This window comes from Salvelinus sp. IW2-2015, linkage group LG17 (assembly GCF_002910315.2).
Source record: "Salvelinus sp. IW2-2015 linkage group LG17, ASM291031v2, whole genome shotgun sequence".
NCBI classification, from domain to species: Eukaryota; Metazoa; Chordata; class Actinopteri; order Salmoniformes; family Salmonidae; genus Salvelinus; species Salvelinus sp. IW2-2015.
Genome location: NC_036857.1, coordinates 36,643,944 through 36,716,032, shown reverse-complemented (window position 1 = coordinate 36,716,032; position 72,089 = coordinate 36,643,944). Strand labels below are relative to the sequence as shown.

Below are 72,089 nucleotides of genomic sequence, written 5' to 3'. Positions count from 1 at the left end.
TATGAGATGAGTAATGTAGGGTATGTTAAACAAAGTGGCATAGTTTAAAGTGGCTAGTGATGACATGTATTACATAAAGATGGCAAGATGCAGTAAAATGATATAGAGTAACGTATATACATATACATAGGAGATGAGTATGTAGGGTATGTAAACATTATATTAAGTGGCATTGTTTAAAGTGGCTAGTGGTACATTTTTACATAATTTTTCATCAATTCCCATTATTAAAGTGGCTGAGTTGAGTCACGTATGTTGGGCAGCGGCCGCTAAATGGTTAGTGGTGGCTGTTTAACAGTCTGATGGCCTTGAGATAGAAGCTGTTTTTCAGTCTCTCGGTCCCCTGCTTTGATGCACCTGTACTGACCTCGCAGCTTCTGGATAATAGCGGGGTGAACAGGCAGTGGCTTTGGGTGGTTGTTGTCCTTGATGATCTTTATGGCCTTCCTGTGACATCGGGTGGTGTAGGTATCCTGGAGGGCAGGTGGTAGTTTGCACCCGCGTGATCGTGTTGTGCAGACCTCACTACCCTCTGGAGAGCCTTACGGTTGTGGCGGAGCAGTTGCCGTACCACGGCGGTGATACAGCTCCGCCAGGATGCTCTCGATTGTGCATCTGTAGAAGTTTTGGAATGGGTAAGACAAACTATTTAAGTGGCTTTGAATGGGGTATGGTAGTAGGTGCCAGGCGCACCGGTTTGTGTCAAGAACTGCAACGCTGCAGGGTTTTTCACACTCAACAGTTTCCCGTTTGTATCAAGAATGGTCCACCACCCAAATGACATCCAGCCAACTGGACACAACTGTGGGAAGCATTGGAGTCCAKCATCCCTGTGGAACGTTTTCGACGCCTTGTAGAGTCCATGCACCTATAAGTTGAGGCTGTTCTGAGGGAAAGGGGGGTGCAGCTCAATATCAGGAACGTGTTCCTAATGTTTTGTACAGTCAGTGTGTATAATCAATATTCACTGCTAAATACACCATGTCCTTTTTAATTCTCATCCCTTTCATTCACAGGTGACTGAGTATCTGACCACGGAGTTCTACTCCATGAACTACAGTATACGACAACGGCTGGATATTTTAGAGGTGAAGAGAACACGGTTCCTCCCTAGTATCTTTTGTGAATGTAGAATGCCTTTATAAAKGCTTCATAACTATTTATTAACTGTTGTGTCTCCCCTATGTCAGGTCCTCATTATGTCTGCGCAGGAGCTCTCTCAACCAATCACTGACAAAGGAGGTCCGTCCAAGGCCATTCAGYGGGTTACCATAGATACACCCCTTTACCCCGGCGATGACCCCATACACTGGCGACAAGTGGTGGAGAGGCGGATTCAGAGTAAGACCAAACGGCTCAGTAAGGTAGGCTGCACAACAGCTTCAATAAAGTTATTTCTTTGCCTTTTAAATAATACTGGAATTAAGACTATAACCATACAGTAGCTACATCTGATTCCTAATCAATGTTAAGATGGGTTTTGTTCCGCCCTCATTTCAGGGCGTCACTCACCCCCCAGCCAAGCCCACCCCAAACCGTTATGCCCCTGTTGCTGGCCACTTCTTCTTCCCTCTGCTCAGAAACTATGACAGGTAATGTGTTGGAATGTATGTGTATGGGTCCCTAGCAAGTGAGTGTGAGGCAATGTGAGAGTGTGTGTGAGATACAGTGTTCTTCATTTGAAGCACAGTTTATTTGTGTTACACCTCTTGTGCTACACAATTGTATTKGAGTTCTCCTTGACCTAGACCTTGTCTCCTAGGCCTCAGGTGACCTTTGACCTGCTGKGCAGTGACCACCTGGTCCTGGGGAGACTGATCCACACGCTGGGACTCCTTATGCACCTATCAGTCAATGCTCCGGTAGGCTACAACTTGATTTCTTCTGGTGTCACCTCATAAAATGTCCTCCTTGCTTTGACTAGGCTAGTATTTGACTGAGTGAGGTGTCTAAAACATGTCCATTATTCGCTACTGCATATCATAATGTCACCTCAGAAAATATCCCCATTGCTGTGTCTTGACTGTGTGATTGAATGGGTTGTCTGGTGTTTTGCAGGTGGCCACTCAGATGGGCAGAGCTCTGTTGGACTTTGTCTGGGCCGTACGCTACCACGTTGACCAGTGAGTATATCTATACACACGTCATAAATAGGAAACTGTTTGAGTGTGGGTAGGAAGGAAGGTCTTTTGTCCAACTGGTCTATGGCTTACCCAACCTCTGTATTTCCAACATAGGATGGTGCGGCGAGGAGTCCTATTTGCTGTCTGCTCCGTCTTTCTGAGCATGCCCAGTCAGAGTTTGCTGGTGGAGCTCAGTGATCAGCTGTTTGAGACCAGAGCATGGCTGGCAGGTGAGAATACAGGGCAGAGCAATAAAGTATCACTTCTGTTACTATATACAAGAGTAGAGACCAGACTACTGTATCTCAACATACTTGACAGAGTTGTCTCACCCAGTCAATTCAGGAAGTACAGTTTATTGACATTAGTAGTAGTTTATTATGATTACATGTAGGCCGTACTTGGCAGCTAAAGCTGATTTGCAGTACACAGAACATAAACAACTTTGGAAAATCACTTGGCCGCTGGATAATAGCGCCGAAGGAGATGGCTGCTGTTTTAAGGTCTCCTAACCAATTGTTCTATTGTGTGTGTTTTTTTGCATTATTTGTAAGTTATTTTGTACATAATGTTACTGCCGTTGTCTCTTATGACCGAAAAGAGCTTCTAGATATCAGGACATTGATTACTCTCTCGTACTGGAAGAATTTTCTAGAACGAGATTCGACGCGAAGGATTTACATGGCAAAGAGGACTTTGCAATTAATTGCAATTCATCTGATCACTCTTCATACATTCTGGAGTATATGCAAATTGCCATCATACAAACTGAGGCAGCAGACTGTGAAAATTTATATTTGTGTCATTCTCAAAACTTTTGGCCACGACAGTACATACCCAAATCAGAAGCCATGGATTACAGGCAACATCTGCACTGAGCTAAGAGTAGAGCTGTCTCTTTCAAGGACGGGACAGAGCTTTGAGAACTAGTTAAAAATCTGTTGTTCTGCCCTGAAAAGGTAGTTAACCCACTGTTCATAGGCCGTCATTGAAAATAAGAATTTGTTCTTAACTGACTTGCCTAGTTAAATAAAGGTAAATAAATAAAAAATCTACCGGAATCTTTAAGAAATTACGCTATGCCCTCCGACAACCATCAAACAGGCAACTCGTCAATACAGGACTAAGATTGAATCGTACTACACCGCTCCGATGCTCATCGGATGTGGCAGGGTTTGCAAACTATTACAGACTACAAAGAGAAGCACAGCTGTGAGCTGCCCAGTGACACGAGCCTACCAGACGAGTTAAATTACCTCTATGCTCGCTTCGAGGCAATCAACACTGAAGCATGCATGAGAAAATCAGCTGTTCCGGAAGACTGTGTGATCACGCTCTCTGTAGCCGATGGAGTAGAGACCTTTAAACAGGTAACTCCTCTAGGCCAGAGGGCCAGGCGGATTACCAGGACGTGTACTCCGAGCATGCGCTGACGAACTGGTAGGTGTCTCACTGACATTTTCAACCTGACCCTGACTGAATCTGTAATACCAACATGTTTCAACAGACACCATAGTGCCTGTGCCCAAGAACACTAAGAACAACTACACTACTCACGTCTTTCGCAATGAAGTGCTTTGAAAGGCTGGTCATGGCTCACATCAACACCATTATCCAGAAACCCTAGACTCACTCCAGTTTGCATAACACCCCAACAGATCCACAGATGATGCAATCTCTAGTGTATCCACACTCCCTTTCCTGGACAAAAGGACCCTGGGACTAAACACCTCCTCTGCAACTGTATATTGGACTTCCTGATGGGCTGCCCCCAGGTGGAAAGGGTAGGTAACAACACATCCGACACGCTGATCCTCAACACGGGCACTCAGGAGTGCGTGCTCAGTTCCCTCTTGTACTCCCTGTTCACTCATGACTATACGGCCAGGTACAACTCCTAAACCATCATTAAGTTTGCCGATGACACAACATTGATAGGCCTGATCACTGACAAAGATGAGACAGCCTATAGAAGGAGGTCAGAGACCTGGCCGTGTGTGCGGATAGCAACCTCTCCCTCTACGTGATCAAGACAAAGGTGATGATTGTGGACTACAGGAAAGGAGGACCATTCTCATCGTTGGGGCTGTAGTGGAGCAGGTTGAGAGCTTCAAGTTCCTTGGTGTCCACATCACCAAAAAACATAATGGTCCAAACACACCAAGACAATCATGAAGAGAGCACTACAACAACATTTTCCCCCTCAGGAGACTGAAAAGATTTGGATGGGTCCTCAGATCCGCAAAATCTCTACAGCTGCACCATCGAGAGCATTTGACTTGTTGCATCACTGCCTGTATGGCAACTGCTCGGCCTCCGACCGTATTGCGAACGGCCCAGTACATTACTGGGGCCAAGCTTCCTGCCATCCAGGACCTCTACACCAGGCAGTGTCAGAGGAAGGCCCTAAAGTCAGTCAGCCACCCTAGTCATAGACTGTTCTCTCTGCTACTGCATGGCAAGCGGTACAGGAGTGCCAAGTCTCGGTCCAAAGGCTCCTTAACAGCTTCTACCCCAAGCCATAAGACTCCTGAATACCTAATCAAATGACTACCCAGACATTTGCATGTCTCCCCCCCCCCCCTTTACACTGCTGCTACTATGTTTGTTATCTATACCTAGTCACTTTAACTACCTAAACTCAGAAAAAAAGAAACGTCCTCTCACTGTCAACTGCGTTTATTTTCAGCAAACTTAACGTGTAAAATTTGTATGAACATAAGATTCAACAACTGAAACATAAACTGAACAAGTTCCACAGATATTGGACTAACAGAAATTGAAAATGTGTCCCTGACAAAAGGGGGGGTCAAAATCAAAAGAAACAGTTAGTATCTGTTGGTGCACCAGCTGCATTAAGTACTGCAGTGCATCTCCTTCTATTTGCCAGTCTTGCTGTGAGATGGTACCCCACTCTTCCACCAAGGCACCTGCAAGATCCCGGACATTTCTGGGTTGAATGGCACTAGCCCTCACCCTCCGATCAAACAGGTCCCAGAGGTGCTCAATGGGATTGAGATCCGGGCTCTTCGCTGGCCATGGCAGAACACTGACATTCCTGTCTTGCAGGAAATCACGCACAGAACGAGCAGTATGGCTGGTGGCATTGTCATGCTGGAGGGTCATGTCAGGATGAGCCTGCAGGAAGGGTACCACATGAGGGAGGAGTCTTCTTCCCTGTAACGCACAGCTTGAGATTGCCTGCAAGACAACAAGGTAAAGTCTGATGATGCTGTGACACACCGCCCCAGACCATGACGGACCCTCCACCTCCAAATCGATCCTGCTCCAGAGGCCTCTCTGTACAGGCCTCTGTGTAACGCTCATTCCTTCGACGGTAAACGTGAATCCGACCATCACCCTGGTGAGACAAAACTGCATCTCATCAGTAAAGAGCACTTTTTGTCAGTCCTGTCAGTCCAGCGACGGTGGGTTTTGCCCATAGCGATGATGTTGTTGCTGGTGATGTCTGGTGAGGACCTGCCTTACAACAGGCCTATAAGCCCTCAGTTAACCTCTCTCAGCCTATTGCGGACAGTCTGAGCACTGATGGAGGGATTGTGCATTCCTGGTGTAACTCGGGCAGTTGTTTTGCCATCCAGTACCTGTCCCGCAGGTGTGACGTTCGGATGTACCGATCCTGTGCAGGTGTTGTTACCAGTGGTCTGCAACTGGAGGATGATCAGCTGTCCGTCCTGTCTCCCTGTAGCGCTGTCTTAGGCGTCTCACTGTACGGACATTGCAATTTATTGTCCTGGCCACGTCTGCAGTCCTCATGCCTCCTTGCAGCATGCCTAAGGCACGTTCAGATGAGCAGGGACCCTGGGCATCTTTCTTTTGTTTTTTCAGATTAGTAGAAAGGCCTCCTTAGTTCCTAAGTTTTCTAACTGTGACCTTAATTGCCCACCGTCTGTAAGCAGTTAGTGTCTAACGACCGTTCCACAGGTGCATGTTCATTAATTGTTTATGGTTCATTGAACAAGCATGGGAAACTGTTTAAACCCTTTACAATGAAGACTGTGATGTTATTTGGATCTTTACGAATTATCTTTGAAAAACAGGGTCCTGAATAAGGGACATTTCTTTTTTTTGCTGAGTTTACATGTACATATTACTTCGACTAACCTGTGCCCCTGCACGTTGACTCTGTTCCGGTACCCCATGTATATTGCCTCGCTACTGTTATTTTACTGCTGCTCTTTATTTATGTTATTTTCATTTTTTACTCATCTAGTTTTTACTCCACTTTTTTTCTTAACTGCATTGTTGGTTAAGGGCTTGTAAGTAAGCATTACACTGTAAGGTCTACACCTGTTGTATTCAGCTAATGTGRCGAAAACAATTTGATTTGGTATAATGGTCTGGGACAAGTTAGTTCGTGTACCAGCCCGAGTCGTGTCAACTTGCTTTCATCCTCAGTCCTTCTCAGCTTCTCTGCATCCACACTGGACTTTGTAGGCGCACTCCTAYTAATGGGCAGCACCCACTTGGGTGATGCTTAAGCTGTCACTGGTGCTAAAAAKCTCACCGCACATCAGTTCAAAGTAGTACGACTCCTTTGCTGTCGCGACACTGCAGTCCCACTTCTCAAATGTAATGATTTTGTTGATGAACTGAAAATGGCAGATTGTTTTCAGGGTATTTCTGACCCTAAGCCTACCATTGGGTCTCTAGCATGTCACATTAGCGCTGTAAGTTTTACACACCCTTGATGACATCATTCAGGGCTGACCTTGGTTTATGTGTATTTTAGGGATGACCAGAAGAATGTGGTTAAAAAGAGCACAGTCCAGATGTTCATGCAGCTGCTCAGTGTGTGTCAATCTGAGAACACACACACACACACACACACAGCTGGGGTGAGCATTGCTGGGAAATGGAGGGAATCCAGGATATCCTGTCCTGCGCAGACTGTCTGTGACGCCATTCACTCATCAATGGGAATTTAAATTCTCCCAAGGACATTACCAATAGTCCAGAAGACACCTGAATGTTAAAAATGTTACAGAATCATAAACGTTTGGGTTTTCAATGTGAATCAACTGTGTTACATTTTTAAAAAGCCTTGCATTAAAAAAAGACATGCTTGTTTTATTGCTTGAACAGCCTCATTGTTTCTTATGGTTAATTTCTACCTGTTTACGGTAATAATGATACTCATGGTCCAACCTGTTGTGCTGTTGACAGACGTAGCTGAAGTGGACCCTGATGCAGACTGCAGGAACCTGGCCGTGCAGAGCCTGGTGCTGCTGGAGAAGAGTCTGAAGACTGAAATGAACCCTGCTGCACTGGTCCTGCAGTCATGATCACAACATGATGATACACAGTGGACCTTTAAGTCCTATCCCTCTGGTGTACAAAAGGCAACAGACAGCTAGTGTATTGGTTGTGACTGCTGGTGTATTGGTAGTGACTGCTTTAGGACACTGGTTGTGACAGGAGTACAAATTATGCTTGCCAAAAGGAACTGGCTGGCAGAAAGCCYGAGGATGTGGCGGACACTGGACACTGAAGGATGTCCTTTAAGCTAGAACTACAGGTGCTGCTGGTCCACCATATCCYGAAATGAATACATGCATGCCAAAGGAAAGAAGTATGTTTATGTGAAGGAGGAGTGTGGAACAGTGCACTGCATTGCTTGCTGTTWGGGGTTTTAGGCTGTGTTTCTGTGTAGCACGTTGTGACATCGGCTGATGTAAAAAGGGCTTCATAGATACATGTGATTGAAATCCAATAAGAAATCATAGCTTTCTTCTGGATTGAGTCTGTCATGGATAGAGCAGGTGTTCCTAATGTTTTGTACACTCAGTGTATACACACACAAACTAATTCATTAAGCAGTTGAAACATACCAAGACTGGAAAGGAGGATGTCATTAGACAAAAATAAATGACATGTATTAAAATGTTTGTGGAGGATGTCTTYTTTTTTCTGTTTCCTGACCAGGGACATCCCTCTGTACTATAGGTGTTTGCTTACACAGGAAGTCCTGTAAATTATGTTTCCTTACACACGTGTACAATATGCATCCTTCCTCTGGAGAAAGACCACGCATGTGGACTTGTGTGTACCTCAACAAGTGATTATTTGGGAGATTAATTTCAGCTGCCTGAAACAGCAGAATCCTCCATAATAAAATAAATATATATATACACTGCTCAAAAAAATAAAGGGAACACTTWAACAACACAATGTAACTCCAAGTCAATCACACTTCTGTGAATTCAAACTGTCCACTTCGGAAGCAACACTGATTGACAATAAATTTCACATGCTGTTGTGCAATTGGAATAGACAACCGGTGGAAATTATAGGCAATTAGCAAGACACCCCCAATAAAGGAGTGGTTCTGCAGGTGGTGACCACAGACCACTTCTCAGTTCCTATGCTTCCTGGCTGATGTTTTGGTCACTTTTGAATGCTGGCGGTGCTTTCACTCTAGTGGTAGCATGAGACGGAGTCTACAACCCACACAAGTGGCTCAGGTCATCCAGGATGGCACATCAATTCGAGCTGTGGCAAGAAGGTTTGCTTTGTCTGTCAGCGTAGTGTCCAGAGCATGGAGGCGCTACCAGGAGACAGGCCAGTACATCAGGAGACGTGGAGGAGGGCAACAACCCAGCAGCAGGACCGCTACCTCTGCCTTTGTGCAAGGAGGAGCACTGCCAGAGCCCTGCAAAATGACCTCCAGCAGGCCACAAATGTGCATGTGTCTGCTCAAACGGTCAGAAACAGAGTCCATGAGGGTGGTATGAGGGCCCGACGTCCACAGGTGGGGGTTGTGCTTACAGCCCAACACCGTGCAGGACTTTTGGCATTTGCCAGAGAACACCAAGATTGGCAAATTCACAACTGGCGCCCTGTGCTCTTCACAGATGAAAGCAGGTTCACACTGAGCACATGTGACAGACGTGACAGTCTGGAGACGCCGTGGAGAACGTTCTGCTGCCTGCAACATCCTCCAGCATGACTGGTTTGGCGGTGGGTCAGTCATGGTGTGGGGTGGCATTTCTTTGAGGGGCCGCACAGCCCTCCATGTGCTCGCCAGAGGTAGCCTGACTGGCATTAGGTACCGAGATGAGATCCTCAGACCCCTTGTGAGACCATATGCTGGTGCGGTTGGCCCTGGGTTCCTCCTAATACAAGACAATGCTAGACCTCATGTGGCTGGAGTGTGTCAGCAGTTCCTGCAAGAGGAAGGCATTGATGCTATGGACTGGCCCGCCCGTTCCCCAGACCTGAATCCAATTGAGCACATCTGAGTCATCGTGTCTCGCTCCATCCACCAACGCCACGATGCACCACAGACTGTCCAGGAATTGGCGGATGCTTTAGTCCAGGTCTGGGAGGAGATCCCTCAGGAGACCATCCGCCACCTCATCAGGAGCATGCCCAGGCGTTGTAGGGAGGTCATACAGGCACTTGGAGGCCACACACACTACTGAGCCTCATTTTGACTTGTTTTAAGGACATTACATCAAAGTTGGATCAGCCTGTAGTGTGGTTTTCCACTTTAMTTTTGAGTGTGACTCCAAATCCAGACCTCCATGGGTTGATAAATTTGATTTCCATTWATCATTTTTGTGTGATTTTGTTGTCAGCACATTCAACTATGTAAAGAAAAAAGTATTTAAAAAKAATATTTCATTCATTCAGATCTAGGATGTGTTATTTTAGTGTTCCCTTTATTTTTTTGAGCAGTGTATATAGAGAGAGAGAGAGGCACCCAGGCTACTGGTTTCTCTCTCTGCTTTTGTTCTCATGTTTGCTGTGTACAATGAATGTGTCAAGGAGCTGGGAAGGCACACAACGGATCTGAGACCAAGCTACTAGGTAAATTGTTCCTGGCTCCTTTCTGTTTCAGGGCCATGGATAGATGTCAAACACCTACAAATCCTTGCCCTCCTGAGGAGAATGACATTGTATTTTTCTGATAGACAAAGGTACACAATCAGTAACCGTTCATGTTTTACATTTACATTTAAGTCATTTAGCAGACGCTCTTATCCAGAGCGACTTACAAATTGGAAAGTTCATACATATTCATCCTGGTCCCCCCGTGGGGAATGAACCCACAACCCTGGCGTTGCAAGCGCCATGCTCTACCAACTGAGCCACACGGGACTTTGTTGCATCTAATGGACTTAATCAAATTAACAGGTTCTGAGAATATGTATTAACTTGAAGTAGAGAGCTATTGCTGTATTCAATGTCGCTTTATTTACGGAGCTGTAAGCAACCCTGTAAAAATGAAAGGTTGTGTTGTGAGCCACATGCCATAACACACCGATTGACACCGATTTACAATCGGTAATTTCCGTAACTCCACCCACCCTTTCCGACGACGTTGTCGGGGTAACTACAAGGGACGCTTTTTCGCCCTCAACAGCAGAGCAAAACCACAGTACTGGAATTGCCTTTTGCTATTTATGTTGTCACGACTATTTACCCATTTTTGGACGGCACCTATAATAAATATTTTCAGATAACTTCTCTATTCTTTTGAACTCTGAATCCTTCGTAAATTGTAGCATACAGTTTAATGCTAACGTTAGCTAACCATAGCATGCTATTTTTGCAACAGGCTCCAATGGCAAAAGATTAAGTTAGCTAGTTAGCTAGCTAACGTTAGCTCGCAGCCAATGCTGAGTTAGTTAGCATAGCTAAGTTACTTAGCTAGCCTGTCTTTCGCTATTAGTTTTGTCCAGTAATCCACATAACGGTCACAAATAACCAGAGGACCATTTTGTACAGACAGGCCTGTTTGTATTAGCTAGCTAACGTTAGCTAAGTTAACGTCGCTAGCTAGCTACAGTTGTCAGGAACATCATTCCAGCAGTTTCTAGCTAACTTGCTTAGCAGCAGCAGTAGCTATTATGTGCTTGGTTATCTGATCAAGTCACTTGATGCAACACATAAGTGACATGCTACTTACTCTCTGTTGTTATCATCTATGCATAGTCAATTTAATAACTCTACCCACGTGTACATATTACATCAACTAACCGGTGCCCCCCTGTATATAGTCTCGCTATTGTTATTTTACTGGTGCTCATTAATTGTGGTCCCGTGTGGCTCAGTTGGTAGAGCATGGCGCTTGCAACGCCAGGGTTGTGGGTTCAATCCCCACGGGGGGACCAGGATGAATATGTATGAACATTCCAATTTGTAAATCGCTCTGGATAAGAGCGTCTGCTAAATGACTTAAATGTAAATGTAATTATTTGTTACTTTTATTTCTTATTCTTATCTGTAATTTTTGTATTATTATTTAGATGGTTTTTTTTATAGTGTTTATATATATATTTTAACTACATTGTTGGTTAGGGGCTTTTAGGGAGTAAGCATTTCACTGTAAGGTCTACATACACCTGTTATATTCAGCGCATGTGACTAATACCATTTGATTTAATTTGAATAACATTTGAAAGACCTTAGCTATTTTGCCATCYCCTGTGATTATTGTTTGGCAAGACCGCATAAACAGATCTGGGATTCAGGTTAGGGTCAGAGTGACAATGTRTACTTTGGAAACCATTCTACTAAGCTCCTGTCCCAGTGTATGATGCTGACTGGTTGTGATTGGTTCCAGAGATGTGGCGATGCTGGCGCGGGCGGCAGTGGGTGGGGACGAGAATGCCCTGGACATRTTCAACTGGAGGAAGGCTGGGAARTTAGCAAACTATTAGTGTTTTTRCCTGCGTTGTTCACTTAYGTGTGTGTGCGTTTGAATGTGTACGTGCATGCATGTCTGAGATATTCCTCTGAAACAAGCCCTCAACGKTTAGTGTGTGTTTAGGTTTGGTGCGCTGCCTGGTGTAATGAAGCGAAATTAAAGCAGCACTATCACTGCTTGCCTTGGTAAGTGTGTATTGACCCTGTGCCTCCATGTCCTGTCGTGGAAATACTAATTAATAATGAGGMGAGACAAGGTCAATCACCAATCAGGATTTTTCTTTATTCAAAACGTATTAATAACATTGATAATTATTGCAATAATGAAGCTGGTCGACAAACCACCCCTAGATGATTAATTGAGAGCCCAACGAGCGGATTTGTAGCAAAGTACATCCTCCTGAATGTTCATGACAAACAACAKATGTATGGAATGGGTCGCAAGGTTAAGATTTGTATGAAAGATACTAATAATTCACAGCGACAGTATTTGCTGTAAAGACTGTTCTCATTGTGTAGAAACCAGGGTCTGGCCCCCAAAACAAGGTTCCTTTCATTATCCATACCCGAGCCATCTCTCCCTGGTACCTTCCAGTCAAACTGGAGCAACCTCCCTCACATGAATGGAATGTGGCTTGTTAGGTTTATCACCCAAGGCATCGTAAATCTACTGTCAGCATTAAGCCCCAGATGCCCACTCTCTGTTCACACAGACATATAGTTCTAAGTACCCCCTATGCTGTTGCATAAAGCAACCATTTGATGYAATGACAGTATTATAACATAATCTTGTAATTTCCAGAAAAGGTGCACTGTGTGAATGAGTGTGGCAGGAGCAGCTCAGTGTGGACGGCTCCATCCAGAAGCTCTTCTATCTGAAGAGGAGAGACGTCCTAGCCGTCATCATGAAAACCCTTTTGATGTCGCAGTACACTCTGGGACCTGAGGGGGGAGCCTAGGAGCTCATGAAGGTGTACAGTGTCACAGTCAATTTAAATAAAACTGTATTGGTCACGTACACAGATTACAGTGGCACAGTCAATTCAAGTGTGACTTTGTGTGTTTATGTGTTCTGTTGTCACAGGTGAAGCTGAGCGGAAAGAGTGGCCGAAGCGCAGATATCGTTTCAACAGAGACAGGCCTCTCATCACAGCTACAGGGGAACAGGTCATCAGGTCAGACACACACACTCACTGTTGCGCTGACATACATTGTGGTGCTGACATACATTGTGGCGCTGACATACATTGTGGTGCTGACATACATTGTGGTGCTGACATACATTGTGGCGCTGACATACATTGTGTTGTAGGCTCTGGGACTTGGATAGGGATGACGACTATGTTCTTTCTCTGGATGAGAGCCTGGGTAGGAATGAACATTACTGGTGTTGTGAAAATGTGTGCTAATTGAGTGCTATGGTAGACTTATGTCAATCAATCAATCAATTTTATTTTATATAGCCCTTCGTACATCAGCTAATATCTCGAAGTGCTGTACAGACACCCAGCCTAAAACCAGCCTAAAACCCCAAACAGCTAGTAATGCTAGTAATGCATGTTAAATGGATTACTATTACACAGTGTATATACAGTCACTAGCCTAATCCCAGATCTGTTTGTGTTATCTAGTGGTTAGAGCGTTGGACTAGTAACTGAAAGGTTGCAAGATCGAATCCCATGAGTTGACAAGGTAAAAATCTGTCGTTCTGCCCCTGAACAAAGCAGTTAACCCACTATTCCTAGGCCAACATTGAAAATAAGAATTTGTTCTTAACTGACTTGCCTAGTTAAATAAAGGTCAAATAAAGAAAAATCTTGCCAGCAACTCCTATGAGTCTCAAGTTTGGAGAAGCTAATTTTCACCATCAAAAAAATATAAAGCATTCATTTACATTACATTTACATTTAAGTCATTTAGCAGACGCTCTTATCCAGAGCGACTTACAAATTGGTGCATTCACCTTATGATATCCAGTGGAACAACCACGCATCCATGCATTCCATGCATCATCACATTTGGAGACTTATGTAAGATAGCTGACTATTCCTAATGTTATTAGTAAATTGGATAGTCATAATTTAGGATGATAATTTAACTCAAATCACTTTTGCAAAAAAAAGACTGTTCAATGCAGCGCGAGGTGGAGTAGGCTTTGGCTAGGCTATATCAGATAGGCCTATGTTTCTTCTGCTTTGCACGAGAATAATGTGTCCTTTTATAAAAACTTTTCATACAATTCTATGACACTTTATATGACTGGAGAGATTAGCAGAATCTTTTTTTATATAAGACTTTCAAGAGGCACTGACCCAATGATAAAGACAGTGAATATACACGCTCGCCATTTATCTATGTCTCGTTTGAGGTGCTGGAATTCTTAGTAGGTAGCCTATGGTTTTTGTGCATATTCTGCAAACAGGCTGGTCCAAGTCATCTGGTTCTCCATTGTCGTTAGGTTTGAAACCGAAATGAAACCAAAAAAGCCATATTTTTTACCTCACTCCTYCAATCTACTGTAATAATGAAAAAGGCCAGAGGTGAAGGGCTATCGGATCTATAGGTACCCCCGGTCCCCACTCTTCACCCCACCCCCTCCTCAATGAACTGAATTTGCCTTCAAAGATTCTCTCCTATTCACACATATAACGGATTACAGTTTAATAGACAGATTAAGTTAGCAAAACAATACCATATAATAAATAGTTAACRCTCCCGCTATGGGTAAAGTATATCTACATTAAAATTAAGTAGATAAAACATTTTATAAAAAATAAAAAGGCTTTTGAAGGTTTTTATTTTCATGATGGTTTTCATCCAAAACCATCAATGTCATGGTTATCCATTTAACGTCACAGCCCTATAGTCGTTCTCCCTTGCCTAACTCCCCCTGCGTATTGTCAGAGATCCTAGCTGCAGGCACCAACAGGGGGCGTATAGYTCTGTGGAGAATGGTGAGCCAGCCGAACACCAGGATAGAAGGCCCAGGCCCAGTGGAAACTACAGACACCCATGGAGATTGAGGGCATTGTCACCCAGATCCAGGTACACCACTTTACTGCAGTGCTACTGTAACAGTACTCTTCTTGCATTGTGTACAGTCATCGTCACGGACTCCAATTTGTAGCACCAGTCATGGAAATATATTCTGATAGAAACAGCACAAAATTGCACGTCATGCAATGCACGGCTCACCATCCATCTCTGCACTCTGGTTTGGTGCTTGTTCACTGGGATGATTCTAACTTAAACATCCTCGTAAGTAAGCCACGCAAACCAGCCAATAAGATGCCATGTTGAGTAGGTGAMGGCGAGACAAAACTAAAACCAAAAACCCATTGGCTTAACAATAAAGTGGCAAGGTGAATCACCAATATAACCGTGTTACACTACATTATACTGTATTGACTCTTGGCCACAACAGAGATAGTGTATTATATCCTCATCCATCACCTTGTTTAGACAGATACTATCACAATTCATTTACAATGCGTTTTTTCATTTGTCACACCTGGCCTAAAACTATATTGTGACTATGTTGTTTAAGTTTTACGATAATGTGTTGTCTGATTGATTACAATTGTCTTGTGGTGTTTCCAGTGGGGCTCCAACCTGAGCCTGCTGGCGGCCAACAGTGTGATCAAAGTGCTGATCCTCTGTGAGCACGTCATGTCAGCCCACTTCGGCCAGCAGGTGGCAGCTGTGCAGCAGACCCCCTCTCAGCTCAGCCTCACCATGTTCAGCACCAACTCCCATCTCACCCTGTGCTCAGACATGCACATCAAGGGTGTCTGCATAACCAAGGTAACCAACCCCAAAATGTGTCTCGTTTACACTAGGTAACCAGTCCATAAATTTGTCCCGTCACCAAGGTAATCAGCCAGGGAGGCTATCGAGGAATTTGTTTCTGCTCAATATATGACACTTGAACTGTGTACATCTCACACAAGCAGGTATGAGTATGTGAGGTGTGTTGWGTGGTCATCTCTTAAGGTCCGTACACACCAAAGACGATAACTRTAACAATAAGTATATCGATAAGAAAGTAGAAGTTGTTCTAATTCAAGTGAACAGCAGCGTRTACACTACAACGATAACTAAAAAAACAATGGAGAATATAACGATAGCTATCGTTGGGATCACTTTCAGAGCGATTTCCCCCCAACGATACAATGTCATCAACCAATCAAAAACCTGTTCTATTGAAGCATTCTAGGTGTGTGTGAGAAATAGTCGCCCGGAGGGGAGAGGAGATGGGGCAAAGCACACAGTGAGCTTTCCTGAATTACTGGGCATGTGAGCATATTGGTGGCCACATTAATTATAGGACGACTTGGGAGACTAATGATCCACAATAGACAGTGCATCTCAGTATCAGAAGATGCCCATATCTTCATATGGTACAGTTTTCTTACAAAAAAACACCATATGAGTGGCCTGTTAAAAAGGTCTTTCTGGACCTTTTAAACTGTTGAGAATAGACCCATAACTGGTCCAAATGGTTGCATAATCAAGCCGAGGCAGTTATTTTGGAATGAAACATGCTTTCAAAGCTCAGGGCGTTTTTGCAGTTATTCGCTGCAGTTTACAGCCTACACAATAAATGTGTACTCACTTGAAAAYAATAATAGAATTCCTCATTGCGTTGTGTATTTGTAGCCGAGGTCAAAACGTAGGCCGAATCAATAGGGGAGCCCGGGGACTGCAGTGCGCAGCCTGGGGGAACGCACAGTGCATGTGGCATTTCATAATCTGATTACTTTTATTCTTGCACTTTGTCAGGTAAATATGTATAGCCCTAATATTTAGCTAATGAATGGCCTAATATTTAGCTAATGAATGGCCTAATATTTAGCTAATTTTTAGCTTCTTACTTCGATTGCACATCTCTAGCCTCTCTTTTCCAGCTGTTCCTGTGCCTAGTAGGCTAAAGACTACACAAGCCTACGCTATTCCTCTTCTAGTCGAGTTCTAGGAAAAGCTATAGGCTACTATAGCTTGTTAGACATTTCTTTTTTATAATAGGCCTGTTTGAGGAGAAGCAGGCTTGGTTTTGCTACTTGCTGAATGTAAAATACAGCATAGGCCAAACAACCTGTCGGGGAAAGTTAAGGAGAGAGAGGGGAGTGCGTTGGTGTGATCACTTTGACCAGTGATGATAACATTGTTGTACTGATGCATTGCAAATGGTTGCATAGGACAGACAGAGTGTTGAGCACAATGAAAAAGAAGATCCTAACTTATTGACAACCTTTAGAAAAAGGGAAATCACCTGCAAACCACTTGAGCAATGAGGCAAGCAATGACGTTTGTTGTTGAATTGCTACCTTTAAATACAAGTCTCTATATGATTTTTCATTACTTGTGCATTTTATTATTATTTGCTGTTGTCACTATGCCAATGAACACACCCTGAAGGCACTGAATTGTCTGTGTTACCACATTAATAAGCCTACAGTGAGCGGTAGGATGCGTTGATCACTTGATTGACATGTGTACTTTAGAACAATAAAAAATACTCTACTGTGGATCCTTGCCAACATTTTATAGTTACGTTAAGTTTATCATTATTGTCCTTGCTGTCTACGGGCCCTTACCATGACTGTGGCTCAGTTGGTAGAGCACGGCGCTTGCAACCCCACGGTTATGGGTTCGATTCCTACAAGGGGCCAGTACGAAAAAGTATGCAGTCACTACTGTAAGTTGCTCTGGATAAGCGACTATAAACATTTTAAATATTAGGCATCTGATGTTTAGGTGTTGTGTGTTCAGGACATAGTCACAGTGTGGAATGGGAAGCAGGTCACTGTGTACGAATCCTCAGGGACAACTCTACGCAACACGGGTAACGTTGTTAAATAGTCACAACACCAGTGCACAACACCAGTATGGCACTGCATAACACTATCATAAGCACTGTGTTAAGACAGATACTTAGTGTTATTAAGCCCTGTGTGAATCCTCCTCTCCTGCTCGTCCCCAGGATATTTCCCGTGTGAGTCCCAGGTCTTAGCTGTGCTGTGAATATCTACACTGTGGAGCCCAATAGGGTCCAGGTCCACACACCACAGGTCAGTCCCCTATCTGAAACCCTCTGCCTATCCACATTCCCTCCCTTCTAAGCCTTTTCTGTTCACACTTGATACACACACACACACACTCACGCATGCATGTGGGAATACATATATACGCATGCGCACACATGCATACTGCCTCATATACTGCCGTCAAATCTATTTCAGTGTTGTTTTTTGCTGATGTCTGTTGCCTATATTATAGATAAGCAATGTGTATCTATCTTGCTCTRTCTCCCAGGGCACAGTGAAGCAGCTGCTAGCCTTCTCTGAGGCGGAGGGCAACCCTGTGCCGCTCGGTGGGTGTCAGGGCTACCTGGTGGTTGGAACAGACACGTTTAACCTTTATTTAACAAGGCCAATTGATCAAGGTATTGACCTCACCCGCAGGTATACAGACAGCATATAAAATCCCTATTACCTCCAGTCAATTCACATTCTTCTAATGCCACAACCTCTGTCTGTAACGGTTTTCTTCGGTGGAAGAAGGAGAGGACCAAAGCGCAGCGTGGTTAGTGTTCATCTTATTTTAATAAATCCAAAAACTGAACACTACAAATACAAAAAACAACAAACGTGAAAACCGAAACAGTTCTATCTGGTGCAGACACACAAAGACTGAAGACAAACACCCACAAAAACACAATAGAACACAGGCTACCTAAATATGGTTCCCAATCAGAGACAATGATAACACCTGCCTCTGATTGAGAACCATATCAGCCAAACGAGAAACCCCACATAGAAACAGAAACCATAGATCATACCACCAACTCACGCCCTGACCACCTAAAACAAAGAAAATACAAAAGAATGTCCGTGACAGCGCAGGTGCGGACTCCGGCCGCAAAACTGAACCTATAGGGGAGGGTCTGGGTGGGCATCTGTCCGCGGTGGTGGCGCTGGACATGGACCCCACTCCACCAATATTTTTATTCCGCTTCTGTGACCTCCTAGGAACGGCACCCTCCGCCGACCCTGGCCTGGAACCTAATAAATGAGCCACAGGACTGAGGGACACCTCTGGACTGAAGGACGCCTCTGGACTGAAGGACGCCCTCTGGACTGAAGGACGCCTCTGGACTGAAGGACGCCTCTGGACTGAAAAAACTCCTCCGGACTGAGGGGCAGCTCAGACTGAGGGCAGCTCAGGACTGAGGGGCTAGCTCAGGATGAGGGGTAGCTCAGGACTGAGGGGTGGCTCGGGTGCTCCGGACTGACGGCGGCTGTCCGGACTGACGGGCGGCTTCTGGCAGCTCCTGACTGGCGGGGGGCTCTGGCGGCTCCGACTGGCGGCGCTCTGGTCGACTCCTGACTGGCGGGCGGCTCTGGCGGCTTTCCTGACTTGGCGGGCGGCTCTGGCGCTCCTGACTGGCGGGCGGCTCTGGCGGATCCTGACTGGCGGGCGGCTCTGGCGGCTCCTGACTGGCGGCGGCTCTGCTGCTCCTGACTGGCGGGCGGCTTCTGACTGACGGGCTGCTCTGGCGGCTCCTGACTGACGGAGGGCTCTGGCGGCTCAGGAAGACGGCGGCTCTGACGGCTCTGGCAGACGGGCGGCTCTGACGGCGCTGGACAGACGGCGGCTCAGGCGGCGCTGGACAGACGGGCGGCTCAGGCGGCGCTGGACAGACGGGCGGCTCAGGCGCGCTGGACAGACGGGCAGCTCAGGTGGCGCTGGACTGACGGACAGCTCTGGCCTGCTGAGGCGCACAGCCTGGTGCGGAACTGGTGGTACCGGACTGGGAACACGCACCTAAGGCGAGTGCGGGGTGCTGGAACTGGAGGCCTGGTACGTGGCGCCGCCACACGAGGGCTGGTGCGTGGGGCTGCCACAGGAGGGCTGGTTCTTAGAGAAGGGCACGGATAGACCGGACCGTGGAGGCGCACTACAGTTCTCAAGCACGAGCCTGCCCAACCTACCTGGCTGAATACTCCTGTAGCCATGCCAGTGCGGCGAGGTGGAATAAGCCGCACTGAGCTATGTACACGTACAGGAGACACCATGCGTAGGGCTGGTGCCATGTACCCCGGCCGAGGAGACGCACTGGAGACCAGATGCGTAGAGCCGGTTTCATGGCACCTGGCTCGATGCCACAATCTAGCCCGGCCGATACGAGGTGCTGCTATGTACGCGCAACCGGGCTATGTAACACGTACTGGAGAAAACCGTGCGTTCTTCCGCATAAACACGGTGTCTGCCCGTACGTCCGCTCTCCACGGTAAGCACGGGGAGTTGGTCCAGGTCCCTACCTGGCTTAACACCACTCCAAGTGTGCCACCCCCCAAGACATTTTTGGGGCTGCTCTCGGGCGTATATATATGTGTATATAGTATGTTATTATATATATATAAATGTGTGTGTGTATATATGTATATATATATGTATGTATGTGTATATATAAATGTGTGTATGTATATATATATATTAAGTATGTATGTATGTGTATATATATATGTGTGTGTATATATATATGTATGTGTGTGTATATATATATATATATATATATATATATATATATATATGTATGTGTTGTGTATATATATATATATATAATATATATCAGTGGGGAGAACAAGTATTTGATACACTGCCGATTTTGCAGGTTTTCCTACTTACAAAGCATGTAGAGGTCTGTAATTTTTATCATAGGTAACACTTCAACTGTGAGAGACGGAACTAAAACAAAAATCCAGAAAATCACATTGTATGATTTTTAAGTAATTCATTTGCATTTTATTGCATGACATAAGTATTTGATCACCTACCAACCAGTAAGAATTCCGGCTCTCACAGACCTGTTAGTTTTTCTTTAAGAAGCCTTCCTGTTCTCCACTCATTACCTGTATTAACTGCACCTGTTTGAACTCGTTACCTGTATAAAAGACACCTGTCCACACACTCAATCAAACAGACTCCAACCTCTTCACATGGCCAAGACCAGAGAGCTGTGTAAGGAGCAATCAGGATAAAATTGTAGACCTGCACAAGGCTGGGATGGGCTACAGGACAATAGGCAAGCAGCTTGGTGAGAAGCACAACTGTTGGCGCAATTATTAGAAAATAGAAGAAAATAGAAGAAGTTCAAGATGATGGTCAATCAACCCTCGGTCTGGGGCTCCATGCAAGATCTCACCTCGTGGGGCATCAATGATCATGAGGAAGGTGAGGGATCAGCCCAGAACTACACGGCAGGACCTGGTCAATGACCTGAAGAGAGCTGGGACCACAGTCTCAAAGAAAACCATTAGTAACACACTACGCCGTCATGGATTAAAATCCTGCAGCGCACACAAGGTCCCCTGCTCAAGCAGGCGCATGTCCAGGCCCCGTCTGAAGTTTTGCCAATGACCATCTGGATGATCCAGAGGAGGAATGGGAGAAGGTCATGTGGTCTGATGATTCAAAATAGAGTTTTTTGGTCTAAACTCCACTCGCCGTGTTTGGAGGAAGAAGAAGGATGAGTACAACCCCAAGAACACCATCCCAACCCGTGAAGCATGGAGGTGGAAACACATTCTTTTGGGGATGCTTTTCTGCAAAGGGGACAGGACGACTGCACCGTATTGAGGGGGATGGATGGGGGCCATGTATTGCGAGATCTTAGCCAACAACCTCCTTCCCTCAGTAAGAGCATTGATTGATGGGTCGTGGCTGGGTTTCCAGCATGAACAACGACCCGAAACACACAGCCAGGGCAACTAAGGAGTGGCTCCGTAAGAAGTATCTTCAAGGTCCTGGAGTGGCCTAGCCAGTCTCCAGACCTGAACCCAAATAGAAAATCTTTGGAGGGAGTGAAAGTCCGTATTGCCCAGCGACACCCCGAAACCTGAAGGATCTGGAGAAGGTCGTGTATGGAGGATGTGGGCCAAAATCCATGCTGCAGTGTGTGCAAACCTGGTCACGAACTACAGGAAACGTATGATCTCTGTAATTGCAAACAAAGGATTCAGTACCAAAATATTAAGTTCTGCTTTTCTGATGTATCAAAAACTTATGTCTTCAATAAAAGCTAAATTAATTACTTAAAAATCATACAATGTGATTTTCTGGATTTTTGTTTTAGATTCCGTCTCTCACAGTTGAAGTGTACCTATGATAAAATTACAGACCTCTACAATGCTTTGTAAGTAGGAAAACCTGCAAAATCGTCAGTGTATCAAATACTTGTCTCCCCACTGTTATATACAACTGCTCAAAAAAAAAGGGAACACTTTAAACAACACAATGTAACTCCAAGTCAATCACACTTCCTGTGAAATCAAACTGTCCACTTAGGAAGCCACTTCTCAGTTCATATGCTTCCTGGCTGATGTTTTGGTCACTTTTGAATGCTGGCGGTGCTTTCACTCTAGTGGTAGCATGAGACGGAGTCTACAACCCACACAAGTGGCTCAGGTAGTCAGCTCTCCAGGATGGCACATCAATGCAAGCTGTGGCAAGAAGGTTTGCTGTGTCTGTCAGCGTAGTGTCCAGAGCATGTAGGCGCTACCAGGAGACAGTCCAGTACATCAGGAGACGTGGAGGAGGCGTAGGAGGGCAACAACCCAGCCAGCAGGACCGTACCTCCGCTTTGAGCAGGAGGAGCACTGCCAGAGCCCTGCAAAATGACCTCACACAGGCCACAAATGTGCATGTGTCTGCTCAAACGGTCAGAAACAGACTCCATGAGGGTGGTATGAGGGCCCGACGTCCACAGGTGGGGTTGTGCTTCAGCCCAAACCGTGCAGGACGTTTGGCATTTGCCAGAGAACACCAAGATTGGCAATTCGCCACTGGCGCCCTGTGCTCTTCACAGATGAAAGCAGGTTCACACTGAGCACGTGACAGACGTGACAGAGTCTGGAGACGCCGTGGAGAACGTTCTGCTGCCTGCAACATCCTCCAGCATGACTGGCATTTTTTGGGGGCCGCACAGCCCTCCATGTGCTCGCCAGAGGTAGCCTGACTGCCGTTAGGTACCGAGATGAGATCCTCAGACCCCTTGTGAGACCATATGCTGGTGCGGTTGGCCCTTGGTTCCTCCTAATGCAAGACAATGCTAGACCTCATGTGGCTGGAGTGTGTCAGCAGTTCCTGCAAGGAAGGCATTGATGCTATGGACTGGCCCGCCCGTTCCCAGACCTGAATCCAATTGAGCACATCTGGGACATCATGTCTCGCTCCATCCACCAACGCCACGTTGCACCACAGACTGTCCAGGAGTTGGCGGATGCTTTAGTCCAGGTCTGGGAGGAGATGCCTCAGAAGACCATCCGCCACCTCATCAGGAGCATGCCCAGGCGTTGTAGGGAGGTCATACAGGCACGTGGAGGCCACACACACTACTGAGCCTCATTTTGACTTGTTTTAAGGACATTACATCAAAGTTGGATCAGCCTGTAGTGTGGTTTTCCACTTTAATTTTGAGTGTGACTCCAAATCCAGACCTCCATGGGTTGATACATTTGATTTCCATTGATATTTTTTTGTTTTTTTGTTGTCAGCACATTCAACTATGTAAAGAAAAAGTATTTTAATAAGAAATTTTCATTCATTCAGATCTAGGATGTTATTTTAGTGTTCCCTTTATTTTTTTGAGCAGTGTATATATATATATATAATATATGAACCAAGGCTCACTGCAGTGCTAAGAACCTGGTGGACCTGATCCCTAATCTAGAATCCCTGAGATCAGTCAAGTGTAATGCCAATGGCAACCAAGTCAACAGCCTGGTCACTCAGGTGAGTGGACACTCAGAGACACAGAACCTTGGCTTTATTCTCGAAGGATCTCATAGATAGACCTTGGTCGAGGGATTTGAAATGAAGTGATTTGAATTGCTACACTTCCAAGTCAATTATAATGATATTATTCTTATATATAACTATAAGTAGTTAATTGCCTTGTTGCTGATTTATTTCTCCATCTAAGGTGAATTAGGAGACCTCACCACAAAATGTGCTTCTATAATKTGGAGATGGACAYACTCTCTCACTTTGACTTCTTCACTGGCAGACCACCTATTGGCATCTCACAGGCCGACGACACAGAAAGGTGTGTGTGTGTGTGTATATTCCTTTGACTGTGTGTGTTCTTTTGACTGTGTATTTTTTTCTGACTATGTATGTGTTTGTTCCAGACGGCCACTGACAGAGTTGAGCGAGAGATGTCCTGTGTTTCACTTTTTGGACGAGAGCGAGCCTCTGTCTGTTTGTGTGTGAGACAATACTGGTCGACTCCGATTCTCCCCAAATGGACCACCTGGACAGGGTAATGGTTGCTTCATTTTACTAGTTACCACCACACAAAAATGTTACATACATTATAACATACAAAACATTAAGAACACCTTCTCTTAACATGAYATAGACTGACCAGCTGAATCCAGGTGAACGATCTGATCCCTTATTGATTTCACCTGTTAAATCCACTTCAATCAGTGTAGATGCATTTATTTGTATTTTTTTGCGGAGCCGGTGTAGTACAAYGCAATCTTAGTCCTCTATTGACACTTTGCCTGTTTGATGGTTCGTCAGAGAGCATAGCGGAATTTCTTAAAGATTCCGTGTTTATATTTGACATTTATTTTACCTTTATTTAACTAGGCNGCAATCTTAGTCCTCTATTGACACTTTGCCTGTTTGATGGTTCGTCAGAGAGCATAGCGGAATTTCTTAAAGATTCCGTGTTTATATTTGACATTTATTTTACCTTTATTTAACTAGGCAWGTCAGTTAAGAACAAATTCTTATTTTCAATGACGGCYTATGAACAGTAAAGGGGTGTGAATACTATCTGAAGRCACTGTAAATGATCTCTGAGTGTGTCCTGATTTGGTGATTTGAGGAAGAAAGTAGAAAATGCATACTGCAATGGCAGAGAGGACAGGTGCATCCTGTTTCCATTGATCATCCTTGAGATGTTTCTACAACTTGATTGGAGTCCACCTGTGGTAAATTCAATTTGATTTTACCTTTATTTAACKAGGCAAGTCAGTTAAGAAAAAAATCTTATTTACAATGACGGCCTACCAAAAGGAAAAGGCCTCTTGTGTGGACRGGGGMTGGGATTAAAAATGTAAAATAAAATACAATTATATCACTAAACACACATCACGACAAGAGAGACATCACAACACCACATAAAGAGAGACCTAAGACAACAACATAGCAAATCAAATTTTATTGGTCACATACACATGGTTAGCAGATGTTAATGCGAGTGTAGCGAGATGCTTGTGCTTCTAGTTCTGACTATGCGGTAAAATCTAACAAGTAATCTAACAAATTCACAACAACTACCTTATACACACAAATGTAAAGGGATGAATAAGAATATGTACATATATATATATGGATGAGCGATGGCGTGCGGCATAGGCAAGATGCAGTAGATGCTGTAGAATACAGTATATAGATATGAGATGAGTAATGTAGGATATGTAAACATTATTAAAGTGGCGTTATTTAAAGTGACACCTCTATGTGAACATTATTAAAGTGGCGTTATTTAAAGTGACTGGTGATACCTTTATTAAGTMTGTTTATTTAAGTGGCCAGAGATTTGAGTCTGTATGTTGGCAGCAGCATGGCAGCAACACATGACAAGACAGCATGGTAGTAACACCACATGACAACAACATGGTAGCAACACAACATGGCAGCAGCACAACATGGTAGCAGCACAAAACATGGTCCAAACATTATTGGGCACAGACAACAGCACAAAGGACAAGAAGGTAGAGACAACGATAGAGGAAACCAAGTCTAGATTTAACCTTAGCCTGCAGATTTGATTTGTGCTGAGAGAAGGACAGTGTACCATCAAGCCATACTCTCAAGTACTTGTATGAGGTGACTTTCCGCGCTCCTRTGGAAATCGAATTAACRTAATGAAAAACTCCCCATCAGAATCAATCTGTTTAAGCTAGAGATATGGGTCTCAATGTGTTTCAAAGGTGGCAGAGCTAGAGCGGTGTTTGTCAGACCATGAGACATCCCAAAAATCTGTCTTACAAAAACGCATGTAGCTTCCAAACGGTTTGGCCTACAAAGTATTATGACCTATTGAACAGACTGACTCTCATGAAAACGATGGTGTTCAATGTTTTGCTCTAGGACACCCACAAGCCTTACAGATTAGTCTGAAGTTGGTAAGCCTCTTCTGCTCTCGTTTGCTGTCCGAACGGTTTGGCCTACACAACTATATGAGCGCTGTGACGCTGAGTCACAAATAAGATGGTGTTCTCTGTTTTGCTCTAGGAGCCACAAGCTCCACAAGACTCGTCTGAAGGTCCCAGTACCAGTTAAAACTTCTTAAGGCTAGGCGGAACCCCCGACAACATCCGCTGAAAAGGCAGAGCGTGAAATTCAAAAATTAATATATTCACAAGTGCAATACACCAAATTAAAGCTTAACTTCTTGTTAATAACTTCTTATTGCTGAGATCCGTTAACGGGATCGACTTGACAACAGCCAGTGAAAGTGCAGGCGCCAAATTCAAACAACCGAAATCTCATATTAATATTTCTCAAACATACAAGTATTTTACACCATTTTAAAGATAAACTTGTTGTAAATCCAGCCACAGTGTCCGATTTCAAAAGGTTTACAACGAAAGCCACACCAAACGATTATGTTAGGTCATACCTAGTCACAGAAAAACACAGCCATTTTCCAGCCAAAGAGAGGAGTCACAAAAAGCAGAAATAGAGATAAATGTATCCTTTGTGATCTTCATCAGATGACACTCATAGGACTTCATGTTCATGTATGTTTTGTTCGATAAGTTCATATTTATATGCAAAAATCTTAGTTTACAGTGGCGCGTTATGTTCAGTAATGTTTTGCTTCCAAAACATCCGGTGATTTTGAAGAGAGCTACATCAATTTACAGAAATACTCATAATAAACATTGATAAAAGATACAAGTTTTATACATGGAACTTAGATAAACTTCTCTTAATGCAACCGCTGTGTCAGATTTCAAAAAAACTTTACGGAAAAAGCACACCATGCTATAATCTGAGTACAGCGCTCAGAGCCCAAACAAGCCATACAGATATCCGCCATGTTGTGGATTCAACAGAAGTCAGAAATAGTATTATAAATATTCACTTACCGGTTCCCACCTCTCTCTTGTAGGGGAAAGATAATAGGTCATTAGTACCGTCAGCTGTGCTTAATTGCCTCTGATCACCTTGACTCACATGCCTGGCTGGGCTACTATCCGTGAGCCAGCTTGCCCTCTGGTGCTCCTTCCACATTACAGACAGTTATTTCACTTATATTCACTTTATCACAATTCCAGTGGGTAAGAAGTTTACATACACTATATGACTGTGCCTTTAAACAGCTTGGAAAATTCCAGAAAATTGACATGGCTTTAGAAGTCTTCTGCCGAAGCTTGATATTTGTGAATATATGGATAAAACTGCCGACCCTGATGTATTTATGCTTTCTGAAACCTGGCTTAAAAAATCTATTACAGACAAAATAGTGGCATAAATGGTTACAATGTGTTTCGTACAGATCGTACATCTAAGGGTGGTGTGTTGCTGTGTATGTAAAAGACAAGTTTCGGTGGTCGTCCTGACTTCTGTACTAAACCTAAGCAATTTGAATATCTGTCTTTGAACCTAAACCTTGGCTCATCTTTAAATATTGTTGTATCTTGTTTGTTATAGACCTCATCTACTACTGTTGTATTTTCAAATTGTTATCACAGAATGTCCTGATTTGTCCTGATGGTGATCTGAATCAGGACCGGCTACAATCTAGCTCTGATCAACTAAAAATGTTTGTGCAATACCTACAATCTCACTCAGATTGTCAACAGTGTAACTAGGTTGAATATAAAATATCCTCGGAAATCCTCTTTGATTGATTTGATCTTAACCAATACTCTCATCGTTTTAATGCTTCTGGTATTTTTGCAAAATGACATAAGTGATCACTGTGCCTGTGTGAGGATGGTAAATTCCTAAGAAATCTCCACGTGTTATTACAAAAAGAACTGGAAGCAGTTTGAAAATTCAAGGTTTTTTACATCATGTATCTAGCATCGAATGGAATAGATGGAATTAATCCCTGATGTTTGAACTAGCTTTTCTATCTTTCACAACGTATTCCTGTCACGTTCTGACCTATGATCCTTTTTTCTGTCTTTATTTAGTGGTCAGGCGGTTGAGTGTGGTGGGCATTCTATGTTGTTTTTCTATTTTGTGTTCTAGTCGTTATTTTTCTATGTGTTTGGCTCTAGTATGGTTCTCAATCAGGCAGAGGTGTCGATCGTTGTCTCTGATTGAGAATCATACTTAGGTAGCCTGTTTCCCACAATTGGTTGTGGGTAGTTATTTTCTGTTTAGTGTTTTTGTTTGCCTTACAGAACTGTTCGTTTGTCGGTTTTTGTGTTTTTGTTCAGTATTCATTCTTTATTAAATTATTTGAATACGTACCACGCTGCACTTTGGTCCTTTCTCCTCTCCACCAACGACAACCGTTACAAGAACTACCCCCACCAAGGACCAAGCAGCGTGGTAAACGGGAGCAGAGGATTATGGACTCATGGACATGGAGAGATACTAGACGTAAGAGGACCCTGGGCACAGGCTGGGGAATATCGCGCCCAAGGAAGAACTGGAGGCAGCGAACCTGAGCGGCGGCGATATGAGGAGTAGCACGGCAGGCGAAGGCAATGAGAGGCAGCCCCAACATTTTTTTGGGGGGGAGGCACACGGGGAGTGTGCCAGAGTCAGGTTGGAGACCTGAGCCCACTCCTCGTGCTTATCGTAAGCAGCGCGTTACTGGTCAGGCACCGTGTTATGCGGTTAAGTGCACAGGTGTGCCAGTACGCGGTCACAGCCGGAGCGCTATAGCCAGCCCGCAAGTGCCATGCGAAAGTGGGCATCCAGCCAGGGCGTGTTGTGCCGCTCAGTGTGTCTGGTCTCCGGTACGCCGTTTCGGGCCAGGTATCCTGTGCCGGCTCTGCGCGCGTGTCTCCGGGGCGCTGGGAGGGTGCAGTGCATCCTAATGCCTGCGCTCCGCTGTGCCGGGCGAATGTGTGCATTTGAGCCTATGGAGAGGTGCGAGTGGTATGCACCAGATCTCCAGTGCTGACTCAAGCCCGGTTCACCTGTGCCTGCACTCTGTAGAGGTCGGCTAGAGTAGTCATCCAGCCTGGGGGAGTGGTGCCAAGGCTGCGCACAGGAGCTCCAGTCTCCCCACAGCTCGGTCCTTCCGGTGCCTCTCCAAGCACCAGGCCTCCGTAGGTCCCAGCCTGGTGGTCCTGTGGCAGCCCCACGCACCAGGCTGTCTCTCCGTCTCCTCCCCCCAGGTTCTCTCTCCAAGCCAGAGCCGCCCGTCTGTCCTGAGCTGTCTGAGCCGCCCGTCTGTCCTGAGCCGCCTTAGCCGCCCGTCTGTCCTGAGCCGCCTGAGCCGACCGTCTGTCCTAGCCGACTGACCGCCCGTCTTCTGAGCCGACTGAGCCGCCCGTCTGTCCTGAGCGCCTGAGCCGCCCGTCTGTCCGAGCCGCTCCCGTACTGTCCTAGCAGCCCCATCGGAGCCGCCTGAGCCGCCCGTCAGTCAGGAGCGCCTGAGCCGCCCTTCAGTCAGGAGCCGCCTGTAGCCGCCCTTCAGTCAGGAGCCGCCTGAGCCGCCCTTCAGTCAGGAGCCTCCTGAGCCGCCCTTCAGTCAGGAAGACCGCCTGAGCCGCCCGTCAGTCCAGAGACGCCCGTCAGTCCAGAGGCGCCCGTAAGTCAGAGCGCTCCTCAATCCAGTGGTGCCCCTACTAGGGTCTCCAATCCGGAATCGGTGGCTTAGGGTGCTACTCCTAAGGTGCACAATAAGTGGGCCAAGACTATGGTGGAGTGGGTCCAGTTCCGTCCAGAGCCGCCACCGCGGTAAATGCCCACCCAGAACCTCCCTATAGGTTCAGTTTCGGCCGGAAGTCCGCACCTTTGGGGGGTACTGTCATGTTCTGACCTTAGTTCCTTTTTTCTGTCTTTATATTTAGTTGGTCAGGGCTAGTTGGGGTGGGCATTCTATGTTGTTTTTCTATGTTTTTGTTCTAGTCGTTTATATTCTATGTGTTTGGCCTAGTATGGTTCTCAATCAGAGGCAGGTGTCGATCGTTGTCTTCTGATTTGAGAACTCATACTTAGGTAGCCTGTTTTCCCTATGGGTTGTGGGTAGTTATCTTCTGTTTTTAGTGTTTTTTTGTTTGCACCTTACAGAACTGTTCGTTTGTCGGTTTGTTGTTTGTTCAGTATTCATTCTTTATTAAATTATTTATACGATTACCCGCTGCACTTTGGTCCTCTTCTCGCTTCCACCAACGACAACCGTACTAATTCCAGGATGTATGCAATAGGCATGCCCCTTTTAAAAAATCAGGATTAAGGAGCGAGAGAACCCTTGGTTTACTAGGAACTTACTCAAAAAATCATAAGTGGAATCGAAATGCTATGTGGGCTAAAGCAAGAGGGACTGCTTTAGGCAGATGATTGGATAGGCTTTTTAAACGTCTTCAATATGGGTGTGGCTATGGATCGCGTACAATTGAAAGCAGACCACGTAGCCTGAAATCTACTTCACAAAATGTAAAAAATCCATCCAAATTTTGGCAAGTAGTGCACAAGGTCTTGGGTGCAGAAAGATACAACGGCATTCCAAAACAATGTTGGTCGACACACGATATGTAACTGAAGAGAACCGCCAATTCTTGAAGCCCGAACCAGCATTTATTTTCTTGTTGCGTCAGGAAGTTTTTAAAAGGTAAGTATATTGAGCCCCTATGAATTTTACCTGATCACCCGTGATGTGCCTCCTTCACCAGGTTTCTCATTTTCATCCTTCTCTGTTTCAGAGTGTGTTTAAAGCCCTGAAAGAAATGTATTTAGAAAAATACACTGTCCCTGATGAACTAGACCCCCGCCTCCTACACCTAGCTGCAGACACCATTGCTCCCCCCTTAACATGTATTTTTAACCTTACACTCGATGTTAAGGAAATCCCCAAGTTATGGAAATCTGCTTTTGTACTGCCTCTCCTGAAAGGTGGAGATCCCTCGCTACTTGACAACTATTGACCCATATCAAAATTGTCTGTACTGTCAAAGGTACTGGAGTCCTTAGTTAGTAGGCAGCTAAAKACCTACTTCCAAGAAAACAACATCTTAAATGGAATGCAATCAGGTTTTAGGTCTGGCCACAGCACCGTTTCAGCAACATTGAAGGTTTTAAATGACATCCACTGTGCTCTTGATAAGAAGTTACATTGTGTGTCTGTTTTTATTGATTTGTTGAAGGCTTTTGACACCGTGGACCATGCTGTGTTAGTGCAAAGGTTAAAATGTTGTGGAATTAMTGGTCATGCTCTAGATTGGTTTATAAATTACCTATCAAATCGTACACAATGTGTAATGGCGGATGGTTGTAAATCTGAGTCCATAGAGGTGTGCTCAGGTGTTCCGCAAGGTTCTATTTTGGGCCCACTGTTGTTCATTTTGTATATCAACAACATTGGGGATCTTATTGAAACAGCGGATGTTCATTTTTATGCAGATGATACTGTTCTTTATTCAAGTGGTAGTAGTTTATCTTTAGCTTTTGAAAATGCCCAAAGAGCATTTAACATCATACAACAGAATCTGTATGATTTAAAGCTGTTTCTAAATTCGGGTAAAACAAAATGCATGGTATTTTCAAATGCCAGGCATGTTACAAATCATGTCATTGCTACATTGGCTGGACATACTATAGAGCAAGTTAAAGTGTACAAATATTTGGGTGTGTGGGTTGATGATAAGCTGAGCTTCACTGTGCATGTAGAGAACTTGATAAGGAAGTTCAAGCTGAAAATAGGATTTTATTACCGGCATAAGGCTTGTTTTTCTTTTGAGGCCAGGAAGGAGCTGGTACAATGTACATTACTGTCGGTTTTAGATTTTAGTGATATATATGCAGGCCTCAGCCACTACCCTGAGAGCACTTGATTCAGTGTATCATGCAGCCCTCGTGTTCATTACAAATCAGAAACGTCTAACACATCATTGTGATCTCTACAGCGCTGTTGGCTGGTCGCCATTGACCTTGCGTAGGCTTAAACACTGGTATACACTGGTTTATAAGGCCATATTGGGTAAAATGCCATTTTATCTCTGTTCTTTTTTAGTCAGGTCAGTAAATAAATATCAATTACGGTCCCATTCTGATTTTCGAACAGGTCATGGTAGAAATATGACCTGTCTCTCCTGAACATTTTAAAATGTGATGATCTAGTTTCGTTGGTGGAGTTTAAACACTTGATTGATGTATATATCATAGAAGAGTGTAATTTTTTTTAGTCAGGATGTTTGTGTTATTAACATAAAATGTTTTTGTTGTACTGTATGTGTGTTTATAGTTTTGTTTAATGTTGTGTTAGTGTATGTAAGTTGTTTTGTCTGAAACACTGTTCCCTCTGCTGCTATTGGACCAGGTCTCTCTTGGAAAAGAGATGTTATTTCAATGACTAGAAAACCTGTATAAATTAAGGTAAAATAAAAAAAATAGAAGCTTCTGATAGGATAATTGACATCATTTGAGTCAATTGGAGATGTACCTGTGGATGTATTTCAAGGCCTACCTTCAAACTCAGTGCCTCTTTGCTTGACATCATGGGAAAATCAAAGAAATCAGCAATAGTACGCAAGTATAACACCATGGGACCACGCTGCTGTCATACCGCTCAGGATGGAGATGCATTCTGTCTCCTAGAGATGAACGTACTTTGGTGTGAAAAGTGGAAATCAGTTCCAGAACAACAGCAAAGGACCTTGTGAAGATGCTGGAGGAAACAGGTAAAAAGTATCTACTTCCACAGTAAAACGAGTCCAATATCGACATAAACTTGAAGCCCGTCAGCGGAAGAAGCCACTGCTCCAAAACCGCCATAAAAAAGCCAGACTATTGTTTGCAACTGCACATAGGGACAAAGAGAGTACTTTTTAGAGAAATGTCCTCTGGTCTGATGAAATAAATATAGAACTGTTTGGCCATAATGACCATCGTTATGTTTGGAGGTAAAAGGGGGATGCTTGCAAGCCGAAGAACACCATCCCAAACGTGAAGCACGGGGGTGGCAGCATCATGTTGTGGGGGTGCTTTGCTGYAGGAGGGACTGGTGCACTTCACAAAATAGATGGCATCACGAGGAGGAAAATTATGTGGATATATTGAAGCAACATCTCAAGACATCAGACTGGAAGTTCTGTTAYATCAGTTTTGTTATACTCACAGACATTATTTTAACAGTTTTGGAAACTGTTTTCTATCCAGATCTACCAATTATATGCATATCCTAGCTTCTGGGCCTGAGTAACAGGCTGTTTACTTTGGGCACGCTTCTCATCCAGACGTCGAAATACCGCCACCAAGCCATAAGAAGTTAAACATTTTGACTAATTGATTGGTCGAAAGAACAGGACAACTCTCGGTCGACCAAGATTTTTTTAGTCTGGGACAGCCCAAGTATCGTGATAATATTGTATCTTGAGGTCCCTGGCAATTCCCAGCCCGTGTGTGTGTGTCACGCCCTGACCTTAGAGATACTTTTTATGTCTCTATTTTGGTTTGGTCAGGGCGTGAGTTGGGGTAGGTATTCTATGTTCTATGTTGTGTATTTCTTTGTGTTTGGCCGGGTGTGGTTCTCAATCAGAGGCAGCTGTCTATCGTTGTCTCTGATTGATAACCATACTTAKGTAGCCCTTTTCTCCACCTGTCTTGGTGGAGTGTTTATTGTTTTGTTCGGCGTCATTTTGATTTAATAAAGAAAATGTACGCTCACCACGCTGCACCTTGGTCCTCTTCCTTTAATGGCCGTGACAGTGTGTGTGTGCGCGCATGTGCGTTTGCATGTGTGTTGTGTGTTATGGTAAGGGGATGTGCTTCTCTAAACACATGGTAACACACAAATCCCTTGTCCCTGTTTGTTTCTAAAGGAGTGCCATTTCCATCCCATTCATTCAGCCAAACAGAGAAATAAGTCAGAGAGTGTGTGTCATCTATAGAGGAATACGTGACTCTGGGCACTCCAATCCTAACTTCCCCAGGAGGACTGCTTTGAGCACGTATTCATATTCAAATACATCTGAAAACACAAACATAAGGGGAAATAGCATATCCTAGCTAGTTCCACAAGGACAGCTATTTTTACTGCCAATATGTTTTTTCAAAGGAAAGACACTGGAGGCATTGTGTTCGATTCCTGCGTATCCCCACCCACAGGATGATGCACTTCCTGTTCTGTGTGACCACTGACCAATAACCTGTAAAAAAATGATTCTGCTTATCTGCATCGAAATGACCATTGCACTGCCAAGGTGGTTAAGAGTCTTGGGCTAGTAAACAACAGGTTGCTGGTTCCAATCCCAGAGTCGACTAGGTGAAAAATCCATCTTTGCAAGGCACTTAACCCTAATTTCTCCTGTAAGTCACTCTGGAAAAGAGCGTCTGCTAAATGACTCAAATGTTTAAAAAAACTCCTAGCAGTGTTGCTTTACTCAGAACAGATCAAATATGAGGTATTTCTAAAGATAGGCTAACCTATATTGTTTGATACTACCAACTCTAATCCTAGTCTAAATGCAAATTGAGCCTTACAGCAGCGCATAAAACGATCAGCTAATGGGATATTTTATGTAACTCTAATGAACATTTTAAGTTGATAAGATTTAGAGATGTTATTAAGGGTTAACCGTTAGTCGATTAGCCACAGAAAATACATTTGACATGTCATGCTAATCAGTCTGTAGGTTGATTTGCATAATTTAATGGTATTCAATTTCTGTCAGAATTTTACAAATCTCATCAGTCATAAAACAGGAGCAGCACAAAGCAGCTAACAACAACAGCTAAGCTAGCTTTCTTTTGTTGTCCAGAAACCAAAGGCACAATCCTAGTCATATTAACAACTCATCCTAGTTGCTTCAAATGTACATTTTCCCTCTTTCTAAGTTTCTGACGGAGATGTTCATCTCTGTCACATGAAATGGCTTGCGTAAGGTACTTATTTAGAACAGTGCTTTCCCACAAATTCATTACAGTAGTTGCATGTTCAATAATACGAGAGGCTTGCTATTGTCACATGTTTTTTAAGCTCTTAATGAAAAATGTCCGCTCGTTCCATGCACAGTAAGTATTTTCTGTTGGTCACATACTTTTACTGTTTGGAACGAATTTAACCGTTTGTTAACCAGTTAAAGCAGGTTGGTTAGTTGACCAACATTTGCATACCTAATAAGATTAGCTATACCTCAACTTAATAGGTCGGTCATTCATAGTCTAAACTCATATAACTCAGGGGTTTTCAAGCGGGGGTCTGCGGACGTACTGCAGGGGGGCCATGAAAATATGATAATACGAAAATAAAATAAATGGAAAAATATATTTTTAATTTCAACGTTTTTATGAATATCGCTAGCAACAACATAATAGACACATTTTGAATGACATACCTACAGTAGAAAATAGGAGAACATCTTTGTAATGATGTCAACTTTATTTCACAACTCCTAATATTGAGCAAATGACACTAATTTGTATTTGCATTTATTATSGATCCCCATTAGCTGCTAACAAGGCAGCAGCTACTCTTCCTGGTGTCCAGCGAAATTAAGGCAGTTTRTACAATATTAAAAACATTACAATACATTCACAGACTGTGTGCCCTCAGGACCCCACTCCACCACTACCACATATATACAGAATCCATGTGTATGTGTATAGTGCGTATGTTATCGTGTGTGTGTGTGTGTGTGCATGTGTCTGTGCCTGTGTCTATGTTTGTGTTGCTTCACAGTCCCCATGTAACGTCCTGACCAGAGTTCTTATGTGTTTTGCTTGTTTAGTGTTGGTCAGGACGTGAGCTGGGTGGGAATTCTATGTTGTGTGTCTAGTTTGTCTGTTTCTGTGTCCAGCCTAATATGGTTCTCAATCAGAGGCAGCTGTCAATTGTTGTCCCTGATTTAGAATCATATATAGGAGGCTTGTTTTGTGTTGGGATTTTGTGGGTGATTGTTTCCTGTCTCTGTGTTTGTGTTCTGCACCAGATAGGTCTGTCTCGGTTTTCACATTTGTTATTTTGTATTTTGTATAGTGTTCACGTATTCGTCTCTTTGTTTATTAAATATGTTGAACACTAGCCGCGCTGCATTTTGGTCCTCACCTTCACCACAGGAAGAAAATCGTTACACCCCACTGTTCCATAGGTTGTTTTTTTATCATTTTTTTTTTTTTTAAATCTAAGTTTACTCATTGAAGCTATTTACTTACTGGTGTATCTGACAGTGGTCGCATTCCCATGCTCAGACGTTGCATGCATCAACCATTGGTTTCGTGCCACATAATCAACTGTGCCGTCAGGCATCAGATTGCTATAACATGATGTGATTAGCTAAAATATCAAGATTTGACATGCGCCAGCAACGCTTGGGCAGAGGAACGCGGCCATAGGCTTTGAAAAAGCACCCTTGAGTGCCGCTGGCTGCTGGTAAGCTTTCTTGACGTAATACATRAAACATTTTTACCAATACCTGGCTAGCCTTTGTTTAACCAAATAAACGGCTGCTATTATCGAAAAGGTGTTTGGAGTTACCTTTCTATCGAATAGGCTATGTTAGAGTTTACTCTCTTAATTATAATGTGGGGAGGTAAAAAGTATAATAAACTATCGACCATATCTATTCATTTTCAAATGTTGATTACTTCTTCTTGCCATTCACCTGATGATAAGACAAGGCATGTGAAAAAATGTATGTTTTATTAACGTGCACTGAGTGTAAAAAACAATAGGATCACCTTCCAAATATTGAGTTGCACCTCTTTGACCCTCAGAACAGCCTCAATTCGTCGGGGAATGGATCCTACAAGGTGTTGAACGTGTTCCACGGGAATGCTGGCCCATGTTGACTCCAATGCTTCCCACAGTTGTGTCAAGTTGTCTYGATKTCTTTTGGGTTGTGGACCATTCTTTATACACACGAGAAACTGTTGAGCGTGAAAAACCCAGCAGTGTTGCAGTTCTTGACACTCTCAAACCGGTGTGCCTGGCACCTACTACCATCAATAAGGGATTATAGCATTCACCTGGATTTACCTGGTCAGTCTGTCATGGAAAGAGCAGGTGTTCCTAATGTTATGTACACTCAGTGTATGATGGGGGTCCCTGGGTCGCTGGGTTTGTCTGGGCAGTGGTCCCTGGACAAGAAAAGGTTGAAGACCCCCTTGAAGACTGCCTCTCTCTCTGAGACATACTGAAGTAGTATGTCATACTGCCGCAGTATGTCTGATACAGTATGTCAGCTACAGTGTGGAATGTCTCTCCTCAGTCCAGAACTTTAGTGCTATTTCCTGTCATTCATGTTGTCCTTGACTCCATGTGATACGCTACAGGGTTATCGCTACAAGCTTTCATTTACTAAATTTCCATTGCCATCGTCCATCTATTTACAGGGGTAATGCATTTTTTCCATTACCGAGTCAGAAAAAACACTTAAAGAAGTCTCCAGAAGTACAGCTAGACTGATTATGGCAATGGTCACCAGTACAGTGATTGTTGTAGTGAAGTCACAAGTTTTGTACTGTATCTCTTAGGCAAAGCTATAACTTTATGAGAAAAAATGTACACTAGTCTAACCCTATTTAATAGGTCACACAATATGTCTTGGTATTTTGACAATGCTTATCTGTGATTGTGAGTTAGCCTATAAATATAGTTAACGTATAGGCTACTTCATATAATTATTTGTAGATGCGTGACTCCTTCAAAGCACTTTACCCTTCACTATAAGCTTAATTTAGGGTCAACTGTCTCAGTATTGCCTGATACAATATGGAGCCTTTTCTCTAGATTAGCTATAGGAAACACTTGGGTGTAGATCAAGAGGACCACTGTGTACCATAGGCAAATTACTTTTACAACTGTAATGTATTGTGTTCATCTTTCATCCGTAAGCCCTAATGCATTTGAGTTTTTAGACTCTTGCCACAGTTTTTTAAGATAATCCAGTAACTTTAAGTATTTTCTAACCATTACCCTCYCTCATAGAATTTAATAAAAAGTATATGTTTGAAGAAAACCACCACGAAAAATGACAGGCGGCCTGTATACTTTTAGTTACACTAAATATTTATTTATTGAAAACAATCAATGGCAAAGGAATATTGGGGCACTTCCCCGTCTCTTCTATGCTCTTCTCTGCTTCACCTACTCAGTCATCCTTCTCCTCTTTGGTCGCCTCTTCCAAGACCACCTCCTTCTGCTCCTTCATCTCCTCCAAGCACCTGCACCTCCTCATCCTCCAGGCTGCCATACTGCTCGTGGTACCACTGGACGAGCCCCTGTGTGCCTCTTCCTCCACCTCCTCTGTGTGCTCCACCTTCCAGCACAGACTCTCCAGGTGGCCTGCAGCTTCTGGGCTCGGTCAAACACCTCGTCCCCCTTGGGCCGCAGCTCCTCTGCCTTATCAATGATGTTTGTTAGTAAGCCAGTGCATTGGTCCAGTCTTTCCTCCTTAGCCAGGAAAACGTTTTCCAGCTTGGGCAGGTTGTCAGTTCTTCCCCTCCAGTGAGATGTGAGAGACGTATTGCAGTAGTTATATTATTAAATTAAGACAATGCATCAGAATCAAACTTCAGTCTTAGGTATCATGTCTTCTTACCTGGGTGCAGATCCTCAGGTGCATGTACAGAATCATGACAAAGCGGTCATCCATTCCAGGGCCAGCCCTAGAAGAACCCTCTGGGGTAGCAAATGCTGTTGGTCGTATGCGAGTCATGCAGGGTATAACTATGGCAAGGGCAGCCATAGTGACCAAATCCAGGGCAGTGAAGCCAGGGGGTGGGCAGCAAGTGTTTGAACCAAAACTAACCAATTGAACCAAAACTACTCCGAATTGGATTCCTTGACCAAAATGATCTATCGTCATGGATAGTTGGCAACACTAAGCAAAATGGAATTTTGATAAAAAGCTGGGGTTAGGAGACTTAAGTTAGGGTCAGCTGATGACTTACACTGCAATTCATGTCTTTCCTTCCGTCACATCAAAGCCAATCTAACACCAACTACAATGAAACTTCACTCTAAATTGTATACTCTAAATCTACTCTAAATTATGGTTTGTGAAGTTTTGCATGGGTTTTTTGCTTTGTGTTGCCAATATTTTGTCTTGCCACAAATACCAGAATTTATAAGAATCATGGACATCCTACACAATAGAACAGTAATTTAAAAAGACAACACTAGACATTATTGCATTTGTCTTATTTATTATTATTTTCATGCATACTCACTGTTTGGTTTGAAAGTGACTACTCCACAAACGGCTGATTTCTTTGCAGCAATATGATTTTAATACAACTGTATACCACTAATTTAAGTACATGTACCACAAGTGAGCAGATTATCAAAAGGAAAGTGTCCTTACCAAATGAGCTCAAATGTTTATGGTATTTACTGTGTCTGTTGGGCCAATCTGAAATCATCAATGACTGTACATAATATGAATGAATGTCCTGAGGTCTGAGGATCTGAGCAAAATGTGTTGTCAAATTGCCATTAAACACCCTTTGGTGGTTTGGATAGAATGAATTAATGTGCGTACACTTCACTTGACAACACTGTGTTCTCAAGATGAAGGTAGAAAGATGGTACCTAATCGACAGTTTTTAAGTATACTTTGAATGTATTGGATGGGGTTAACTCATTTTCAAGTCGATGCTAACTAGAGAGTTGTAACCTAAATCACTTTTAATATTAAGAATAAGATAAACAATATGCAGGAAATATATGTTATTACATAAGTACACATAGAACAAAACATGTCAAGACCCAGCTTGATCTCTTCCAGGGTGTTTTCAGGGGGTGTTGCCGAGGAAATACAAATTCTCTCTCTACAAATTCCAGGTCAAACAAACCTTCAAGCACACCTTTGAGTAATTGGCTTACAGCATGTCTACTAAAATGATACATTCACTACAGCTTATGGTTTTTAACACTGACTTTTCATTCAGAATTTTAGATGGAGGTTTTATGGAGAAACTATCCTTGCAGCAAGGAGCATTACTCAGTCCAGGGCAGCATTTGAGTCCATGAGTCAGTGTAGATGATAGCCATCACGTGAGAAGATGTAAAACTGTACGACCGTTTAAGTATGTTTGTCCAGCACCGGTAGAGTCACGTCAAAACAAGTGTCTTCTATAGAGTCATTCATTGAGGCACCTGTTCGGATAAGAATATGAGGAGACAGTCAGAACATTGTCTGTTCTTCAGCATGTTAGGTAGTCCTTATTGACGAATGGAGGTCAGGGCTCAGGGGTGCTCAGCAGGGCGACTCCACRTAGTCGTTGTCGAGGCGTGGGTGGAAGTTCGACGCCAGCGAGCGGCTGATAACAATGACACGGGGCGTGAGGCAGTCGTCGCGGCGATGCAGGATGTTCCAGATGAGCATGGCGGCGGCCAGAGTGGCCAATAGGCAGGCGGCGATGTCCACGTAGCACGAGTAGGACAGGTGCGTGTACGGGCCGATCCGGTAGAACGTCACCAAGCCGATTACCAGCACAAAACCTGGGGAGGGAGAGACAGGGAAGGGTTAATTCAATGAGACCTGAGTCATTTAAAACAAATACTGTAGCTCTTCAAGTGCCTATGTGTATTTATTAATTGAATTTCTTTAACAGTGACGTTAATGGAGAGGGGATGGAAAATCTAATCTCACTGTTGCTAACTCTTCTAAAATCTTCACGATTCATTCTAGTCAGCATTGACAGTATATCAGTCATTTCATCACAACTTAAAAGAGCAATAACAATCTATGGTTTTTTTTCTCTGGGAGGGCTTCTGAGATTTCAGCATCAAAGGAAACACAAGGAAATGTCATACTTCTCACAAAAGCTATGCAAATAAGTTTTAAGGACATTTTAATTCCTTATTGATTTAATCTTAAAACACATTGTTGTAGCCTACGCCACTATGATCCAGGTTAGGAAGATCACAAAAGAGAGAATACTATTCTCAACAAGAGTCAACTATTTCAGTGTTCATCAAGAAACTTTAGCTCTCTGTTTTTGCCTTTTTTTGGTCACCATCACACTGTTAAGGTTTGGATATGAATTGGTGAAATAACCCCGGGGGTTATTACCCCTCTCCTCCCAACCAACCCTGTTCTCCCACAAAGTATGACAACATTTGTAACTGAAATTAACCATCARCCACAATGGATTGACCACTAACCTAGATCTCAAAGAGGAAGTGCATTTCATGGATTTAAGTAATGCCAGGAGCCAGTCAATAGTTCATCAATAACACTCATCTGGGAGCATGTCCAATCAAGAGTTGGTATAAATAAAGGCACCAAAAATAATTGCTGGAAAATGGGATGATGGCCCATTAGGATTTGAATCAGTCAGTTTCCTGTGGCAGGTCAGAACGCCAGTGCCAGTGCTGGACTAGCGTTGAAGTGTTGTGTAATTGGCTCTCTCTCTCTATGGGTCATTCCGATTCGTAAGCCGGTCTTTGTTTATGAGAGGATGTCAGTAGGTAATTGTATATATGCCTGTGTGACTTATGAGTGTGTGTATGTGTCTTATGTGAAGGTGTGTCTGCATTTGAGTGCAAGTGTTTGTCCGTCTGTGTGTGTCTCCCTGACTCCTTTTCTAAGAAACCATAAAGCCCCTCACTTCCCCAGTGCTGGGGCTCCAGGCTGGGTGGGCTGTGTGAACCGCTTTTTTTTTTGGCACAGTCTAATCTCTCTGGCTTCCTTCCTCTTCTTCCTCTTTCCATCCTTCCTTCCTCCCCCCCCCCCCTCCCCCCTCTATTGGGACGTTTGACAATATCTATCAGGCAGTCCGAAAGACACTGACAGAACACTACCTTGAACTTTTTTTAGAAGGAGTACCGTGTGCGCCTAAGTTGAACCATTTTGCCGCACCCAGAAATATTTGAGCACAAGGAAAAATATTTGATGTAATAAAGCTAGAATCTTGAATTTTTCTAGGCGCACTGGTGCTCCTAATTTCTAATTCCAGGTCGCAYAGCAAAATATGTAGCCACAAGTGCAAGTAAAATGGTCGCACAATAGAGCCCTGATTGACTGAACCACTTATTATCTTATCATACTTAGTCAATGTCCTGGAAATTCACTACCTTACTGATTACTTACAATTGATCTCCAATTGATATCAAATCAAAATCTAATCAAACTTTATTTGTCATCTGCGCCGAATACATGTGTAGACCTTACCGTGAAATGCTTACTTACAAGCCCTTAACCAACAGTGCAGTTCAAGAAAGAGTTAAGAAAATATTTACCAAATACACAAAGTAAAAAATATTCAAAAGTAACACAATAAAATAACCATAACGAGGCTATATACAGGGGGTACCGTTACAGGTTTGTTGAGGTAATTTGTATATGGAGGTAGGGGTGAAGTGACTGTGCATAGATAATAAACAGCGAGTAGCAGCAGTGTAAAAAAAACAAATGGGGGGGATGTCAATGTAAATAATCCGGTGGCCATTTGATTAATTGTTCAGCAGTCTTGTAGCTTGTGGGTAGAAGCTGTTAAGGAGCCTTTTGGTCCTAAACTTGGTGCTCCAGTGCCTCTTGCCGTGCGGTAGCAGAGAAAACCGTCTATGACTTGGGTGACTGGAGTCTTTGACCATTTTTGGGGCTTTCCTTTGACACCGCCTATCGCTTTTGACTTGCTTTTCTATCCCTCCAGAAAGAAGCACATTTTCCCCTGGTATATTTTGTTTTAGTTGTGCCAATGCCCCGTTGTGTAGGGGAGACACAACTGCCAAGGCCACAGTTTGGGCATGGTGCCAGCTGTAACCCCCCCGGCTTAAGTGCAACAGAGTTTAAACCTGAATCTTAAACGCACATGAATCTCTAACCCTTCACCTTTGACCCTCTGATCTTGACTCTCTCCATTCCGTCACACATTCCTGAGCATATCAGTCTCAAGGGGTGAAAACGGGCCGGTGTTATACTCAGCCAAGGCTCAGACCTTCTGCCGATAGCAGTGTTGAGATATCACTGAATGGAATTGGATATTGTTATCCCACTGTCTGCATGTGATAGCTGAGGTTTTTGGCTCATCTGAAAACGCAAACAGAGCATTCTTTCCCGAGAAAGACTGGCTGCTGGTAAAAATAACTCCCATTCACAGCAGAGAGAGAGACAGGCCAATTCTCAGTGGGGGAGGAGAGGAACGAGGGATGAATTGCTGAGTGGTGGAGGTATACTAAACTGAACCGAACTCAGGAAATGAAGGCCTTTTACACTTGAGCCTAGATTAAGTRAAGGCATTGGGAATGCTGGGAAATCACTGAGCTTGCTGGTTTTAAACATATTGTAAATAATGTCTCGATTTTCTTCCAGTGGAGATTACGTTCATGAATTGCCTGGCTGGGCTGCGGGACAGTGTATGTGCATTGATTATTCAAATGTAAAGTTATCAGGCATTACCCCAGGATTCTTGAAAATAACTAACGTTTATCAACCAATCAGCATCCAGGATCCCCCCCACCTTTGTCATCAGAACAGCCTCAATTCGTCGGGGCATGGACTCAACAAGGGGTCGAAAGTGTTCCACAGGGATGCTGGCCCATGTTGACTCCAATGCCTCCCACCTTTGGTTGGTGGACGATTCTTTATACACACGGAAAACTGTTGAGCATGAAGCGTTGCAGTTCTTGACACAAACCGGTGCGCCTGGCATCTACTACCATACCCCGTTCAAAGGCACTTAAATCTKTTGCCTTGCCCATTCACCCTCTGAATGGCACACATACACAATCCATGTCTCAATTGTCTCAAGGCTTAAAAATCCTTATTTAACCTGTCTTCTCCCCTTTATCTACACTGATTGAAGTGGATTTAACAAGTGACATCAATAAGGGATCATAGCATTCACCTGGTCAGTCTATGTCATGGAAAGAGCAGGTGCTCTTAATGTTTTGGATACTCAGTGTATAATAAGGCAATGAGTAGCCTTGGGAACACTGATACCTAGTAACCATTGTTATCTCTTCTGCTATGAAGTCCTCACCAAGGGTCATCGCAAGTCATCTATTGTTTTGCTCAGTCTTGTTGATCAAATATGGTGAAGTCTTCAGATAGTGGCATTTGAGTACAAAGGAAGATGCCATTTTTCCAGCAGCATGTATTTTTAGCTGGTGGAAGTAGGTGTGTATGTGTCTGTCTGGCTCATTAGTCGTGTCACTATTCTTACTAATGTCAACATGTGTGAGGGCGTTTATAATAGACGGCCTGTTTTTGAAAACAGCTTCCAACGACCGCCATAGATATCCATACCTAATTAATCTGCCATTGTATTAAAGGGATAATCCACCCCAAACACCTAATTCCTATGATTAACGGTGTTAAAAAACACTAGTGCAGAGTATGTTGCTATGGCAACAACAAACATTTCCCACAGACACACAGGGCGCATTGCGAGATGATACTTGAAGGAGAAATTGGGTTGAATAATTTGGTACACTGTTTAGATTGGGCACGTCTAAGCAAAGTATATACTTTTTCATAACGATATGATCGGATGGATGTGTTCTAGACAAGAATGCCTATACCATCTATTGGCTGATTTGGAGTGCAGGTAATTGTTTTAATAGCGTTATCAAATGTGATAGTGTGTTATCCCCTATCTCCAGTGACAAGAAACATGTACAGTGCATTCGGAAAGTATTCAGACCACTTCCCTTTTTTCACATTTTGTTACATTACAGCCTTATTCTAAAAKGTATTACATATTTTAAAAAAWYCYYMWTTWAWYYWMCCMMMAWWMCMRWWAWKRMMAARSMAAAAMMRGKTTTTYYWWWWWWTTTTTTKSMAAWTWWTWAAACAAACAAAAAACATACCTTMTTTACGTTAGTATTCAGACCATTTGCTATTAGACTCAAAATAGAGCTCAGGTGCATCTAGTTTCCATTGATCATCCTTGAGATGTTTCTACAACTTGATTGGAGTCCACCTGTGGTAAATTCAATTGATTGGACATGATTTGGAAAGACACACACCTGTCTATATGAGGTCCCACAGTTGACAGTGCATGTCAAAGCAAAAACCAAGCCATGAGGTAGAAGGGATTTTCTGTAGAGCTCCGAGACAGGATTGTGTCGAGGCACAGAAGGGTACCCAAAAAATGTGTTGAAGGTCCCCAGGAGGACAGTGGCCTCCATCAATTTTAAATGGAAGAAGTTTGGAACCATTAAGACTCTTCCTAGAGCTGGGCGCCTGCCCAAACTGAGCAATCAGGGGAGAAGGACCTTGGTCAGGGAGGTGACCAAGAACCTGATGGTCACTCTGATAGAGCTCCAGAGTTCCTCTGTGGAGGTGGGAGAACTTTCCAGAAGGACAACCATCTCTGCAGCACTCCACCAATCAGGCCTTTATGGTTGAGTGGCCAGACAGAAGCCACTCCTCAGTAAAAGGCATGACAGCCCACATGGCTCTCAGACCATGAGAAACAAGATTCTCTGGTCTGATGAAACCAAGATTGGCCTGAATGCCAGTGGCCGGGACTGGGAAACTAGTCAGGATCGAGGGAAAGATTAATGGAGAAAAGTACAGAGAGATCCTTGATGAACACCTCCTCAAGAGCACTCAGAATGTTCACCTTCCAACAGGACAATGACCCGAAGCACACAGCCAAGACAACGCAGGAGTGGCTTCGGGACAAGTCTCTGAATGTCCTTGATTGGCCCAGCCAGAGCCCGGACTTGAACCCGATCGAACGTCTCTGGGGAGACCTGAAAATAGCTGTGCAGCGACGCTCCCCATCCAACCTGACAGCTTGAGAGGATCTGCAGAGAAGAATGAGAGAAACTCCCCAAATACGTGTGCCAGGCTTGTAGCGTCATACCCAAGAAGACTCAAGGCTGTAATCGTTTTTTGCCATTTTTCCAACCATTTCTAAAAACATGTTTTGACTTTGTCATTATGGGGTATCGTGTGTAGATTGATGAGGGGGAAAAACAAATTAATTCATTTTAAAATAAGTCTGTAACGTAACAAAATGTGGAAAGGCAAGGGGTCTGAATACTTTCCGAATGCACTCTAGCTATGATACACAATTTACTAATTTCACAGACGGACCATATCGAAGTTAAATCATGGGGGAAATTTGTATTTTACCCACAGATAGAACATAGGGTTTCACCAAAATGACAGGAGTTTCATGATTTTTATTTTGGGGGTGCATTATCCCTTTACCACGAGAGACACTTTATAGCATGCCAAACAATAGTTTGTCTCAGTGGGTTCTTTTGGAAGGGAATCAGTGATTATTTGGGTGGGTCCCATCTAAGACCTTCAGATAAAAGTCCCGGCGATGCCTGCCGAAGAAGCTAGCATCGAGAGGGGACCCTGTATTTGCCCCTGTTCCTGAACATTCTGTAAACAGGCATAAAAGCTAGGCCAAGATTATCTGGACAGCGGCTGTCCCCACCCTACAGCATTAATCTACCAACTAACCCAACACACACACACGAACGCGCACACACATATACACACACACCCTCACTTCCAGAACACAGTCAGTCCCTGTCGAACTGTCTTTCGTGTCTGCTCTCCCCCTGTTTCCTCCTCTGCTCGGGGTTTGCATAACAGGTAGTCGCAGGCATTTCCTCGTCCTGAACAGGGATATCCTGGCGCCCGACAGTCGCTCCCTGGCTCGCTGGAACTCCGGCCGGCCCACCAGCCCAGACTGACGGCCTGCTATATTTAGCCATCAGACCCTTGGATGCTGCGCCTGCTGTGCCACAATACTACCCGGGGCTGACATCCCTAAACAACAAGCTCAACAAAATGTGACAACGTCACACTTCCTCAAAAGGGGCACTGGGACAAGGCCATGCCCACACTGCCGCACAACCCCCTGGGATGGATGAAGGAGAGGGGTCTTGATTTGCCCTTACCGCCCACCTCCTCTCTTTCTTCCCATTGCTATTCCTGGTTGTTATCGTCTTTAATTGACTTTCCAAGAAAATTCCTTCTTGGAACGATAAGGGCTGATTCTAGTCTTTTTTTTCCCTTTTCTGTTTCCTAGTCACCCCCCAGATTGTTTTGTTTGGTTGCTCTGGATTTATTTATGCATTTTGTCCTCAAGCCAATCCTCTAAGCTCCAAGGGTTCCTCTTTTGTGCTCTACTGGGGAACAACAAGGGACTTTTATGTTTCTTTGCAGCAACACACTGTGACCATTTTTAGATCTGAGGAATGCTCAGAAAAGCCTCAAGTGACTCTATTGAACATTTCAAAGTTGAAATCAAAAGTCAGACACGTGTAATAGGTGTTTTTTAGTGTTGTTGTCTCTCACTTATGTTTAGGTGTCTGCTGGCCTCCACACTCATTAGTGTTTTGGAAAAATGGAACAAAAATGTCCATGGCATGTATATTTTTATCAAATTTCACATCGAATTCAACTCTGTGCTTGACCCGCTGCAGTGGTTATGTCCAGGCTTGTAGGTGTCTGGTTTCCACTCTACTGGGACTGCCACATCATGTCAGAGTCACGGTGTAGGCCAGTGTTACTGTTTCTCAACCATTTTTTTGTGCCAATGACTGGCAAGCTATTACCCTTCCTTCCCTTTTTGGAGGACTGCCGAAATTAAAAACTATCACTTGAGAAAAAAATTATAATAATCAGGTACACCTAACGATCTCAAGGACCGGTAAACCTCATTCTAGGGACCAGTGCCGGTCCGCGGACCAGAGGTTGCTGACTTTAGGCTAGGCTATATGTCATGTTGTGCAGTGTATTCAACATATTGGTGTGGATGTATAGTACTCACTGGCCAACTGGAAGAGTGCGGCGATGGCCTCCTCCCACCACTGGGAGTCCTGGGTGACAAAGGGCAGCTCCATCAGGCCCAGCAGGAAGATCAGCTGACCGGCCGTCAACGCCACTGTGGCCATCAGGTTACACGCTCGCATCATGTCAAACTGCACTGGAGGGAGAAATTATGAATATGACAAGTTATTATCTCAAACTAAACCAGAGACATTAGGGCAAAATCATGTGATGACACCTGTTGATATCAGAGTCCAATGTGTCATATCAAAAAACCACTCATGAGCTGAGCTGATCAATGTCATTACAATGATGCATCTTTGTGTGTAGCCTTTATCAAGGGCTTAATGAACTGATGTATTCACTGCAAATCAACATTGTTTTTGCATTTGTAGACTAATGCCCTATGATTTCTGACAGTTATTTTTGTTTGTTATTATTATTGCTATTTGTTATCACTGAATGAGGTCCCCTGGACTGCCGCTGCTTGTTATGCAGCTGGCCTGGGGGTCTGGATCATGCTGCCTCTTATTTTGCTATTTATTTATTTAATTTAACCTTTATTTAACTAAGCAAGTCAGTTAAGAACAAATTCTTATTTACAATGAAGGCCTACCCCGGCCAAACCCTAACCTGTACGACGCCTGGCCAATTGTGCACAGCCTGGAATCGATCCAGGGTCTGTAGTGACGCCTCTAACACTGAGATGCAGTGCCTTAGACCGCTGCGCCACTCAGGAGCCCAAAAGGCCTACAGTATCCATCCTACCCATACATGCACATCAATTAGGCGCACTCTTAACTATGGGTTTTGGAATGAAGCACACTCATGAAACACAAACACACATTACATTTGACGGTGCTACGGGACTCCTGGTAGCCTGTGTATTCCGAGCCCCAGCCCAGACCCTCACACGGCATCTGAGTCCCCTGACCTCTCCTCCCGCCCCCCCCAGCCCCAGGTTCATCCCGGTCCCTCTCTCCTCCAGTCATGACAGTGCACATCCTCCACAGCCCCACGTTGCGCTTGCGTCCATCCTCCAGGGCCTGCAGCACCCAGCTGGGGGTGAAAGCTGCCACGTTGTTGAGTACCAGGGACAGCAGGGCCACCATCACCGCCACCGCCACCAGCCGCTGCACGGCCATGCACCGCTGCCCGCCCGCCACCTCTCCCTCCCCCACCTCCTCCCTCTCTTCGTCCCCCTCTTCCTCTCCCGTGCTGCCCTGCCTCTCCTGGGCAGCAACACCAGCGGCGCTTGGGGCACCCCGGTTCTCCTCCTCCTCCACTGCCAGTCAGCTAGCTGCTAATGCTAACCCCAGGCAGTCGCACCGCTGAAGAAAAAAGGGAACGTGTTGTTAGCTCAGCTAAAGAACATCTCCGTTCATCCTCATTTGTTTTTGGTGGTGGAGGTGGGTTGGTTCAGCCTTCCTCCTCGGAGTGCACAGTGGGCAGGCAGGGGTTAATCCGACCGACACCGAGGTCCATTCCACTGGCTCTGGTGACTGGCTGCAGCTTGATTCTCGGTCTCGAACCTCGCTATTCTCTCTTCAACCGTCTCTTTTCCACTTTTATCACCCCTTTTCTCTCCACTTCTGATTTCTTCTGGCTGCCCTCCTCACCGTTGGTTCTCTGCAGTTTCAAGTTATTTTCTTCTCTGTGTAGGCGCCTGTCTCTTTTTCCCTTCAGTTTCTTTCTTCGTTCTTCTGTGTTTTTTTCTTCAGACTCTACACCAGGGGTAGTGGGAAAGTGGAGAAGCAGAGTAGAACAGCAGAGCAGATCGTCTGGATCGTGTTGCTAAGGGCCAGTGGCTCACTGACAGCTCACTGAGGCTTAACCAAGAAAGGGCTTTGTCAGCTGGAAGAGCGATTTCTCACTGCGCAAGCTGTAGTATTATTTTGTCCCTCCTCTCAATCTCTCTTTCTGGGAAGTGTTGCTGCTCCTGCTCTCTCTCTCTTTGGGAAGAGTTGGTGCTCCTGCTCTCTCTCTCTCTCTGGGAAGAGTTGGTGCTCCTGCTCTCTTCTCTTGGGAAGAGGTGGTGTCCTGCTCTCTCTCTCTGGGAAGAGTTGGTGCTCCTGCCCTCTCTCTCTGGGAAGAGTTGGTGCTCCTGTTCTCTCGTCGTTCTCTCTGGGAAGAGTTGAGCTCCTGCTCTCTCTCTCTCTGGGAAGAGTTGGTGATCCTGCTCTCTCTCGTCTGGAGAGTTGGTGTCCTGCTCTCTCTCTTGGGAGAGAGTTGGTGCTCCTGCTCTCTCTCTCTCTGGGAAGAGTTGGTGAGTCCTGCTCTCTCTCGCTCTGGGAAGAGTGGTGCTCCTGCTCTCTCTCTTTCTCTGGGAAGAGATGGTGCTCCTGCTCTCTCTCTGGGAAGAGTCGGTGCTCCTGGTACAGCTCAGTCCCAGCGGTCAAAAAATGATTCGAATAAAGGGTTCGGGGTGGGAGATATCAGTCTGTGGCTCCAACAGGTTTGACCAGACAACTCCCTCCCTCACTCTGTGTGTGAGAATGTGCGCTCCTGAGACTCACTTAGAGAGGACAGCCCATAGAGCCTAAGTGGCGTTCCAGATGCTGCAGCTCTTCTTCTGCCTGTGTGTGTGTGACARCGACAAACACACTGGCCCCCACAGCCCGACCAGCAACAGGATGCGTTTCCTGATAGGAAAACGGTCAGAGGGGGGCAAAAGGCGGACCCTCTCCTCTGTCCTTTTTTTTATCCTAAACCCTCTCTATCTCTCTATCTCTGTCTGTTTACCTACTCTCTCTCTGTCTTTCTCTCTTTGTCGCCAAACCTACTATAGTTATTTTTTGGCTCTGAAAGATCTGTGTGAGACGTGGATTCAGAGAATGATAGAGCCTTGGGGATTTGAGGGGCTGTGGCCATAGAGAGCAGGCTTTTGGCTGCAAGTGCAGTGCTACATAGCATGGGTCTCTGCAAGGCAAGCTTGGCCTCATTTTTCCCCGCCAGTGAGTACCAAGGCCCCTAAAGATTCCGGGAATTTCCTGTTGCCTAACTTTAATAAACAAACCCACATCTGTATCAGCTAAAGAGAGAAGTTGGAGGAGGGGGAACACAAATAGGGTCCAGATGGGTGTGGAATCTGGAATGGTGGCTGAGTGAATGGGGGATTGAGGTTGACGTAGATGAGAAAGAGAGCGAGAGAGAGAATAAGTGTGTGTGTGCAWGCATGTGTGTTTGTGAGAGAGTTGAGTTGGATCTCCCTGCAATCATTCTTCTATGCCTAATCCCCCGTGGCGAGCATATATCCAAGGCTTGGCTTCCTGCCCTGAGCTCTGGGTCTGGATTCCCACGCACAGATTCATACCGCTGTCTGTGATTTAAATCAATGTTTATGTGTTAAAGCGGTTTAGAAGAGATTTAGAGATGTTGATTTGGTTCGATGTTGAAAGTGGAGCCTGGGCAGTGTGCCAGAAATCAATGGCTGACCTGTATATGCAAGAAATCAAATAACTATTACAAATACTTTCAACGTTTTACTGAATGACCTTGAATCAGAAAGGAAGTGGTTTACAATGTTTTCCTTTTTCCAATGCTATGTTAGTCAATCGTTTTCCATTCTCTATTGCATTATGGTTGCTGATCTTATCTTATTCCTAATATACTTTATCAAACAAAATGTTTCCCTCTAACGTCTATGATCAAACAAAATGTCTCTCCTCTTTCTCTGCAGTGAGGCAGAATAGGAGGACACGGCGAGGATGTGTGTGAAGAACCGCCATCATGTGGCCCGGGTGTGTCTGGGGAACACGGGTAATGCCAGGGCAGTGCGGGCACTACGGGAGGCCGAGACCGAGCCTAAACTGGAGGCCAGKGTGGCGGTACTGGCCCTGCATGTCACGTTCTGACCTTAGTTCTTTGTTATTTCTTTGTTTTAGTGTGGTCAGGGCGTGAGTTGGGTGGGTTATCTATGTTCGTTTTTCTATGTTGGTTTTTTCGTTTGGCCTKGTATGATTCTCAATCAGAGGCAGGTGTCGTTAGTTGTCTCTGATTGAGAATCATACTTAGGTAGCCTTTTTTCACCTGGGTTTCGTGGGTGGTTGTCTTCCGTGTCTGTGTGTTCCACACGGAACTGTTTCGGTTTTAGTTCGTTCACTATTGTTTTGTATTTCAGTGTTCAGGTTTRTTCCATTAAATATTCATCATGAACACTTACCACGCTGCGCTTTGGTCCTCCTCTCTTTCTCCCAACGAAGATCGTTACACTGCAGCTGGGCAAGCTGGTAAGAAAACCAACCAAGCAGTAGGTGATCATAGCATTTAATGGTAGCTTCACCTMATTTTCAATTCATTTCCTTAGCCAGGTATTGTCATACCTGGCACATAGAGTAAAATAATGGTCAATTAGAGGTTGTTTAATTTGATCATTACCACATATACTGTCGGCACCTAGTACTTGTATCAGTAGCATCACCTATGTGATTACCCTGTAATAGTGTAAAAAGTATAGTGTAGTAAGTACATGCTATTATGGAGTATTTACCACTTTTGTCTTTATAAATTAATGATGTCATTAGTAGTATATCTGTCCATACTAAAACACTACATGTGTACTGTCTTTAAGATCATCATTACAGAATAACTTCTTACCTATGGATAATGCCTCTAATCTTAAGTGTTACTAGACTTCCAATGGCCCCACAGGAGGATGCAGAGAAGCTGTAATAAGTGCTGCGGGCGCTTCAACCCCCTGAACAAGTTCTACCAGGCATCAGGCCAGTGGCAGCAGGTGGTGGAGACCGCAGAGACCCACGATCACATCCACCTCAGGACCACCTACTACAGCTATGCCAAATACCTGGGGGCCATCGGAGACAAGAGCATGGCCCTCGTATTGTAATGAGCCAGCTTAGCACTGATGCTATGACTGTTAACATTTGATAAGTTAGCATTTAATTTGACTATGTTAGCATTTGATACATGCAGAAAATCAGTACTGGTCTACAGTGCATTAGCATTTTCACTTGAACCTTGTTCTTGTGTATACAAAATATATGAAATGCATGGTTATCTTCATGCATTTATAATATATCTTCAAGTATATCCATCTTATTTGTACAGTATGGGTAGATTTATCAAGGCAACAAACTATCATTATAGTAGATACAGATACATTTCTAAATGTAATCTGTTAGTTACTCAGTTACCTGTCCAAAATTGTAATCAGGAATGTAACTATTGGATTACCCAAATTCAATAATGTAATCTGATTACTTTGTTACTTTTGGAATACTTTTCCTTTAACTTAACTTCCCTTAACTACAGAATCCCGAAATCGGGACAGTTGCTGCTCAATATGCTATATGTGACTAGAATGGCGTTGTAAACAACAGCCAACTTTCCGGGACATGGACAGGTCTTATATCATCAGAAAACTTAACTTAAATRATTGTTAATCTTACTGCAGTGTCCAATTTACAGTAGCTAGTACAGCGAAAAAATACCATGCTATTGTTTGAGGATAGTGCACAACAACAAAACACTTATCAAGGCAACTGGTTTGAKACATTCACCTCTGAAGGTAAATAATGTACTTACAATTCAGTAATCTTGCTCTGATTTGTCATCCTGAGGGTCCCAGAGATAAAATGTGATCCATGTTTTATACAGCGTTTTGCATGAATTCCGACTCTTTCAACTTGCAACAAAACAATTCAAAAAATCTAAATCGGCAAAACGTTGTTTAACCCGGTCAAGTTCGGTTTCTGTGCAATCCTCAGACACTCTAAAAAGCAAACCAAACTTGTTTCATCATTTTACATTACGTATTGGCTACACAACACGTCAATTGGGTCAGCTATCATTACGCACTAATGAGACGAGTGTTCACTTGATTGACAGTGTCTTGGTCCAATCACCTATTGTTTTGGAACATAGCTAGCTAGATAGCCAATGAGCTGGGCTTTCCAGCAGTATGTGAACGCCTTTTGTACGACAAACAGCCATCATGTAAGAGTTGAATGTAAGTACATTATTTACCTAAAGCATTTCACTACACTCGCAATAACATCGTCTAGCATGTGTATGTGACCAATAAAATTTGTTTTGATTTGAGCTGTGCGCAACCATGTTCATTTTCAGGTGAACGCAAACAGGACGCACGGTAGTTTATGTTACGCAGAGGTTCGTTCTCTTCTACAAACTTTTCTCAAAACTGWAAAAGTAAAACATGGCTAATAAGAGTGGAAAGCTATATCGAAGTATATAAATTTGGATGAGATTATTGCAGAAATTGACCAGGAGAGTGACAGAACGAATAGATGAGGGCTCTGAGTGAGAACAGTTTTGATTCCAGTGCGGAATAAATATTTTTGGACAGAAAATATCCACTTGTAAATCAGTAAGTAAAATACATTTTGCTTCTTATGCTAATGCAGTTGTTTAAATGGTTGCAGTAGGTGTGTCAAAAGTTTGGACACCTACTCATTCCAGGGTTTTTCTTTAATTTTACTATTTTCTACACTGTAAAATAATAGTGAAGACATCAAAACTATGAATTAACACATATGGAATCATGTAGTAACCAAAAAATGAATTTTGAAAGTAGCCACYYTTTGCCTTGATGACAGCTTTGCACGGTCTTGGCATTMWCTCAACCAGCTTCATGAGGTAGTCACATGGAGTGCATTTCAGTTAACAGGTGTGCCWTGTTAAAAGTTAATTTGTGGAATTTCTTTCCTTCTTAATGCGTTTGAGCCAATCAGTTGTGTTGTGACAAGGTAGGGGTGGTATACAGAAGTTAGGCCTATTTGGTAAAAGACCAAGTCCATATCATGGCAAGAACTGCTCAAATAAGCAAAGACAAACGACAGTCCATCATTACTTTAAGACGTTAAGGTCAGTCAATGCAGAACATTTCAAGAACTTTTAAAATGTCTTCAAGTGCAGTTGCAAAAACCATCAAGCTATATGATGAAACTGGCTCTCATGAGGACCACCAGAGGAAAGGAAGACCCAGAGTTGCCTCTGCTGTAAAGGATAAGTTCATTAGTTACCAGCCTCAGAAATTGAAATGCTTCAGAGTTCAAGTAACAGACACATCTCAACATCAACTGTTCAGAGGAGACTGCGTGAATCAGGTCTTCATGGTCACATTGCTGCAAAGAAACCACTACTAAAGGACAACAATAAGAAGAAGAGACTTGCTTGGGCAAAGAAACATGAGCAATGGACATTAGACTGGTTGAAATCTGTCCTTTTGCCTGATAAATCCAAATTTGAGATTTTTTGTTCCAACCACCGTATCTTTGTGAGACACAGAGTAGGTGAACGGATGATCTCTGCATGTATGGTTCCCACCGTGAAGCATGGAGGAGGTGTGGGTGTGCTTTGCTGGTGACACTGTCTGTGATTTGTTTAGAATTCAAAGGCACACTTAACCAGCATAGCTACCACAGCATTCTGCAGTGATATCCCATCCCATTTTCTTTTCATCAGGTGTCATGGAAAATGTAATAATTATTCATGCTATCCCGTGTTTTACTGCTTAAAGAATAGTCTCTTGTTATATGCTACTGTTTTTCTAACCTGATACAAACTTGTCTTTGTGGGACTTATCTATAAGCCCAGTATTATGACTAAGGCCAGCAGCATCCCACCCTTCTGGCTTGCTTCTGAAGCTAAGCAGGGTTGATCCTGGTCGGTCCCTAGATGGGAAACCAGATGCTGCTGGAGGTGGTGTTGGAGGGCCAGTAGGAGGCTGCCTTTCCTCTGGTCTAAAAAAAATCTCATTACCCTGTGTAGGGTGCCGTCTTTCGGATGGGACGTTAAACTGGTGTCCTGACTCTCTGTGGTCACGTAACATCCCATGGCACTTATTGTAAGAGTAGGGGTGTTAACCCCGGTGTCCTGGCTAAATTCCCACTCTGGCCCTCATACCATCACGGTCATCTAATTATCCCCTCTCCTCTTCCCTGTAACTATTCTCCAGGTCGTTGCTGTTAATGAGAATGTTTCTCAGTCAACTTACCTGGTAAAATAAGGGTTAAATAAAAGGTCCGTTTGGGTGCGACCTCAGCATGCGACATCCTGTGGGTTTACTATCTACAGAAAGTCACATGTATGGAAAGGAGCACATTATAGTGTTTGTCATTGTGAATGCAGTTAGACTGTTGAGTTCTCGGGTTAGTAACGTTGTGCTATCTTAAATCTGGACAGACAACCCATTGCCTTTTACACACTATCTGCTGACTGCCACATATACAAAAAGTGTAAGGGCTATTTGACCAAGAAGGAGAGTGATGGAGTGCTGCATCAGATGACCTGGCCTCCACAATCACCCGACCTCAATCCAATTGAGATAGTTTGGGATGAGTAAAAAAAATAAAAAAAATATTCACCTTTATTTAACCAGGTAGGCCAGTTGAGAACAAGGTCTCATTTACAACTGCGGCCTGGCCAAGATAAAGCAAAGCAGTGCGACAAAAACAACAACAGAGTTACACATGGGATAAACAAACGTACAGTCAATAACACAATAGAATATCTGTATACAGTGTGTGCAAATGAAGTAAGGAGGTAAGGCAATAAATAGGCCATAGTGGCGAAGTAATTACAATTTAGCAATTAACACTGGAGTGATAGATGTGCAGATGAGGATGTGCAAGTATAAATACTGGTGTGCAAAAGAGCAGAAAAAAAACTTTAATAAATATAGGGATGAGGTAGGTAGTTGGTTGGATGGATGGGCTATTTAAAGATGGGCTGTGTACAGCTGCAGCGATCGGTAAGCTGCTCTGACAGCCGATGCTTGAAGTTAGTGAGGGAGATATAAGTCTCCAACTTCAGTGATTTGTGCAATTCGTTCCAGTCATTGGCAGCAGAGAACTGGAAGGAAAGGCGGCCAAAGGAGGTGTTGGCTTTGGGGATATCCAGTGAAATAAACCTGCTGGAGTGCGTGCTACGGGTGGGTGTTGCTATGGTGACCAGTGAGCTGAGATAAGACGGAGCTTTACCTAGCAAAGACCTGGAGCCAGTGGGTTTGGCGACGATTATGTAACGAGGACCAGCCAGCGAGAGCATACAGGTCGCAATGGTGGGTAGTAAATGGGGCTTTGGTGACAAAACAGATGGCCCTGTGATAGACTGCATCCAATTTGCTGAGTAGAGTGTTGGAGGCTATTTTGTAAATGACATCACCGAAGTCAAGGATCGGCAGGATAGTCAGTTTTACGAGGGTATGTTTGGCAGCATGAGTGAAGGAGACTTTGTTGCGAAATAGGAAGCCGATTCTAGATTTAATTTTGGATTGGAGATGCTTAATGTGAGTCTGGAAGGAGAGTTTACAGTCTAGCCAGACACCTAGGTATTTATAGTTGTCCACATATTCTAAGTCAGAACCGTCCGGAGTAGTGATGCTAGGCGGGCAAGCGGAAGCGGGCAGCGATCAGTTGAAGAAAATGCATTTAGTTTTACTAGCGTTTAAGAGCAGTTGGAGGCCACGGAAGGAGTGTTGTATGGCATTGAAGCTTGTTTGGAGGTTTGTTAACACAGTGTCCAAAGAAGGGCCAGATGTATACAGAATGGTGTCGTCTGCATAGAGGTGGATCAAAGAATCACCCGCAGCAAGAGCGACATCATTGATATATACTGAGAAAAGAATTGGCCCGAGAATTGAACCATGTGGCACCCCCATAGAGACTGCCAGAGGCCCAGACAACAGGCTTTCGATTTGGCACACTGAACTCTGTCAGAGAAGTAGTTAGTGAACCAGGCGAGGCAGTCATTGGAGAAACCAAGGCTGCTGAGTCTGCCGATAAGAATGTGGTGATTGACAGAGTCAAAGCCTTGGCCAGGTCGATGAAGACGGCTGCACAGTACTGTTTTTTATCGATGCCAGTTATGGTATCGTTTAGGACCTTGAGCGTGGCTGAGGGCCACCCGTGACCAGCTCGGAAACCGGATTGCATAGCGGAGAAGGTACGGTGGGATTCGAGATGGTCGATGATCTGTTTGTTCACTTGGCTTTCGAATACTTTAGAAAGGCAGGGCAGGATGGATATAGCTCTGTAACAGTTTGGGTCTAGAGTGTCTCCCCCTTTGAAGAGGGGAGTGACCGCGGACACTTTCCAATCTTTAGAAATCTCAGACGATACGAAAGAGAGGTTGAACAGACTAGTAATGGGGGTTGCGACAATGGTGGCGGATCATTTTAAAAAGAGAGGGTCCATATTGTCTAACCCAGCTGATTTGTACAGATCCAGATTCTGCAGCTCTTTCAGAACATCAGCTGTCTGGATTTGGGTGAAGGAGAAGCGGGGGGGCTTGGGCCAGTTGTTGCGGGGGGTGCAGAGCTGTGTGCTGGGGTTGGGGTAGCCAGGTGGAAAGCGTGGCCAGCCGTAGAGAGATGCTTATTGAAATTCTCGATTATCATGGATTTATCAGTGGTGAGCCTCAGTGCAGTGGGCAGCTGGGAGGAGGTGCTCTTATTCTCCATGGACTGTACAGTGTCCCAGAACTTTTTGGAGTTAGTGCTGCAGGATGCACTTTTTCTGTTTGAAAAAGCTAGCCTTTGCTTTCCTAATTGACTATGCATATTGGTTCCTGACTTCCTGAAAAGTTGCATATCGCGGGGACTATTTGAAGCTAGTGCAGTGCGCCACAGGATGTTTTTGTGCTGGTCAAGGGCAGTCAAGTCTGGAGTGAACCAAGGGCTATATCTGTTCAAAGTTCTGAATTTTTTGAAAGGGGCATGCTTATTTAAGATGGTGAGGAAGGCACTTTTGAAGAACAACAAGGCATCCTCTACTGACGGGATGAGGTCAATATCCTTCCAGGATACCCGGAACAGGTCGATTAGAAAGGCCTGCTTGCTGAAGTGTTTTAGGGAGCATTTGGCAGTGATAAGGGGTGGTCGTTTGACCGCGGGCCAATAATGGACGCAGGCAATGAGGTAGTGATCACCAAGATCCTGGTTGAAAACAGCAGAGCTGTATTTAGAGAGCTTGTTGGTCAGGATGATATCTATGAGGGTGCCCATGTTTACGGATTTGGGGTTGTACCTGGTAGGTTCCTTGATAATTTGTGTGAGATTGAGGGCATCTAACTTAGATTGTAGGATGGATGGGGTGTTAAGCATATCCCAGTTTAGGTCACCTAACAGTACGAACTCTGAAGATAAATGGGTGGCAATCAATTCACATATGGTGTCCAGGTCACAGCTGGGAGCTGAGGGGGGTCTATAACAAGTGGCAACAGTGAGTGACTTATTTCTGGAGAGATGGATTTAGTAGCTAGAACTGTTTGGGTATAGACCTGGATAGTAGGACAGAACTCTGCAGGCTATCTCTACAGTAGATTGAAATTCCGTCCCCTCTAGCAGTTCTGTCTTGACGGAAAATGTTGTAATTGGGGATGGAAATTTCTGAATTGTTGGTGGCCTTCCTAAGCCACGATTCAGACACAGCTAGGACATCAGGGTTGGGGGAGTGCACTAAAGCAGTGAATAAAGCAAACTTAGGGAGGAGGCTTCTGATGTTAACATGCATGAACCCAAGGCTTTTACAGTTACAGAAGTCAACAAATGACAGCGCCTGGGGACACACAGGGCCTGGGTTAACCTTTTCATCACCAGAGGAACAGAGGAGGAGTAGGATAAGGGTATGGCTAAAGGCTATAAAAGCTGGTCGTCTAGTACGTTCGGAACAGAGAGTAAAACTAGCAGACTTCTGGGCGTGGTAGGATAGATTCAGCGCATAATGCACAGACAAGGGCATGGTAGGGTGCGAGTACAGTGCAACCTTCCGGTTACTAGTCCAACCCTCTAACCACTAGGCTAAATCCTTGAGCGGTTTCTTTCCTCTCCGGCAACTGAGGAAGGACTGTATCTTTGTAGTGACTGGGTGTATTGATACACCATCCAAAGTGTAATTAATAACTTCACCATGCTCAAAGGGATATTCAAAGTCTGCTTTTTTTTACCCATCTACCAATAGGTGCCTTTTGCGAGGCTTTGGAAACCTCCCTGACCTTTGTGGTTGAATCAGTGTTTGAAATTCACTGCTCGACTGATGGACCTCATAGATAAGTGTATGTGTGGGGTGCAGAGATAAGGTAGTCATTTAAAAATCATGTTAAATACTATTATTGCACACAGAGTGAGTCCATGCAACTTATGTGACTTGTTAAGCACATTTTTACTCCTGAATTTATTTAGGCTTGCCTTAACAAAGCGGTTGAATAATTATTGACTCAAGACATTTCAGCTTTTCATTTTTTGTTAATTTGTAAAAATGTTCTTTGACATTATGCGGTATTGCGTATAGGCCAGTTACACAAAATCTCAATTTAATCAATTTTAAATTCAGGCTGTAAAAACAACAAAATATGTCAAAAGTAAAGGGGTGTGAATACTTTCTGAAGGCACTGTAAATTATCTCTGAGTGTGTCCTGATTTTGTGATTAGAGGAAGAAAGTAGAAAATGCATACTGCAATAGCAGAGAGGACAGGTGGATCCTGTTTCCATTGATCATCCTTGAGATGTTTCTACAACTTGATTGGAGTCCACCTGTGGTAAATTCAATTTGATTTAACCTTTATTTATTAAGTAGGCAAGTCAATAAGAACAAATTCTTATTTACAATGACTCTCTACACCGCCAAACTCAGACGACGCTGGGCCAATTGTGCGCCGCCCTATGGGACTCCAATCACGGCCGTTGTGATACCGGTTGGATTGGACATGATTTGGGAATACACACAGCTGTCTTTATAAGTCCCACAGTTGATAATGCATGTCAGAGCAAAACCAAACCATGAGTCGAAGAGGTCTGTAGAGGTCCGTAGAGTTCCGAGACAAGATTGTGTCGAGGTACAGATCTGGGATGGTACCAAAAACATTTCTGCAGCATTGAATGTCCCAAGAACACAGTGGCCTCCATCATTCTTAAATGGAAAGAAGTTTGGAACCACCAAGACTCTTCTTTTTTTAATGAATATTTAAAACATACAATACACTTGCGGTGAAGCCGTCAACAACATACATCAAATTAATCATTAACGGCCTCCCATCCAGAGCACACACAGAAGCAAACAGAGTCAACGCCCTGCTCAAGGCACGTCGACAGATCTCCACCAGCCCTCTAAGACCCCCCCCCACAGTTCCCAAGAGATGCCCCTCAACATCCGAATCCAGACCCCCACCCCCCCCGAGAAAAAATATAGAAAATAATTCCATTATTTGTATGGCACTATTTACATGTGTGCATTTGAATGAGTGTGTGTGTGTGTATTGCATGTGTACATACACCTGCACGGCAACAGCCTCATGCAAACAGGCATTAACTGTAACAACACTGCCCCTCAGTGTCATTCAAAGCTTCCCTCAGCCCATCCCACCTATCTCTGCTGGCTACCCTCTTCGAATTTCTATGCACCATATATCTTTCAACTATGCTGTGATGTTGATAAGATAAATACTTTAACTAAGACTATTAGTATATTAGTAATTGACTGACCCGGTCTCTCCAGATCTCCCATCAGTACTATTTCTAGGGTCAATTTTAGATCAATGCTATGCATTTTCACCCATTCCTGAACCTGAAACCAAAAACAGGCTACCTGAGGGCAATACCAAAATAAATGGTCTATTGATTCTGTATCCTCACAACAAAATCTGCAGAGCTTCGATGATTGTATGCCCCAAATATTCAACATTTTGTTGGTGGCAAGAATTCTATATAATAATTTTAGCTGAAAAGCACGAAGTCTTGAATCTTGCGTAATTTTATATATCAACTCATATATACCATGGAATCAGTACATCAAAAATCTGTTCCCAACTATTTTGCAGTCTGTATTGCACAGCTGTCAACACCCTGGTCCTCAAATGAAATTGGTATACTTTCCAATTTATTATATTTTTATTCCTCTGCCAGTTTTGATCCTTTATATTGGGCAGACTGACCAGTTCCCTACCTCCTCCCGCTGCTACCTGCCGCCTCCATTTTTGGGGTAATGCTGTAATCAATTAGTTGTATTCTTGGATTGAGCAGACCTTCCCATACAATTATGATGACTCCATGAAAGACATAACTCTACCATTCCAATTTACAATATCATTTAAAAACATCTTTCAACATCTTTCAAACATCTTTCCCATAAATACAGGTCTTTTATCAACCAGCACATTTGAGTTCAGCCATAATATTTGTTGTAATATTTGTTCTAACTTTTCAGGGGGATGAAATTGAAATTGTAGCCAGTTCTGCAATGCTTGTTTGAAAAAGACAGATACTTTGAAAAAAGTATCATTTTCAATTAATCCAAAATGCACAAAGGCAAAAAGGCAATTTTTAAACAATGGATGAGCTTTTCTTATTAATCTACTTGAGAACCATTTCGGGTCCAAGTAAAACTTTTCAATAACTGAAGCTTTGAGAGGGGTTTAGTGCTTTTATATTAAATAATCTCAACCCACCCAATTCATATTCATTATATAGATTGGCACGCTTTGTCTTGTCTGGTTTAGCATCCCAAATAAAACAAAATATTTTTTGCCTATATGATTTGAGAAAAAAAACAAATCATCAGGAGTAGGCAGCGCCATAAGTAAGTGAGTAAACTGAGATATGACTAAGGAGTTAATCAGGGCAATTTTTCCATAAATAGACAGGTATTTACCTCTCCGTGGTTGCAGGATCTTGTCTATTTTTACAAGTTTTCTATTGAAATTCATTGTGGAGAGCTCATTTATATCTTTTGTGATATGAATACCAAGTATGTCTACTTCACCGTCAGCCCATTTTATAGGTAAACTGCAGGGTAATGTAAAAGTTGTATTTTTTAAAGATCCAATAGGTAATGTTGTACACTTTTAGTCCAGAGAGTACAGAAAAGTTATCTAGATCTTCGATTAGACATTGCAGGAATCTAGCTTGCGAAGTTAATATAAAACTTGAGTCATCGGCATACAGGACACCTTTTGTTTTAAAGCCTTGGATTTCTAATCGTCTAATGTTTTTATTTGATCTGATTTGAATAGCTAGCATTTCGATGGCCATAACAAATAGATATGGTGACAGCAGACACCCTTTTTTAACTCCTCTTGACAATTCAAACCTCTCTGAGAAATAGCCACTATTTACTATTTTACAGCTGGGGTTGCTATACATTACTTTTACCCATTTTATAAGAGAATCGCAGAAATTGAAAAAATCCAAGCATTTACTTTATCAAAGGCCTTTTTAAAATCCGCTATATATACCAGGCCTGGCTTAGATTTTTCATGATGTTCTATTATATCGAGTAGTTGTCATATATTATCTCCACTGTATCGTGCTAATTATTTTTGTTAGGGTTCCTGTGTTAGAGATGAATTTTTCTCCATATTCCATCCAGTTTGCTTTATTTTTGTAATATATTAAATAATATCTTGAATAAGTTCCTCCAGTTCTTTTTGTTTTTCCTCTAACTTATTTTGTATCTGTAGTATAATTTTTATTGTTATCTACCTGTACTATTAGTTCATGGATTTCCCTTGTTAGTCTTGTCTCTTTAGCCGGAAATTGCTTTTTTTATTATTGATGAATATTGAATTGAATGACCTCTGAAGGTACATTTAAAGGTATCCCAACCAATAAGGAGATTTGGGAACTTATATTGTACTGGAAAAATTCCGTTATAAATGATTTTGTCTTAGTTAAAAATAAATTGTCCTCCAGTAAACTTTGATCAAATGTACAATATCCCCATCCACGTGGAAATACTATGTGAGTTATGTGAGTTAAGAGTTATGTGAAGACCAATTAGATGATGATCCGATCGCATTCTGTCTCCTATTAAATCTTTTTAAACCTTTGATGCAAGAGAGAAAGAGACAAGAAAGTAGTCAAGACGACTAGCTTGATTAAGTCTCCACCATGTATATCTCACTTGGCTGGGTTTTTTAGTCTCCAAATATCCACTATTTCTAATATGTCCATAATATTTGTGATTTCCTTAAGGGCAGGGTGATTATAGTTTGTAGAGTGATTTCCTTTACGGCCCATTGAGGCACTTAACACTGTGTTATAGTCTCCCACCATAATGATTTGATCATTTGTTGCCTGTAAGTTCAATAAATTGGTATAAAGATTTTGTAAGAAGTATGGAGCATCCTGATTTGGACCATATAGAATAATGAGCCAAATCTGTTTTTCATCCACTTTGATATTCAAAAAGATACACCATCCTTGCGAATCATTCCTGACTATTTGCACATTCAGATCAACATTTTTGTTAATTAATATCATCACACCTTTTGAGTTCCTTTGTCCATGACAGGAAATGATTTCACCACCCCATTCCTTTTTCCACACAACTTCATCAAATGATGTAGTGAGTTTCCTGTAAACAGTATATGTTATATTCCTTTTCTTTTAGCCACGTAAAGACTGATCTTCTTTTTTATAATCTGCTAAACAATTATAACTGGCTATACTTATTTCATGTCACACCCTGACCATAGTTTGCGTTGTATGTTTCTATGTTTTGTTTGGTCAGGGTGTGATCTGAGTGGGCATTCTATGTTGTATGTCTAGTTTGTCTGTTTCTATGTGTTTGGCCTGATATGGTTCTCAATCAGAGGCAGGTGTTAGTCGTTGTCTCTGATTGGGAACCATATTTAGATAGCCTGTTTTGTATTGTGGGTTGTGGGTGATTGTTCCTGTTACTGTGTTCCTGTGTTTGTGTTGTTCACTTTACGGGACTGTTTCGTCTTCGTTCGTTTATTCATTATTTTGTTTGTTTCAAGTATTCCTATTAAAATGGATACTCACCACGCTGCATCTTGGTCCGACATTTCTTACTCCTCGTCAGAGGAGGACGAAGACTACCGTTACAGAATCACCCACCACCAAAGGACCAAGCAGCGTGGTAACGGGCAGCAGCAGCAGCAGCAGCAGCAGCAGCGATCGCAGGACTCCTGGACCTGGGAGGAAATTCTGGACGGCAAGGTACCCTGGGCACAAGCTGGAGAATATCGCCGCCCCAAGGCTGAGCTGGAGGCAGCGAAAGCGGAGAGGTGGCGGTATGAGGAAGCAGCACGAAAGCGCGGAAGGAGGCCCGAGAGGCAGCCCCAAAAATGTATTGGGGGGGGTACACTGGGAGTGTAGCTAAGTCAGGTAGGAGACCTGAGCCAACTCCCCGTGCTTACCGTGGAGAGAGAGGGACCGGGCAGGCACCGTGTTAAGCCGTGAGGCGCACGGTGTCCCCAGTGAGCAGGCATAGCCCGGTGCGGTACATAGCAGCGCCTCGTATCGGCCGGGCTAGAGTGGGCATCGAGCCAGGTGCCATGAAGCCGGCTCAGCGCATCTGGTCTCCAGTGCGTCTCCTCGGGCCGGGGTACATGGCACCAGCCCTACGCATGGTGTCCCCGGTTCGCCAGCACAGCGCAGTGCGGGCTATTCCACCTCGCCTCGCTGGCCTGGCTACGGGAAGCATTCAGCCAGGTAGGGTTGGGCAGGCTCGGTGCTCGAGACCTGTAGTGCGCCTCCACGGTCCGGTCTATCCGGTGCATTCTCCACGCACCAGCCCTCCTGTGACAGCCCCACGCAACAGTTCTCCTGTGGCAGTCCCACGCACCAGCCCTCCGGTGCCGGCACCAGGCCTCCAGTTCCAGTACCCCGCACTCGCCCTGAGGTGCGTGTTCCCAGCCCGGTACCACCAGTTCCGGCACCCCGCACCAGGCCTACTGTGCGCCTCCAGGGTCCAGTATGCCCTGTTCCTGCTCCCCGCACTCGCCCTGAGGTGCGTGTTCCCAGCCCGGTACCACCAGTTCCGGCACCACGCACCAGGCGCGCCTCGGCAGGTCTGAGCCGCAAAACCGCCTGTATTCCAGCGCCGCCTGAGTCGCCCACGTCTGTTCCTGAGCCGCCAGAGTCGCCCGTCTGTCCTGAGCCGCCAGAGTCGCCCGTCTGTCCTGAGCCGCCAGAGTCGCCCGTCTGTCCTGAGCCGCCAGAGTCGCCCGTCTGTCCTGATCCGCCAGAGTCGCGGATTGCATAAACTCTGATCGATTATTGGATGCGTCCTCAGGAATCCAAGAAAATAATAGATTTTCACGCATGCTACGGCTTTGAATTTTTAGTAGCAACTGCCTCATCACCCTGTTATTCCTGAGTAGACAATCCATATAGGAATCGAGGGTTTTTACCTTAGCTGTGATTGCCTTTTTCTCTCATTGGAGCGTGAGAATTTCACTCTGGCTAAAGTCAAAACTCCACCTCAGCCCTGCTACCTCCTCACACAACTTTTCAGGTGTTGCATGGATTCAAGTAAGAGCACTAGCCTCTACTTCAACGGTAAGAAAATCGTCCGTGTTTGTAGATGAATACGTCTTTCTTTTTTTGTCAGGTTAGAGTTATTTTGTGAGTTAGCCAGATCTTTCCACAATGTAGTATGTTGTTCCGCCGTAGCATAAAGCTGTTGATACTCGTCAATTTCCCCCAGGATCTCTTTAGTATCCAGGTTGGCTTTGAACTGCAACCAGTTGTTTACAAAGGTTTTTAACGCTGCTTCTTTCTCACGACACCCGATTATGTAATCACTAGTTGCAAAATGCGCGATCCCACTTCAATACAAAGTTGCTTTCGCTGTTTTGTTTGTTATTAACAAGCTGCTCCATGAAGAGTCTGAGCACTCAGCAGGCCGTTCTTACAGTCTCCTCTTAGAGCTGGCCGCCCGGCCAAACTGAGCAATTGGGGAGAATGGCCTTGGTCAGGCAGGTGACCAAGAACCTGATGGTCACTCTGACAGAGCTCCGGAGGTCCCCTGTGGATATGGGAGAAGCTTCCAGAAGGACAACCATCTCTGCAGCACTCAGGCCTTTATGGTAGAGTGCCAGACGGAAGCCACTCCTTAGTGAAAGCACATGACAGTACACTTGGAGTTTGCCAAAACATACCTAAAGGACTCTCAGACCATGAGAAACAAGATTCTCTGTTCTGATGAAACCAAGATTGAACTCTTTGGCCTGAATGCCAAGCATCATGTCTGGAGGAAACCTGGCACCATCCATATTGATCCCATCTTTACTAATGCTGCAGAATTGTGCTTGAAAGCAATATCCAGATCCTTTGGTAGTGTATGTATGTAGTGCTTACAATATAGTATCCATGTCTAGGAAAACCAAAGTTACAAAGGCTGGGCCTAATATAGTGTATAAGAGGTCATACAATAAGTTTTGTAGTGATTCCTATGTTGTTGATGTAAAGAATATTTGTTGGTCCGTGGTGTGTAATGAGGAGCAAACAGATGATGCACTTGACACATTTATGAAATTGCTAATCCCAGTTACTAATAACCATGCACCCATTAAGAAAATGACTGTGAAAACTGTTAAATCCCTGTGGATTGATGAGGAATTTAAAAATTGTATTGTTGACAGGGATGAGGCAAAAGGAATGGTAAATAAGTCTGACAACTTGGATGGAAAATTACTGAGGAAAGTAGCGGACAAAATTGCCACTCCTATTTGTCATATCTTCAATTTTAGCCTACTAGAAAGTGTGTGCCCTTAGGCCTGGAGGGACGCAAAAGCAATTCCGCTACCAAAGAATAGTAAAGCCCCCTGGCTCAAATAGCCGACCAATCGGCTTGTTACCAACCCTTAGTAAAATTTTGGGGAAAAATATGTTTGACCAGATATAATGCTATTTTCAGTAAACAAATTGAAAACAGACTTTCAGCGCGCTTATAGGGAAGGACATTCAACAAGCCCAGCACTTACACAAGTGACTGATGATTGGCTGAGAGAAATTGATAATAAAAAATATTGTTGGGGCTGTTTTGTTAGACTTCAGTGCGGCTTTTGACATTATCGATCATAGTCTGCTGCTGGAAAAACATGTGTTATGGTTTTACTCCCCCTGCTATATTGTGGATAAATAGTGTCCTGTCTAACAGAACACAGCGGGTGTTCTTTAATGGAAGCTTCTCCAACATAATCTAGGTAGAATCAGGAATTCCCCAGGGCAGCTGTCTAGGCACCTTACTTTTTTCAATCTTTGTGAGAGGTATTGACATGTTGGAAGCTCTGAGCTGTCTGTTTAAACGACTAGCACACAGCTCAGACACCAATGCATACCCCACAAGACATGCCACCAGAGGTCTTTTCACAGACCCCAAGTCCATTACAGGAGGCACACAGTACTACATGGAACTCTATTCCACATCAGGTAACTGACGCAATCAGTCGAATCAGATTTAAAAAACACCTTATGGAACAGCGGGGACAGTGAAGCAACAAAAGCATAGACACAGACACATGCATACACACACATGATAACATACGGTCTATACACACACGTACACATGGATTATGTGTTGTAGATATGTGGTAGTGGAGTGTGGACCTGAGTAAACACACTTAGCGTGTTGTGAATTCTGTAATGAATGTATTCTAATATTTTCTAAATTGTATAACTGCCTTATTTTAGGCAGACCCCAGGAAGAGTATTAGCTGCCTTGGCAGCAGCTAATGGGGATCCATAATAAATAAACACAAATACAGGTTTCTTAATGGTTCTTTTTAAAGTAATGTTCCCATAATGTTTAGAGAACGTTAAACAATGTTCTTCTGTGGGAATTTCAGTACTTCAGCAACGTTTTCTGCTGGTTTCCTCATGGTGCCATGTAAAGTCATGTTCTCAGAACATTAAAAWAACTTTCCRTAACAAAACACAAGAAAACATTAGCAACATTCAAAGAACGTTCTAAGAATGTTATTTAKAAATATATACATTACGTTCTAAGTGTCAACAAAATGTTCTCTATCCTCTATTTTGTTAAGTGTTCAGGTGTGTGGCCATCTGATCTTAATGAGTGCTTGTTTCCTTTGAAATGGGGTCTATTTGAATAAACTAAAATGAACAGCTTTGTATTTGTAAAAAAAGATGGCATGCTAGCTCCATCCTGGTGGCACAGTGGACTAATTCTATGGATAGAGWTCAGAACAACATAAGTTCAGATCTCACTGACGCTGTGCCACAAGTCAAGCGTTTCGCTACACCCGCAATAATATCTGCTAAATATGTGTTGACCAAAAATATTTAATTTGAATAAAAAATACATGTGTTTGCATAATTTATGTCTAAGAAATGTAATTTCCACGTTTCTTATCTGTGCTTGGAATTGAAAACAATTAACCCAAAATAAGCTAGCAGTGTTATTAAAAATCTTATTGAAACATGTTCTCAGAACATTATTTAATTACCTTCAAATAACCTATAATTTCCTTTCTCAGAAAGTTAATAAAACCTCTCAGGAAAACGTTCAGGGAACCATAGTAACATGTTTTCAAAACCTCCCTGCAACGTAAAAATGTAYATTCCCAGAACAGGCAACATTTTCCCTTCCTTTATCAAAATGTAAAAAAAACTGTTAAACCGATCAGGAAACATATGGCTTCATTCYCAGAACCAATGGGAAAACAAAAACATACAGTGGGGAGAACAAGTATTTGATACACTGCCGTTTTTGCAGGTTTTCCTACTTACAAAGCATGTAGAGGTCTGTAATTTTTTATCATAGGTACACTTCAACTGTGAGAGACGGAATCTAAAAATCCAGAAAATCACATTGTATGATTATAAGTAATTAATTTGCATTTTATTGCATGACATAAGTATTTGGTCACCTACCAACCAGTAAGAATTCCGGCTCTCACAGACCTGTTAGTTTTTCTTTAAGAAACCCTCCTGTTCTCCACTCATTACCTGTATTAACTGCACCTGTTTGAACTCGTTACCTGTATAAAAGACACCTGTCCACACACTCAATCAAACAGACTCCAATCTCTCCACAATGGCCAAGACCAGAGAGCTGTGTGAGGACATCAGGGTTAAATTGTAGACCTGCACAAGACTGGAATGGGCTACAGGACAATAGGCAAGCAGCTTGGTGAGAAGGCAACAACTGTTGGCGCAATTATTAGAAAATGGAAGAAGTTCAAGATGATGGTCAATCACCCTCGGTCTGGGGCTCCATGCAAGATCTCACCTCGTGGGGCATCAATGATCATGAGGAAGGTGAGGGATCAGCCCAGAACTACACGGCAGGACCTGGTCAATGACCTGAAGAGAGCTGGGACCACAGTCTCAAAGAAAACCATTAGTAACACACTACGCGTCATGGATTAAAATCCTGCAGCGCACGCAAGGTCCCCTGCTCAAGCCAGCGCATGTCCAGGCCCGTCTGAAGTTTGCCAATAACCATCTGGATGATCCAGAGGAGGAATGGGAGAAGGTCATTGTGGTCTGATGAGACAAAAATAGAGCTTTTTGGTCTAAACATCCACTCGCCGTGTTTGGAGGAAGAAGAAGGATGAGTACAACCCCAAGAACACCATCCAACCGTGAAGCATGGAGGTGGAAACATCATTCTTTGGGGATGCTTTTCTGCAAAGGGGACAGGACGACTGACCGTATTGAGGGGGAGGATGGATGGGGCCATGTATCGCGAGATCTTGCCAACAACCTCCTTCCTCATAAGAGCATTGAAGATGGGTCGTGGCTGGGTCTTCCAGCATGACAACGACCCGAAACCACAGCCAGGGCAACTAAGGAGTGGCTCCGTAAGAAGCATCTCAGGTCCTGGAGTGCCTAACCAGTCTCCAAGACTACCCAATAGAAAATCTTTTGGAGGGAGCTTGAAAGTTCCGTATTGCCCGCCACAGCCCTCGAAACGTGAAGGAATCTTGGAGAAGGTCTGTTATGGAGAGTGCCGGCCAAAATCGCCTCTGCAGGTGTGTGCAAACCTTGCGTCAGAACTACAGGAAAACGTATATCTCTTGTAATGGTGGCAAAACAAAGTTTCTGTCCCAAATATTAAGTTCTGCTTTCTGATGTATCAAATACTTATGCATGCAATAAAATAAAATGAATTACTCAAAATATACAATGTATTTTCTGGATTTTATTTTAGATTCCGTCTCTCATCAGTTAAGTGGTACCTATGATAAAAATTACAGACCTCTACATGCTTTGTAAGTAGGAAAACCTGCAAAATCGGCAGTGTATCAAATACTTGTTCTCCCCACTGTACGTTCCCACAACTTCCAAGGAAACAAATGTGCTAACTGGGTTAACACAAAGCTAATACACTCGTATATATCCCACAAAACATGCCACCAGAGGTCTCTTCACAGTCCAGAACCAAGGCAAACGCACAGTCCCACTGGGTACAGACGTCAATTCAAWGTCTATTCCACGTTGGTTCGACGTAATTTCATTGATTCTTACTAATGTAATGTAGTAGGGGTAGGCAGCCCTGGTCCTGGAGTCCYRSAGTCACTTCATGTTTTTGATTTAACCGACCTGGAAGACCAGGTGTGTTGAATTTAGTCATTCACTGAACTGATCAATTAGCTCAATTGGTCAGGTGTGGTGCTTAGTTGGAACAAAATCCTGCATCACCTGCGGCATTCCAGGAACAGRGTTGCCTWCCSCTCTAATGTAGTATTGTAGTATTCTAATGTARTAATTGACCAATGTAAATTTGTATAATGCACAATGTTTTGCTTGATGTAATGTTTTATCTCTGTTTGGACCTCAGGAAGAGTAGCTGCTATCTTGGGAACAGCTAATGGGGATCCTAATAATATACTAAAATACTTTTAGTTTTTATTGTGCAGGGAAAATGGCAGAGGCCAGAGAACATGGTAAGTCACCACATTACTGTCTCAGAATTGATTGGTTAGGCCTGTTTGTTTTTATAGGAATGTATCTTGAACAAAAAAAAAGCATTTCACAAACAGTTTGAGTCTGATTCCACAGTGTGCACATGCTTGTCAATGGTCTGCATGTATTTGTGTCAGAGATAACCAAGAATGTTTCTCTTTCCCCAAACAGATGAGTTCAAACTTACCCCCCAACGCAAGGTGGAGACTTAGGTCACCCTCCCCTGTYACTTGTCCTAAAATTACTATGTATGCTGATGATTGCACACTCTACACATCAGCACCTACAGTCAGTGAGCTCACTGAGACTCTTAGCAAGGAGTTACAGTCAGTGTCAGAATGGGTAATTAACAATAAACTGTTCTTAAATACATCTAAAATCAAAAGCATTCTATTTGGTTCAAAGCATTCTCTTAGACCTAAACCTCAACTGGAGTTGTGCATAAAGCACGTGACCATTGAACAAGTTGAAGAAACTGAACTCCTAGGAGTAACATTCGATGGTCAGTTATCATGGTCAAGTCATATTGACAAAGTTGTTGTRAAGATGGGAAGAGTTATGTAGGTTCTGCGTTTTTTTTAACACAAAGATCAACTGTTCTAGTTGTTCAGGCGTTGATTTTGTCCCATCTTGATTTCCGTCCGGTAATATGGTCAGGTGCAGCAAAGAAAGACCTAGCAAAGCTGCAGCTGGCTCAAAACAAAGCAGCACGCCTTGCCCTTAACTGCACG

The 72,089-nt window shown here is 43.7% G+C and overlaps 2 protein-coding genes, 1 long non-coding RNA gene and 1 pseudogene across 4 annotated transcripts in view; 3 read left to right on the top strand and 1 right to left on the bottom strand.

Annotated features, from left to right (window-relative positions):
- The window catches only part of telo2 (TEL2, telomere maintenance 2, homolog (S. cerevisiae)), a 20,745-nt gene extending 12,832 nt beyond the window's left edge, over positions 1–7,913 (top strand). For both annotated transcript variants that reach the window (XM_024006170.2, XM_024006172.2), the window contains exons 14-20: positions 1,017–1,088; positions 1,191–1,364; positions 1,501–1,592; positions 1,763–1,862; positions 2,059–2,123; positions 2,238–2,353; positions 7,311–7,913. In XM_024006170.2, the coding sequence (XP_023861938.1) occupies positions 1,017–1,088; positions 1,191–1,364; positions 1,501–1,592; positions 1,763–1,862; positions 2,059–2,123; positions 2,238–2,353; positions 7,311–7,429 (738 nt within the window). In that variant the 3' untranslated portion in view covers positions 7,430–7,913. The remainder of the gene's footprint in view (positions 1–1,016; positions 1,089–1,190; positions 1,365–1,500; positions 1,593–1,762; positions 1,863–2,058; positions 2,124–2,237; positions 2,354–7,310) is intronic.
- A 3,812-nt stretch (positions 7,914–11,725) lies between these two features.
- On the top strand, positions 11,726–52,547 carry LOC139029009 (intraflagellar transport protein 140 homolog; annotated as a pseudogene).
- Positions 37,999–49,885, bottom strand: LOC111976799 (transmembrane protein 204). Its single transcript, XM_024005929.3, has 3 exons — positions 48,552–49,885; positions 47,703–47,858; positions 37,999–40,455 (listed from the first exon to the last, which is right to left on the bottom strand). The coding sequence occupies exons 1-3, from the start codon at positions 48,844–48,846 to the stop codon at positions 40,211–40,213; spliced, it is 696 nt and encodes a 231-aa protein (XP_023861697.1). The 5' UTR covers positions 48,847–49,885; the 3' UTR covers positions 37,999–40,210.
- LOC139029068 (uncharacterized) lies at positions 49,626–50,076 on the top strand. The gene is made up of 4 exons (XR_011481338.1): positions 49,626–49,700; positions 49,834–49,898; positions 49,929–49,967; positions 50,000–50,076. It is a non-coding gene; the product is annotated as an uncharacterized lncRNA (long non-coding RNA).
- Positions 52,548–72,089: the final 19,542 nt, after the last annotated feature.